This window comes from Saccopteryx bilineata, chromosome X (genome assembly GCF_036850765.1).
Source record: "Saccopteryx bilineata isolate mSacBil1 chromosome X, mSacBil1_pri_phased_curated, whole genome shotgun sequence".
Taxonomy (NCBI): domain Eukaryota; kingdom Metazoa; phylum Chordata; class Mammalia; order Chiroptera; family Emballonuridae; genus Saccopteryx; species Saccopteryx bilineata.
In genome coordinates, this window is record NC_089502.1 from 131,657,771 (window position 1) to 131,729,859 (window position 72,089).

Below are 72,089 nucleotides of genomic sequence, written 5' to 3' on the forward strand. Positions count from 1 at the left end.
AATACTGAGACATTATTTATATCTTTAACTTTTGTTCTCTTGAAGCTACATGGATATGTGACATCAGAGAAACAAATGATTATCCATGTATCTTCTATTAAGCTAGACGTGAAAGAAATTATCAAAAAATAAATGAGCAAACAAAATAGAAACAGACTCATAGATACAGAAGCAGAATAATGGTTGCCAGAGGGGAGGGAGTTTGAGGGGCCTAATGAAAAAGGCAAAGGAGCCCTGGCCAATTGGCTCAGCAGTAGAACATCAGCCTGGTGTATGGATGTCCTGGGTTTGATTCCTGGCCAGGGCACACAGGAGAAGAGACCATCCCTCCCCCTCTCTCTTCTCTCTCTCTCTCTCTCTTTCTCTCTCTCTATCTATATCTCTTCCTCTCCCACAGCCATGGCTTGATTGGAACAAGTTGGCTTCAAACACTAAGGATGGCTCTATGGCCTCACCTCAAGTGCTAAAATAGCACAGTTGCCAAGCAACAGAGCAACGGCCCCAAATAGGCAGAGCATTGCACCATAGGGGGCTTGTCCGGTGGATCCTTGTTGGGGCGCATGCGGGAGTCTCTCTCTCTTCCTCTTGCTTCTCACTCAAGAAAATAATAACAATAATGATAATAATAATAATAATAATAATAGAGGCAAAGGGATTAAGAAGTATAAATTGGTAGTTACAGAATAGTAACAAGGATTTAAAGCACAGCATAGGAAATATAGTCAATAATATTGTAATAACTATGTATGGTGCCAGGTGGGTACAGGAAATATCAGGGGCCACTTTGTAAAGTATATGATTGTCTCACTATGCTGTACACCTGAAACTAATACCAAATAATATTGAACATACACTGTAATTGGAAAATAATTTGCAAAAATGTAAAAACAATGCTATTTTCTCACTAAATATTTTTTGTTTTGGAAAATAGTTATATTTTTTAAAATAGGTTATTTATGTTAACATTTAATAGGTTATTAATGTCATCTTTAAATGAATTAATAATTTTAAATATCTGTTTTAATATTTATATGATAAATATTGATCTTTATAAACAATAGCTCTTTGAGGTCCTCAATAATTTTTAAGAGTGTAAAGGGGTTCTGAGATGAAAAAGTTCGAACATGGCTAAGCTATGTTATTAGTGTTAATGTTAAAATTGCTCAACTTCACTTCATTCTTCTTTTGACCTATACCCATCACTAGATAAGAAAAAGTGTTCCCAGGCCAGATTCCCCCATTGTCCCCAGCTTATCTGTGGCAGCATTAAGAAGGTAATCATCTTGAATCCCTTGTAGAATGAAACTGTGTGAATAGAACAAGGGCTCTGTTGTCACACTTGTAGATTAGCAAAATGCTCCTTTCCAAGAAGCAGAGCAGCAGGCAATGTGAATGAACCACAGAAATGTCCATCTTACCCCCTCACTCTTCTCTCCCCCAACTGACCCTGCCCCTTTGCCTTAAGAGAGGAGTTGGAGAAAAGTCCAAAGTGGAGAGAAGAAAAAGAGCCAAACCAAAGGGTGTGATGCCAAGGGAACACTGGGGTGAACAAGATTCACATTCGAATCAGTGGCTGCTAATAATATTGGTATGAAAATAAACTATTAAGACATAAATTAAGGCCTTACCTGTGGTGGCACAGTGGATAAAGCATCAACCTGAAATACTAAGGTCGCCGGTTCAAAACTCTGGGCTTGCCCAGTCAAGGCACATATGGGAGTTGATGCTTCCTGCTATTCCCCTTCTCTCTCTCTCTATTTCTCTCTCTCTGACTCTCTTCTCTAAAATAAATAAATAAATAAAAATAATTTTTTAAATGTTATTTTAAAAAAAGAAATTAAGGCCTGACCAGGTTGTAGCGCAGTGGATAGAGTGTTGGCCTGGAATGCAGAGGACTCAGGTTTGAAACCCCAAGGTCACCAGCTTGAGCGCAGGCTCATCTGGCTTGAGTGCAGGCTCACCAGCTTGAGTACAGGGTCAATGGCTTGAGTGTGGGATGATAGACATGACCCCATGGTTGTTGGCTTGAAGCCCAAGGTCCCTGGCTTAAGCCCAAGGTCTCTAGATTGAAGCCCAAGATCGCTAGCTAGAGCAAGGGGTCACTCAGTCTGCTGTAGCCCCCTAGTCAAGGCACATATGAGAAAGCAATCAATGAACAACTAAGGTGCTGCAACAAAGAATTGATGCTTCTCATCTCTCTCCCTTCCTGTCTGTCTGTCCCTATCTGTCTCTCTCTCTCTGTTTCTCTGTTTCACATTAAAAAAAGAAATTAAGGAGCAGGAAAATGTGCACTTGTGTATTTTAGGGGTCAATTCTTTCTTTAAAAAAAAGTCTAAAGAAGTTTCTGTTTCACGCTGTTTAAGCTTCATGAGATTTAATTTTTTGTTCAAGAGTCAGACACATTGAGGAGGAAGCCATGTGTAAAACATTTTAAACCACTCTGTTCCTGTGAGTCTCAGACATCAGGAACGAAAAAGAGTTAAAGTCTTCTTCTTCAAAAAAAATAGCTGGTAGGCCTGACCTGTGGTGGCTCAGTGGATAAAGCGTTGACCTGGAAATGCTGAGGTCGCCGGTTCAAAACCCTGGGCTTGCCTGGTCAAGGCACATATGGGAGTTGATGCTTCCAGCTCCTCCCCCCTGTCTCTCTCCTCTCTCTCTGTCTCTCTCTCTCCTCTCTAAAATGAATAAAAAAATAGCTGGTATCTGAATAGATAATAAAACTAAAGAAAATAACAAAGTTATGAATACTAATGACATAGAAAAGAGAAACCTAGAGCCTGGAACCAAGGATGCTTATCTGAGGGAAATTATCAAAGATGGGATAAAGCGATATTATTTTCTGCGTGTTTTCCTCCTTTGAGTGAAAGAAAAGGAACAAAAGAAGGCAGGAGGTAGGGGTGGAGAATGGTCTCCCCATAAACAAGGTTCTCTGAATTCCTTAGCTATGCTCTTCTTCCTCCTCCTTTTTCCCTTCATCTACTCTCGCCCCTCACACTGCAACAATAACAGCAGTAGCTACCATGTATTGAGGCACTTTTAATGTAGTGACTCGTTTAGTCGCCACAGTCTATGACGTGGGTACTCTTACTAATCCTCACTTTATAAATGAGGCAACTTTATAGATGAGGCAACTGAGGCACACAAGGATGAAATTGTCCAGGGTCTTTGCACTTCTGAGCCTAAGAGTTCAAAGGGGAGAAAGGCATCAGCTTTGATGGAGCAGATAACGGTTGTGGTTTCCTTTAAGAAAAATGTGCCATTTGAACCTTAGATTTGTCCTTCCTTTAAGATCACTCTTTAGGCCCTGGCCAGTTGGCTCAGCAGTAGAGTGTCGGCCTGGCGTGCGGGGGACCCGGGTTCGATTCCCGGCCAGGGCACACAGGAGAAGCGCCCATTTGCTTCTCCATCCCCTACCCCTCTCCTTCCTCTCTGTCTCTCTCTTCCCCTCCCGCAGCCAAGGCTCCATTGGAGCAAAGATGGCCCGGGTGCTGGGGATGGCTCCTTGGCCTCTGCCCCAGGCGCTGGAGTGGCTTTGGTTGCAGCAGAGCGACCCCCCGGAGGGGCAGAGCGTCGCCCCCTGGTGGGCGTGCCGGGTGGATCCCGGTCGGGCGCATGCGGGAGTCTGTCTGACTGTCTCTCCCTGTTTCCAGCTTCAGAAAAATACAAAAAAAAATACAAAAAGATCACTCTTTAGTATATTTTTAAAAAATAATTATTGGAAAATTATTTAATATGTATACTATTTAATGTTTTACTAGAAAAGACCTGAATAAAAAGGAAAGAAAATGATCTCTGTTTATCTTCACTGCACACATTTAAGGAGAGCCTAACTGCTGATACCTAGCAGCCTCATTACAATAAGGATAAGATGCCAATTTCTTACTTTCTGGATTTTTTTATTTTTCAATTACAGTTTACATTCAGTATTATTTTGTATTAGTTTCAGGTTTATAGTATAGTGGTTAGACAATCATGTACTTTACAAAGTTTTCCCCTGAGTTTTCCAGTACCTCCTGGCACTGTCCATAGTTATTACAATATTATTGACTATCTCCCCTACTGTACTTTGCATCCCCATGACTGTTTTGTGACTACCAATCTATACTTCTCAGTCCCTTCACCTTTTTCACCCAGTCCCCCAACCCCCTCTCCTCTGACAACTATCAGTCTGTTCTCTGTATCTATGAGTTTGCTTTAATTTTGTTTGTTCATTTATATTGTCCTTTAGGTTACACATATAAGTGAAATCATATGAATACCAGCATCTTAAGGTTGCTAGAAGGATTCAATGACAAAAGAACAAACAAAGCCTAATACCACTGGCACATAGGAAGTGATTAGTAAGTAGCAGCTGTAAAAGTGGTTCCCTCACCCTCTTCATATTTTTATGCTGTACTTCCCTTCAGGTTGATTCCATTTCAAGGCAGACAAGCTCACCCCTTGCGGTGGCAAGATGGCTTCCAGCAGGTTCAGGTGTATCCCCCACATCCTCAGCAGTTTCACCAGGAAGACAACTAAGAATTATAACCAAAGTGTCAAGAACTGCAAGAAGGGTCTGAGATTTTATCCTACTTGCAACCTAACAATTTAGTCTGCCACAAATTCATTGTCGGTGGGATAAGACACGAGACTCCTAGGTCAGGGATGAAGGATGGTTTATTATTCACAGCAGTAGCAGTGGCTAGTTTGTCAACATTTTTGTGCTGGTTCCCCAGACCCAATTCTCACAGGGCAATACAAAGAGTGTCAGGTTACACCTCTACACATAGGAGATTGCATTACAGGAGAGGAATCTTGTGCTTTATGAATTTGAATCTTTTATAATGATCTGAAGAGAACTGTTATCTTTATTACACCAGATAGTGTTCTGGAGGAAGACAGTAACTCAGTCTTCCAAGGTTTTTGGCTACATTTTTGAAGCAAAGGGTATTTATTCAGTGCCTCGCTTGCAATATGTAAAGAAATGCAAGAGACGTGGAGAACTACCTCTCAACACAGAACTCGAAAATTGAGTCTCATTGGTTTGCCTTCAGTCACGTGCTCATTGCTGACTCAAATACTGTGATCAGGGGCAAGGATTGCATTGAGTGACCAGGCCTGAGACATATTCCAGAACTGGGGGAGAGGCTGGCCCCAAGGCAACAACAATACCACATGCCACACCTTCCATTTCCAAATGTGACAGATGATGGCAAACATTCCCCTATGACTACGAATCTGTGAAAATGCCTCTTGACTCATATAGAAAGTTTCTGTTTTGACACTAGGACCACAATGATTGTAGACATTACTGATGTGCACTATAAGTGCAGTGTATTTGTAATACCAAAAAATAAAAAGTAAAGTTAAAACCAAATATATGGCTTGATACCTTAGAGTACTCAATTATTAAGAATTTCTCAAGACAGCCTTTCTAAGAATAATGTTGAACTGTGAGGTAACTTGATAAAAGTTACATTGATAAAATGCTAACTTTGTGTTTTAGCCCATCAAATTATTTCTTTGTAACTTAATAGTTTAGGTGAGTTCTCTCTTTGAAGGTCCCAATGGAATAATGAGAGTGGCTATGCTGCTCACCTCAGTACTAACATCTGTTTTTTTAATGCTGTCTTTGAATTTGCCAAGGTAACCAGCCAACAAAGCCTGGATAACCATATGTCTGGCAAGAATGTTATGAATGGGCTGGAGGCTGTGGTAGACATGTTTCCCAAACTGTATGAAACCTTTCATTATCTTGTTATGTCACCATGTTTTTGTAAAAAAAAAAAAAAAAAAGACAAGATTTGATGATCAAATTTTAAGAAGCAGGTTACAAAGTTTAACAAGTTTCTCTACTGCAGGCCCTCTCAGTGACTTTAAAGCATTAACAAGTAGTATGAATCTCCACAAGAGAGCTATAGAATGCAGAATTCCCCGTATTTCTTTGACCTTAGAATCACCCCTATTCTGAGAAAAACAATAATAATCCAATGAAACACTAGACAAGATGAACATTAACACTCCTTACAAAATCAGAGATTTTATCATTCTATTACTTTATCCTCCACTGAAGACCTAATAGAAATGTGAGCGGTGATTTTTACATTTTGACATAATTAATAACAATGTGTATAGCACTAAATATTCTTGGGTAGATTACACAATTCTTCAAAATATTACTGAAATTTTAATTCAGCTCCAAGTTCTTTTACTGTAACAGAGCATTTAGGGTTTCAAGATGTCTAACTAAATGTGTCAAAATTAAACATGATTATTACAGACCACAAGAGACAAAATGTAGTCAAATCTGTCTGAACAGTGGCATTTTCTTCAGGCTAAAATATACTTGACAGAGTGTTCAGCCACAAAACTAGCCTTTATGTCAAACTAGGATTAGTATTATCATATTGCAGACACATTGAGGTGCTTTTAGTAATTTTGAAAGGCAGTTTCATATTTCCAGCTGCAATAGAGTGCCTGAGAAATCACACCCATCTTGCTAAAACCAGCGTAATTATGAGAGTAAAAACAACAAAATATCTGTGACACAGCCCTTTGGCTCTCTCGTAATACTGAGACATTAGGTTGATGCAGTCTGCTGCTCCGAAGAAATGTGAATTCTGCCCTTCCATTCTAGTTTGAAACAAAAATTGGTAACATAAAATTGAGAAGTAAATGAACCAAGAAAGATTTCCTTATTTTTTGTAATAGCTTTGCCCTGGGGAATAAATCCCCCACTGAAGAAGTAGTTAGCTATAGAAAACGAGCAAATCATAGGCTCTTGGAGGCCAAAGAGACCTTAAAGGTCATCTAGCATGACGTAGATAGACCAAGTTGTGCAATTTATTTTTGGAAAGCTGTGAGTTCAGTGATGGGAAAAAGATGCCTCAAGGTGGATAATGTCTTATTTACACTTATGTCACATTCCTTGCCAGTCTGAGACTGCTCCAACAGTGGCACACATTCTTCCCAGACCTGGGGTTGGGAGCTAGCAAAACAAAGAAGCGAGGACAGTGGACAATCCATTTTAGTGGCAGTGGCAACAGTGGTGGCAGCAATGGCAGCCACATTCAGATTCCAGGGCAGAGGTGGATGCCAGTGGTGTGGTGACGGGCTATGGCATCAAGTGTTCACTGAAATCATCAGGAGTGTCACATTGTGATGTGCCTCTGGCAGTTTGGGCTGTATCAGCCACTGTCTGAGCCAGGTTCCAGCCTCCCTGGAGACACTTTGTGAGCTACCCAAAACCTTTTCATTAAACCTTTTTCCCACTTAAGTCATCCAGAGTTTGGTTTAGTCCTCCAGAGAAAGGAAGGCTGGGAGATGGTTGTGTAGGTCATCTCATCGAGGTGTGGTAGCGTGATGTATCCATGACAGGCACCTCTTCTTGACACTAGCCTTCTCATCAGGTTTCAGTTAACACCGTTATCTTTCTTGTTGGCTTTACAAATATCACCCAATTCTAAAAGTGCCATGCTGTGCCTTCATATGCTGACCATAGGAAAGAAGGGTGGAGAGTATGTGGGACCAAGCCAGAGAGGACTGTGAATGTCAGGCTTTGGTCCTGCATGGCCACTTGGAAGGCCACCTATGACTCAGGAACACCCACTATGGTATTCATGGGAGTGATATATGTTCCTATTGTGTTAAGGCATGGAGATGGTCGAGTTTCTTGGTTACCACAGCTAGTATTACCCTAACGATACAAGTAGGTTCTGTTTGCAATTGAACTGAAACAGAGGCTCTGGCAAATTCAGGGCACTGGAGATAGTTCAGTAAGCTGAATAATAGAAAGCAAAGGGAACGCTGGCAATGGATCAGACTGGAGAGGGTGGCAAAGGTCAGATAAAGCGACAAAGCCTCACAGAGTTTGCTTTAGTAACTGCAAACTCCACCAACGTCAACCTCCAGAGAGTGCAGTAGGAGAGGCATATAATACGCTCATTGTATACACAGTGATTGTTTTCTCCTAAACTACTGGTTATACTTCTTAGCCAAATAAATTCATAAGAAAGTCTTGGAGAAGTTGATGTAACTTCAGACGGAAGTCCCAGAAACAAATAATGAGTAGGTGACTAAAATCTTTGGAGTGAGAATACATTATTTAATGTGAAGAAAAAGAAAGCTCCAAGGAAACTTCTGTGGCCTTGTGAGGCAATGGCTAAGCTAACAGATATAAAAGGATGTCACACGGGCCCTTCCATGTATTTATGGAAAGAAGGGCTGTGAGGCAAGGCGATAATAGGGTTTGCTAAACCACGGCACTCCAGTGGGTACTCAACTGTGAAGTAGAAGAGGAAAAGGTTTAAAATAGGCTTGAGTTGATTGTCAGGAACTTAAGAAACCTGTGCAAATCAACACGGACTTATTTCTCTTTGCTCCAGGAGGCATATAGGCATTGCTCAAAACTGAAAAGGCTAGTATACAGCCGGATAAAATCGTGTTGTTTGGAAGCTGTTACTTCTCATAGGCCCAGCATAGATGCCTGGAGTTCTGACTTCTGATTACAATGAATTATGGCATCATCATTTGGCAAACTCTAGTACCTTGTCCTTGTCTGTTTGAAAAGAAGCCACATGTCAATGATAATTTATCAGTTGGGAATGAAATGGGGGGGAAGGGGAAACACTGGTAAATGATGTCAAAATAACAGGCAAATAGAAATTGAGGTATTAAAAGACTTTTTGCATAAGACGAGGGGGGAATCTGCTGAAGTGGGGGAAATTCTATTTAAAGAGACTCTTTATAAAATATTAGCTATGCCCTTCTTGTTCCCAGAATTAGGTGCTTCCCAGACAAACCCACTATGATATTTTTATCTTACTTATTAACTCTGATACAACTGTGTCATTGCATTCTCTCTGTTATCATAGGCAACACCCCCCTACACACACACACACACACACACACACACACACACACACACACACACACTAGTTCATTCGCTGGGTTTTTTAAATAGTATTTTGGCACTACATTTGGAAAATCCTAGTGTATGGGCTGAACCGTCAAGTCAAGCCTTTGCATTTTATGAAACCTTCATGAAATGCCTTCCATTGAACAGTGCTCACTGAAAATTATGGCATTATCAAGATCCCTTGAGTAAAAAGACATTAGACACCCTGATGAAAATGGCAGCTCTCCCCAAGACAGCCCTCTTATTTTCCCTTTGTGACAGTTCACGCTTGCACCAGGAGCAATTATACTCAGCAAGAACCACTGGGAGGGTTATCTCAGCAGACTTGCATTTTATGATGCAGTGTGGCTGATTACCCCTACCCCCGCGTCTCCTCTGGCAACAAAAAGTCTGACCTTCAGGGAAAAGTTCATATCTAGTCAGTGCCTTGGAATGATTGCTTTGGAGACTGTAAGTGAAAAGTATTATGTCTGGATTCTATTCAACTCTTTTAAGGCTCAAGTCCTCATTTTTAAAAATCTGAAACCTTTAGAATTGTACACCTGAAACCTATATAATTTTATTAACCAATGTCACCCCAATAAATTCAATTTTTAAAAAATTTGGTTTTTATCTCCCATTTCACCCTAGTACCCTTCCTCCAGTTGACTGGTGTCATCTGTCAATCAGTGTCTTACACAATGGCCTTTGCTCATTGACAGCCCTAAAAGTCAGTTGCTTGCTATCAGAAGCAACTTTCATGTCCTGTCCACACACTCTCTACCCCACCCAGATGTCTATAATTCAGTGTTCAAGCTTGGTTGGCTACCTGACAAAGGCATTTGCCTCACAGAAGCCCCTTAGTTGGAGACAGAAAGGTCATTTTCAAATTAAACTTCTTCCTAATTTGTTCCTCACCATCTCATTCCTTCTGACAATTCTATGGTGTGGCACAGTTTCCTAAGAGCTTCCTATAAATCATTTTAGTTGTTCCTCTTACAATCTGTAAATGGATAAGGCAGATTTTACTCATGAGGACACTGGGATAGAGAGGGGTCCAGTAATATAGCCAGGAGCACAGAAAAGGTGATAGAGAAGAGGATCAGACCCAGAACTCCTGTTCCCTAACCCAGTGCTCTGACAGTTCTTCCCCTGCTTGCTTGGCCATGATCTTCTGTAAGGAACCACTCTTGTGGCTCCTGATGATGTGCCTGAACTTCCTTGGACTACTGTCTTTGAGATTGCTATCCCTTTGGTTCTTCTGTCTCATCTTTGGCTACCATGTACAAGTGTGTAGCAGATACTATCAGATTCTTACCTATATTCTTTGGAATTTTCCATTTCTATACATGCTGACTGAATGATTCCCAACTGCAAGCACCGGTGACTCTGCCTGGGGGCTTTCTTGGACTCCTGGAGCCCTCTCAGCTCATGTATAAGTACGTAGCTGACATCCCAACACACCCACTGATGGCTGAAAGAAGTTGGTGGGATTAATTCCTCAGCTCCCTTACCTCTTTGGTAGAATATAAGCATATTCTACATTGTCTCCCATTGCTTCACAGGTGGGTTGAGCCCCAGTTGCCCACAGCAGTATGCTGCTCAATAATACCCCCTCCATTGACCTCATTTCCTTCCCTGTCTCACGTCTTACTTCCCTACCTATGCTTTTGGGGATCACCTCACACATCAACTGCTTGCACTCAAATTCTTGTCTCAGGATCTGCTTCTGAAGCAACCCAAACTAAGACAACATGTATATATTGTCCCCTCATCCCATCCTGACTTCCTGGTTGGAATTCCCAGCCTTCAGTATGAAGGAACAATTCCTTTTTTTTTTTTTAAGTGAGAGGAGGAGAGATAGACTCCCACATGCACCCCAACTGGATTCCATCCAGCAACCTCCATCTGGGGACAATGCTTGAATCAACCAAGCTATCTTCAGTGCCTACAGCTGACACTTGGACCAACCAAGCTATCCTCAGCACCCAGGGTCAACATTCGAAACAATCGAGCCACTGGCTGCAAGAGGAGAAGAGGGAGAGAAGGCAGATGGTCACTTCTCATGTGGGCCCTGACCAGGGATCAAACCCAGGGCATCCTCATGCCAGGCTGATGCCTTATCCACTGAGCAAATTGGCGAGGGCCTGAAGGAGTAATTCTACTAAAAATATTCCCTTAGCCTCAAACACATGCTTCCCTTTTAACTACCAACATCCAGACTGATTTTTTTTCTTTTTGTATTTTTCTGAAGCTGGAAACGGGGAGAGACAGTCAGACAGACTCCCGCATGCGCCCGACCGGGATCCACCCGGCATGCCCACCAGGGGCGACGCTCTGCCCACCAGGGGACGATGCTCTGCCCCTCAGGGGCGACGCTCTGCTGCGACCAGAGCCACTCTAGCGCCTGGGGCAGAGGCCAAGGAGCCATCCCCAGCGCCCGGGCCATCTTTGCTCCACTGGAACCTTGGCTGCGGGAGGGGAAGAGAGAGACAGAGAGGAAGGAGGGGAGGGGGTGGAGAAGCAAATGGGTGCCTCTCCTATGTGCCCCAGCCGGGAATCGAACCCGGGTCCCCCGCACGCCAGGCCGACGCTCCACCGCTGAGCCAACCGGCCAGGGCCCATCCAGACTGATCTTAAGTCCAACCATTTCCATGTCTTTTTCATATCCTGCATACAGATGCTCTCAACACATCTCCTGTTCTTGTACCCTCAGCCAATAGTAACTCATACCTCTGCCACCAGTACCTTAGCCCTATCAATTAGCTGGAGTTTGACTGGATGGATGGATATTGTACCCAGATAGATAGATAAGGGTGCATTCTGGGCAGAGGAAACAGCATGAACAATAGGCAGAGATGCATATGTGAATGTGGGACTAGTAGAGGGTTCTGTATGTCTACAGAATTCTGTATGTCTAAGAAGAAGAAAGAGAAGCTGATGACAATGAGAGGAGCTGAGATTATGTCTAGAAGGACCAAGCATGCCCTGCAAAGAAGTTTAAAATTTATCTCAAAGTCAGCCAGTCGGCCCTGAAAGACTTCAAGCTGGAGAGTGCCAAATTTAGATTCATATTAAGAAAAATTACTCTGAAGGCTCTGTGGAGATTAGATTGGAGTAAAATCTTATCTTAAACCAAATAATGGATGTGAAAGCACAATGTAAACTGTGAAGATGATTTACAAGTGAAATATTTTGAGTCCTGAAGTAAACTACCCTAGGACTTCTTATTTATACAATTTAATACCCTCTTCTATTCCCTCCTGCAACCCAGTCTGGGACTCCTGATAGCAGAAGGCAGCAGTGGGATTTTTCCAACAACATTCATCCAGTGCCTGCTATGTTCCAGGCACCAGGATGCTGTTGGAATGAATAACACACAGCCCCTTCCCTGGAGAAACTCACCATGCAGCTTCTGGAACTCACAGCCCCCAGAACCATCCACCACAGGCCTAATTGCAGGATTTTGTAGTAACCGTTTCAAGGCTCTGATTACACTGACAGAAACAGGTGCTAGACCAAGAGGGGACAGGAGATAGGGCCAATACCAGCTGGGAAGAATATAAATGACTATGACAAATGAGAATAAATGGAAAAATGAAACAGAGGAAATGGTATGGCTTAAATGTGAGTATACTGCCCATCCACAAGCATTCTACAAGCTTTTTCTCATTTGGTTCCCACCACCAGGCTGACAATGACGCGTTGTTACCCCAGGTATAGAGCGAACATCTGAGAAGTGGCAAAGCTGGAGTTGGATCCCAGAGTTGCCCACAACCAAAGTACATGCTGGTAACCACTACAGCTAATTTGAGATTCAAGCAGGCCTCTGCACCTGGATGGGAAAGGAGTAGATGGGAGTGTATAAAGATGGGCTGTTGGAAAAGCTGAGGCAGGAGAGGTCTTGAGGCAATCGGCTCCAGGGAGGAAGCATGGGTGGGGATGGATACATTTTGCTGCAGAATACCTTTTGCATTAAGACAACATACTCAAGTATGAATTACCCAACCTTCATCCTGCAGAACACCAAAATTCCTAAGACAACTCATTACTATTTATTTAATGTAGGTGTACATTCTAAATTATTAATCCTACATTTGTTTATAAATTGTTGAAAAGTGAACCTATATAAATAACATTGCATGGTTTTACATTAGCAACACTTGGGGATTTTATCATTAAAAACAAAATGTTTACTGCACTTTTGTCTCCTTTTCATTCTAAAACAAAACATAATGCAGCTGACCTCAATGAGTTAAATTTAAAAATCCAGTGACAGTTTCACCAGCAGTATGAATAATAACTAAATGATGCATTACCTTCAATGAAATAAGTGCATATGCTAACTTTAATAATATAAAAAAATGAGTTGTTTTTCACAGATGATACTAATTCTCTAAATATAACACAATGCTTTTGGGTTGCAATATTCTGTATAAAAGCTATATTAGAGCTAATATTGTTTTCTAAATATGACTCAACACATAACAGCTTTGTGTTTCAATATTCTTGGTAATGGTTGGTTTATGGCAAGAGAAGAAAGGTTATTATTTGATATAATCTGTGCATTATCTTTTTACATACTATTTTTGATTAAAAGTTCCCTTCCAATATCAGAGCTGACCTTTTACGGAAATCTCTACACGAGAGTAGAAATTGATCTCATAAGGCCAAAGGATATTAAATAACGCAGACTGTCAGGTCTAACATTCTGCTGCTTGTGGATGTTGCTAACTTCCTAAAGTTATAATTAACATTCAGATATGAACTCATTAAAGCCGCTGATAGGAATCCCAAGTCAGTGGGTCAATAAAAACCTAGACATATATCAATAATTTTCTTGGCACACTACTCATAAATTGTGTCCCCAAAAAGGTGAAAAAAATCAATGAGAGATGTTCAAACTTAATCTTTGTCTATACATTCTGAATTCCCCCTCCTACCCTCACCTTAAAATGAATTTGCTTAAAAAACCATCTAGGAGTGGAAATGGACTTGTGCCTGGTGTTGTCTCTGCACTTTTCTCTGTCAATCTTCACAGGCGTTCATTTCCTGTGTGTTTCCCTAGGCTTTAGAATGTTTACATGGCCTGTTCAATTTCTCTTGCTCTAAGATGGTAGGGAGGTAAACTAATAAAGTCTGAGAAGCTCTGATATGAAAGACTGAGGAAAATTAGTTCCCACGTGGGCACCAATGTCATGGGGCTTTTCTGGAGGGAATTTGGAGGGCTCAGAGAAAGACCCCAAGGGATAAGAAGACTGTGAAATATTGAAAATGAGAATATTTATAACTTTCCAGAAGAAAAAAATCTGAAAAGACAAATTTAGATCTTGTAAATATTTTTAGCTAAAAAGCAAGAATATTTTCTACAACCTTCAGAGTAACAAAAGTGACAGAGTTTTATCAAAGGACAACCTTGATAAAAGATCTTTTTAAAAAAAGATAGTATTGGGTAGAAAGAAACTATAGAGTCTAAAATATAGATTGAGAAGAGGTGATGATGTCATTCTCGTGGCTTTCCTTCACCACTGACTCATCATGTTAACAGAGAATTTCTGTCATGCTTGTCCTTCTGTCTTTATGATGAACACTAAGCCCTGTGTGGCCATCTAGGTAATAGTGATGTTTTGATTTTTCAGATGAGCCCAGTGATCTTTGAATCTTCAATGACTTGAGTCAGAAGGTCAGTCAAATCTTGGTCTGGATTGCAAATAGATCTTTTAGCCCTCACCCCCACAGACATTCATCTTATATTTTACATTGTTTTCTATAGCCTGGTAACTAACAACTAATGTTCTTATGAGATGTGTCTGGATCAGTTTACAGGTTACTAAATATTTTTGAGCTACTAATAGATTCAGAGCTCTGAAAGCTGAATCTCACTACTCAAAGTGGGTCCACCGACCAGAGGTTTCAGCATCCACTAGGTGCTCGTTAGAAGTGCAGAGTCTCAGGCTCCTCCCTAGTCTTATTGCATCAGGATCTGCATTTTGAGATAATCCCCAGGGTGATTCCCAATCACATTGAAATCTGAGAAGCTCTGATATGAAAGACTGAGGAAAAATAGTTCCCACTCAGAAACCAGTGTGATGGGCCTTCCGGGAGGGAATTTGGAGGGGCTCAGAGAGTTTTAAAGCCATCTTTTCTTAAAACTAATAACATTACATTTTAAGAAAAGGTGGCTTCTGGGAAAGGGAGGGAACTGACTAAATTCAAACATGAACCTGCTTTCTCTGACTCCACAGGTCAGGTTTTTCCCACCACCTTGGCTTGCTTGTCCTTCTGGAGAAGACAAAAAAGGCAGACCCATGCTGAACAAACAGAGACTAACTGTGGTGCCTGATCGTTAGGTCCCAAGGGTTGGCCATGAAATGGCTACATCATCTACCTGCCAGATCACACCCTAATCCCTTTTGAATCACATACCCTAAAACAGAAACCTAGTATAAAAAAATAAAGTACTACTTCCTGGACCCAGGATTTCTATATCCAAATCCTTACTCTTTCCTCCAGCATATACATGCATTCTCAACAGGATCAAGCATGCTTGCCAAGAGGACAGGCTATGTGTTCAAGTGCCAGCTCCATCACTTGCTGGGTGGCCTTAGACAAATGATTCAATTGCTGTAAGCCTCACTTTCCACATCTGTAAACCCACCCATATAATAGCTCCTATCTCGTGAAGTGATTGTGAGTGTTAAATAGTTCAATACAAGTAAAGCATTTCTAGCAATGCCTGGCACATAGTATATAACAACTCAGTAAGTCACAGCTACTATTACTATCATCATTATTCTAATTGCTATTATTATTACTAGAGATCTGCTCCTGATTTAACATTAATTAGCACTCCCTGGGTAAAGCTGTTCAACCAGTTCCATGTGCAGTGCATCCCCAACTGTTTTTTGATCCAGTCTGTAATTCTTCATCTTATTAGGAAGTGGATTTTTGTAAATCACTGACATACAGGACAAAATCCAGTTGTAGAGTGTCAATACTAGAATACTGCCTTAATCTGCTAGGACACTAATGATCAGGGGACTCACAGGGCTGGATTTAGTGACTCTACACTGTTTGCTAACTAACCCCTCTTCCCTTAGTACCCATAAACCACTCAATTTAATAATTCATTGTAGAATTTTGAGTGAATTCAATGTCCAGTTTGAGGTTAGAGTTTTGGGAAATGGGGACATTTTTCCCTTATACAGTCTTTGAGCTCTCTACTTCCCCACAATTCTTCAGAATTACCAGCAGTAGTTTAGCAATTTCATCTGTTTTTGTCTAAATTCTCTCAGATTGTCATTTTTCTGTGTCAGAAGGCCATTTATATTAGCTAGGAGATCTCTTATGATCACCTCACTTATCTCTATCTTCAATTCCTCTTAGCTAAATGTTTCTGACCTTTCTGCATTTTCTCTATTGCCAATGGACACAACCCCATCAGACCCAAGCAGTCAGGCTAACCTTGCCTGTATTCTTTGTGAACTGAAGATAAATTGAAGAACTGACCGCAAAAAGAGTTAGCTTCTTTAGTCTAACCTCCATCCATTTAGGGTTAAAATAGTTCTAATAATAGTTTTACAGGTTTGTGTCTGTTATTTTACAGAGGATATTGGATGGGAGTTTGTGCCTAAATCTGAAGACAGACAAGTAATAAATACCTTTACATTCTAAAGAGAGCTACTAACTATTGGGATCAATCACCCCATAAAATGGCCCCACTCCTGTTAATCATTATACTTTGAGGGTGGGGGAGGCACAATTTGCTCTGATATCTATAAGTTGAATACTGGTAAAGGATTCACAGCCGTCTTGGGGTACTCGGCATGGGGGAGCACAGCATGCTAAGTGGGGTGCTCCATCACATCCCTGGGCAAGGTGAGGGGGTGACTATAGGAAGCATGGGCTGTAAAACCACAAAGATACATCAGTTTATACAAGATGGCTATAATAAAAAAGAAAGACAATAACAAGAGTTAGCAAGGATGTGGACAAATTGGAACCCTCATAGACTGGTGGTAGACATATAAAATGACACAGCCATTTTGGAAAACAGTTTGACAGTTCCTCAAAAGATCAAACATATTTTTACCATATGACTGAGCCATTCTACTTCTAGTATACACCCAAAGAATTGAAGATACATGTCCACACAAAAGTTTCCTAGGGCTGGGAGGAGGAGAGAGTAGGAAGTTTGAGGGGCATGATAGCTAAGCAGTACAGGATTTCTTTCTAGGGTAATGAAAATATTCTAAATTGATTGCAGTTATGGTTGCACAACTCTGAAGATATTTAAAGCCATTGAATTGTACAACTTAAATGGGTGAATTCTATCTCAACAAAACTGTTACTTAAGGAGAGGGAGGGGAGAAGGAGCAGCATGGATTGCCCACCCCCCAGGTGGATTTTTGCTGAGGGTCAAGATCTATAGGCCCATCCCAGTGTACACGTCAGAGCATGGTGATGGAGTATTGGGGAGTTTGGAGTCTTATGTGAACATGGAAACTGGTGTCTGCTTCTAGCCTGGAGGTACAGAATGGGGTAGGACAAAGTGGATGCTGGAACAGTCCACACTAGAATGACAGTGAAGAGGGCTGGCAGTGGCTATGCCCACATAGCACTGTTTGGCAAGGCAAGAATGAGTACATTTAGTACAGGTCAAGGTGACATTGAGGAAGAAGGTATCTGGGCTTAAGCAATCATACTGAATTTGACTCAAGAGGGCTGCCCACTAGACAAAGGGACACTCAACAGAAAGAGGTTTGGGGCAGATAACCAAGTAGCTGCGGGAGAGGCAGGAAAATGAGGCTGAGCCAGATCCCCCTCCATCAGGGACTTATACAGTGGGGAGGCCCTCCAGGGTCCTGTAAGAGAGTAGTTCTCAGCCTTTCCCATACCCCCATGGATCATCTGGGCATGTTTTTATTTTTTTTAATTTATTTATTCATTTTAGAGAAGAGAGAGAGAGAGAGAGAGAAGGGGGGAGGAGCAGGAAGCATCAACTCCCATATATGCCTTGACCAAGCAAACCCAGGGTTTTTTGAACCAGCAATCTCAACATTCCAGGTCAAGGCTTGATCCACTGCACCACCACAGGTCAGGCTGGGCATGTTTTTAAAACGCAGGTTCTGAGTTTGTATTTCTAACAAGGTCCCAGGTGATCCAGATTCTGCTGGTACGTGGACCAACTTGGAGTGGCAGAGTTCTAAATCACTAGTTCTCAAACATTTTGGTCTCAGGATCATTTTTCACTCTTAAAAATTATTGAGGCCTGACCAGGCGGTGGTGCAGTGGATAATGCGTCAGACTGGGATGCTGAGGACCCGGGTTCAAAACCCCGAGGTCGCCAGCTTGAGCGTGGGCTCATCTGGTTTGAGCAATAGCTCACCAGCTTGAACCCAAGGTCGCTGACTCAAGCAAGGGGTTACTCGGTCTGCTGAAGGCCTGCGGTCAAGGCACATATGAGAAAGCAATCAATGAACAACTAAGGTGTCGCAACACGCAATGGAAAACTAATGATTGATGCTTCTCATCTCTCCGTTCCTATCTGTCTGTCCCTGTCTATCCCTCACTCTGACTCACTCTCTGTCTCTGTAAAAAAAAAATTAATTAATTAATTAATTAATTAATTAAAAAAATTATTGAGGTCCTGCCTTTACCAGGCAGTAGTTAGCCTGGGATGCAGAGGACCCAGGTTCGAAACCTCGAGGCCGTCAGCTTGAGTGTGGGATCATAGACATGACCCCATAATCGCTGGCTTGAAGCCTAAGGTCACTGGCTTAAACCTAAGTCCACTGGCTTGAGCCCAAGGTCACTGGCTTGAGCAAGGGGTCACTGGCTCAGCTGTATCCCCTCTGTCAAGGCACATATGAGAAGGCACTTAATGAACAACTAACATGCTACAACAAAGAATTGATGCTTCTCATCTCTCTCCTTTCCTGTCTGTCTGTCCATCTGTCCTTGTCTGTCAGTGTTTCTCTCTCTCTCTCTCTCTCTCTCTCTTTCTCTCTCTCTTTCTTGTTAAAAAAAATATTGACGTCCCAAAAAGGTTTTGTTTCTGAGGATTATATCTATTGGTATTTATTATATTCAAAATTACACTAAGAAATTTTCCCCTTTCTCTTATTTCTTTTTTTTTTATTTAATGGGGTGACATTGGTCAATAAGAATACACAGGTTTCGGCCCCACCTGGTGAGCTCAGTAGGTTAGAGCATCATCCCAAAATGACAAGGTTGTGGGTTCAATTCTGGGTCAGGGCACACATGGGAAGCAACCAATGAATGCACCACTAAATGGAAGAACAAATGAATGCTACCCTTTCCCCTCCCCTCTCTCTCCTGTCCTCTCTCTGTCTCTCTAAAAGTAAGTCAATAAAGGAAACATTAATTCCTGGCTGGGAATGTCATCTTGAAGCGCTGAGGTCTTCGGTTTGATCCGGGGGTCACTGGCTCAATCCCAAGAGTGCCAGTTCTAACCCCTGTCAGGGAACATATGAGAAGCAATCAATGGCACAACCAAGTAGAACAAGTTGATGGTTCCCTCTCTCTCTCTCTCTCTCTCTCTCTCTCTCTCTCTCTCTCTCTCTCTCTCCCTCCTCCCTCCCCCCCCAAAAAATAATATGGCCTCACGAAGATACATCATTGGAAATGGGAGTAGTGTTTTTATTGACCTCCTTTTTTTTAAGTGAGAGGGAACAGACAGACATGAAGGGAGAGGAGAGGGATCAACTCATAGTTGCAGCATTTTAGTTGTTCATTGATTGCTTTCTCATACATGCCTTGACCAGGATAATACAATTATGTTGTATTATGTATTACTCAAGCCAGCAGCCTTTGGACTTAAACCAGCTACCATGAGGTCATGTCTATGATCCCATACTCAAGCCAGCAACCCCATGCTAACACTCAAGCCAATGACCTCTGGGTTTTGAACCTGGGTCCTCAGCATCCCAGGTCAACACACTACCCACTGTACCACTGCCTAGTCAGGCTTTATTGGAGTCTTTTCAGGTAACTATAATACTCCTCTTTGAAACTACATGAGGAGATAATTTCTTAAAGGTTAGTTACAACATAGAATCTGAAACCATAACAATGAACTTTCCATACTCTGTTACATTAAAATTCATTGGTATATTTTGCATTTTGAATGGATCTTTTATAAAATCATGCATTGATCATTTGAAAATAATAGTTCACTGCAGATGTTTCAAATGTTGACACATTGCCTTACTGGTATATAATTTCAAAAAGTCACATTTGTTAGTATCTGCACTGATCTCACCAGTCAGCTCACCAGAAAAGTTTTTAAATACAAGGAAGCTTTCACACTCACAATGGTGGATACAAGTTTCTCAAATTTTTTTTTCTTTTTTAATTTGTTTATTTTTATTTAGACAAATTTAACAGGGTGACATTGGTCAGCTAGAGTACATAAATTTAGGGAAAACATCTCCACATTGTTTGGACAGTCAATTATGTTGTATACCCATCACCCAAAGTCAAAATTTTTATTGTTCCTTGAAAGCTCAAATTTTATAATTTGATAACAATTGCTGTCTGTCGTTTTTCTTAAAGTGGAAGGCTTACTTTTAAAATTTGCAAGAAAAAGGCTGTCAAATACCCAAGTCTAAATTCCCATAGTTTGTCAGGCAATCTTTTAAAAGAAAATGCTGTTCCATGACAATAAAGTGGCTAGTTGATCTCGCAACTCAATCATGCACACAGTTTTTGTTGAGACAACCTTCCTACTTCAGTATGCAGCAGAAGTGCTTTATGCATACTTTCCACTTATCACAGAATATTAGCAAGGCATGTACTCAAAGGGCAAGAGTTAAAACAATTAGTCATTTTTACTGCTTTATCAAGGGCATTCTTAATTGAAATTGGATTGTTGTGTTTGATTTGGTTTGGTTTGGTTACCAAGAGTGACGGCAATAACAACTACCATGACTACTAGTACAGTTTAGGCCACTGCTTTGATTTGTGTTAAGGCACAGGCAGTCTCACTATTGTTGCAAACGCCAACACAGAGACAAAGACAAACAATATCTCAGTATTAATATTGAAGTGGTTTGGATCTTGCATACCAAAGAAACAGTCTCTGAGAACCACTGCCCTAAGGAACTCACCATGGTCCTCATAAGAAAGTCCATATTTGGAAGGCTGCCTCTGAAGGGTACAGAGACCTGGCAGTACTCACCAAAGAAGCCGCAACAACCACGAGAGAGCAACAATAGCAGCTAATTGACTAAAGAGACCCTTGTCCCTTTTTAGTTCACACCTCCCTGCAGCCAGCATATTTGGTGAACTAGGCCTTGTAGAGGGGAGAGGATATATTTTAGGGCTGGATCAGGCCACTCCAACACAGCTCAACATTAGGTTTGGGCAAGGAGAGGCAATGAGGTGGAAATAAAAATTGAGATTGAAATTTTAAACTGCATTGGACCACTAATAATCAAAAGTGACCAGAAAGTTATGGAATCTCCCCAAGATGTTATTAAGAAAACGGGAAGGGCAATGAGACAGAGCACAGTTGGAAGCAGACCTTAAAGCAAAATAAAACACTTTCATGTTTCTATCCCCACTGGGCTGCAACTCTTCATTAAGCAGTTATGTCTACTCCCCCTTCCATTTATAATACATACATATTTGAGCTAATTGAAAAACTCCCTATGTTATAATATGCCATATTCCTTTCCTTCATTGCCAATATCAATCATATCATTCATCTATTCAGTAAAGTTTGATTTTGCTTACCTGCCTACTGTGGCAGGCACTCTTCAAAAGGTTTAGAAAACACCAATGAAAAGACCGATGAAAATTGTTGGTGGAGCTGACATTTGTAATTGTTACTTTTTAAGGCTTTTTTTCCTAATTAATCCTACAGGCTCAGCTGCAAAGCATGCTGGGATCTTAGAGCAATATAACAGGGCTCAAGAGAACGTGGCTAAATATTCTAAGTGGTCCGTAAGGCTGATCCCAAGGAACATGACCAGAAATATATATGAAAATGTTCCAGGGCCTGTACAGCTGGCTCCAACAATCATGGTTATCTGATAATCTAGTGGGCAGGAGCCCAAGAGCAGAACACTCTGGACAAGATTAATAAGAGTGGTAGCATCTCGATTTCAGTAGGAGGCACAGGGGGACAAAATCCAGCTACTGCGAGGAGTCTTGATCAAATGAGAAGGAGTTCACTTGGAAAATTCAGTAGTAGGAACCAAAACCAACTCATATAGTAGAACGGACACTCTGGATTTGATTCAAAACAAAAGTCAGGTCAATGGTATATGTGGCTACTGCCTGCTGAGCTCCTTGAAAGGAATATCTCAGTGTGAAAGCCTGTACACTCTAAAAAGATATGTAATGTAAAATAAAAACACCAAACCAGAAAATAAGTGTAAAGAAATCCAACAAAGTTGTGCTTTTTCCTATGATGTTTTCTTGAAAGTCGTCTCAATATAACAAATTCCTTCAAAAGGGTGTGTGTGTGTGCGCAGACACACGTGCATGCGTGCTTATGTACTATAATCTTGTGTTTAGTAAGCCTGAGGGGTCATCCCATCCCAGAAGAGAACATCAAGGCTGTACAATGAAAACTCCACAGTGAACCACAGGCATTCATATGATTAACCCTAAATAGTCCTTCAATCTTATTACCCCCTCTGTATGTGTGTGTCCAATTTTCCCAACACTATTTATTGAAGAAACTGTCTTTATCCCCATTGTATGTTCTTGCCTCCTTTGCCATAGATTAATTGACCAGATAGTGTGGGTTTATTGCTGTGCTCCCTATTCTGTTTCATTGCTCTATATGCCTGTTCTTATGCCAGTACCATGCTGTTTTGATTACTATGGACTTGTAGTATAGCTTGATATCAGATAGTGTGATACCTCCCACTTTGTTCTTCTTTCTTAAGATTGCTGAGGCTATTTGGGGTCTTTTGTGGTTCCATATAAATTTTTGGCATATATGTTCTAGAGCTGTGAGATATACCATTAGTATTTTAATAGGAATTGTGTTAAATCTTTAGATTGCTTTGGGTAGTATGGACATTTTAATTATGTTAATATTTTTTTTATCCATGAGCACTATATATGCTTCTATTTATTTGTGTCTTCTTCAACTTCTTTCTTCAATATCTCATAATTTTCTAAGCACAGGTGTTTTACCTCCTTGGTTAAATTTATTCTAAGTACCTTATTTTGTTGTTGTTGCCATCATAAATGGCATTGCTTCCTTTATTCCTCTTTTTGATAGTTCATTATTAGTGTATAAAAAAATCTACCAGCTTCTGAATATTAATTTTGTATCCTGCTACTTTGCCAGATGCATTTATTAGATCTAGTAAGTTTTTTTGTTGGAGTCTTTAGGGTTTTCTATGTATAATATCTTATCATCTGTGAATAATAACAAAGTGGGCTGACTAGGGTCAGAAGGATGGGACTACTGGGTCCCCGACTTCGGGGCCGTGCAGTCAGGCACTCAGTGAAGTAAAAGTGGCTCTACTCCACAGCAATAATATTCAGTCTCCACTAGTGTCTCCAGCTCTAGCTCACTCCGAAGGAGTTCACCACAGGTTCAGGTTGGGTATGGCCAGCTGTCCCCTTTATAGGAGCAAGCTCAGCAAGGTGGGGCAACAGAGACTCAGGAGGACAAGTCAAAAGAGTTTCCCATTGAGAGTAATGCCAGCCAAGGCCACAGTAGAGGAAACACTTCCTCTAGGTCCCAGAGAATAGGCTCCAAGAGAGACACACTCCAAACGTCCCAGCTCTGAGCAGCACTCCCTTCCCCCATGGAGCTGAGCTCAGCAGGGCAGGGCCAACAGAACTTGGAGGGGCAGATCCAAACAGTCTCCTATTGGGAGTACTGCTGGCCAGCCTGTAAGAGGGGGGCAGACCCTTTTCCCTTTCCAGGGCAAAAGCCTTTCATGTATACCAAAGGTCAAAGGTTGCAGCTCCCCCCCAGTCACCCCACCCCCGCTGCAGGAAAGGCAGATCAAATGAGTTTCCCAATAGGGGAATAGCATAGGCTGAGCTCGCAGGGGAGATAGGATTGCTCCCCCACCCCACAATGTAACACACAACACAGCTCCTGCCCATCTGATTCTCAAACAGAACCTTCCATGGGAGATGTGCTCAGAAAGTTCCAGCTCTGCAGGGCACTCTGATCCCCCTGTGGGACTAAACCCAGCAGGGCCAGGCCAAAGGCAGTGGAAGTGCAGGCCAAGCAATTCCACAGGCGGGAAAGGGCCCTGGATATGCCACGGAGGTGGGAAAGAATGGTCCCCTTTCCAAAGCTACACAGTTCAAGTGATACCTGAGTCTCCACCAAGAGCTTCTCCAGAAAAAGAGCTCCCGAAAGATCTCTGCTGGTCCCAGCCAGCAGACCCCTCTGCAGGACCAGAGCATGGCAGGGCAGTGCTGCCAGCAGGCGGAGGGCCGGGCAGTGCACTCCCCAGGCTCGTGCTGTGACAATAGGAGTGCCCGACCCTATTGTGGCATCCAGTCTCCTGCACACCCCCTTCTCTCCCAGGTGAACTGAATCCCCGCTGATTTTCATCACTGGATCCTATGCAGGCTCCTCTTCCCATCTCTGTTGGTCTGGGTTGAGAATCCCTGTGTGGGTTGAGACCCCGCACTTCTAGGGGGAGGGAGTTTTGCAACCAAGATATCCTTCTAACTTCTCAGTCTCTGCACATGGATGTGGAGCCAGCTCTTTCCGCACCTCCACCCTTCTTACCAGTCTCTATGTGGTTTTGTCTGTGAATCCTTGGTTATAATATTTCAGTTTAGCTAGTCTTCAGTAGGTTGATTGCTCTATAATTTCAATGTAAACCCGGTTTGGTGCCTGGAGCAGGTGAATGTAGTTTCTACCTGCTCTACAGCCAGCTTGGAGTCTCATTACCCCTTCTCATTATGCCCTCGGCCTATCCCTCCACCTCTCAGACTTTGTTTTGGCTCAGCATGTACACTTTGTAACCCAAGCACTCTACTGCTCTAATACTCAGAGGTCCTATTTCATTTCTTGACTTTTCTTTTTCTACATGTGATGCTCCCTTGAGACAGCTCTTTCAGGAATAATCCCCTTCAATCCCTCTCCAAGTACCCTTCACAACCCCTGATTCTGATCCCCCTGTGGGACTTAACTCAGGAGACTAAACTGAGCACCACCGGGCTTCCCACCCATCCCAGCCTGGACCCTGGAGGAAAGAGTCCAAGTAGATAAACCTTCCCTCCCCTTTTCTATATCTCTCCCCAGCAATAGTCATACTACTTGAGGAAAATGCAAAGGCCCTAGAAAATGAGAGACTAATTTTAAAAATAAAAGAATACTAATAACCTTCTGTTTAATTACCATAAAAGTCTCAGAACAGAGTTTCTTAAAATGTTATATGTTATGCTGTGTGCATTGAATCAACCAAGGGTACGTGTTAAAAATGCAGATGACTGGGCTCAACTCCAAACCAACTGTCTTAGTTTGAGTTGCCCCAGAAGCAGACCCTGAGACAAGGATTCAATTGCAGAAAGTTGATTTGGGAGATGGTCCTTAAAACTCTAGTAGGGGAAAGTGAGGAAATGAGACAGGGAAGGAAAGGTAATCAATGAAAGGTGTACCTTTAAACCAGTTACCACTGTGGGAAACGTGAGCTTAATCCCAGTGAGGAACTTTGGAAACAATACAGTATACGCATCTCAGAATGATGCCACTGAAGAGAAGAGGGAATGGTCTGTGGACAGCAATGCCCCTTGGTCACTGATTGATGCTGCACTTGGGCAGCATTCATTCCGTGACACTTCTGGCCTGCAAAATCATCACCTATGCAAAAAGATGAAGGTGCTAGGAGTTTAGGGTCAGGTTAGGGTGCATCGAAATGGTGAGACTTGAAGAAATATGGGCAGGGAACAGACATTATCTGCTATACCTACTAAATCAATATGTCTGTGTGTGGAGCTGGAATCTACATTTGGAGCAAGCTCCTCACACTACAGTTGAAGAACATAGAGTATTAAGAAAATATAGTACAAGTGGGATTAGACTTCTACTTTCCAAATGGCTTCTGCGAATAAGAAGATGTTTCTACCCTATCATCCCTCCCCTACCCCCAAAACATTCCATTTTAGTAAGCCCACTTTTTCTTAGGGTGAAAACATAAAACTTAAATCCAGCTCTGACTGGGTTGCTCAATTAGTTAGAACATCATCCCAATATGCCAAGGTTGTGGGTTTGAACCCTGGTCAGAGCACATACAGGAATCAACCAATGAATGCATAAAGAAATCGAACAACAGGCCCTGGCCGGTTGGCTCAGCGGTAGAGCGTCGGCCTAGCGTGCGGAGGACCCGGGTTCGATTCCCGGCCAGGGCACACAGGAGAAGCGCCCATTTGCTTCTCCACCCCTCCGCCGCGCTTTCCTCTCTGTCTCTCTCTTCCCCTCCCGCAGCCAAGGCTCCATTGGAGCAGAGATGGCCCGGGCGCTGGGGATGGCTCTGTGGCCTCTGCCTCAGGCGCTAGAGTGGCTCTGGTCGCAATATGGCGACGCCCAGGATGGGCAGAGCATCGCCCCCTGGTGGGCAGAGCGTCGCCCCTGGTGGGCGTGCCGGGTGGATCCCAGTCGGGCGCATGTGGGAGTCTGTCTGACTGTCTCTCCCCGTTTCCAGCTTCAGAAAAATGAAAAAATGAAAAAAAAAAAAAAAATAAGGAATCGAACAACAAATCAATGTCTCTCTCTCTCCCCCCCTCTCTTTCTCCCTTCTTCTCTAAAGTCAATCAATAAATAAAAATTTTTAAAAAAGCCCTGGCTCGATAGCCCAGTTGGTTAGAGCATGATCCAGAAGTTGCCCATTTGATCCCGGTCAGGGCACATACAGGAACAGATGTTACTGTCTCTCCTGCTCTCTCCCTTCCTCTCTCTAAAGCCAATAAAATAAAAATTTTTTTAAAAGCATTACAATAAAATTCTTAAAACAAAAACTTAAATCTACCACTCACCATTCTAATCCCTGGGATGAATTTCCATTTTGTACCAGGGGAGCTATTTTAGACAAACCCTGTGAACTTAAATAGGGAAAGTGATTCACTGGCATGTAAGGGCCGTTTCATGTTGATGTCAGGATGGAGAAATCAGATGGTGCTAAATGTTCTCTCAGGTCAATACTTGATGACTTCATAGCTTTCACCAGCGTTTTTAATGGTTCAACATTTAGCACTCAAGTCCAGGAGCTTTTTGCCAGCTCTTTGTGAAGGGGGAGACGGGGGAGATGCAATTGAAAGGTTTTTTCAGAAGGTTAGTTAATGCATTAGGGTATGGCTTTCATTACATGGTCGCATAACACTGAGTGGCAGAACATATAGTGGGCAATCTAAAAATAATGACTGCTCAGATGTCGATTAACCAAGTGTTGGCCATAAGCCGAACTTTGGAAATGTGAAGCTGGGGGCTGAGAAAGCAGGTTCCTGGGATCCCACTCTTTTTTTTTTTTTTTTTTTAATAAGCTGGAAACGGGGAGAGACAGTCAGACAGACTCCCGTATGCGCCCGACCGGGATCCACCCGGCACGCCCACCAGGGGCAACGCTCTGCCCACCAGGGGGCGATGCTCTGCCCCTCCGGGGTGTCGCTCTGCCGTGACCAGAGCCACTCCAGCGCCTGGGACAGAGGCCAAGGAGCCATCCTAGCGCCCGGGCCATCTTTGCTCCAATGGAGCCTTGGCTGCGGGAGGGGAAGAGAGAGACAGAGAGGAAGGAGGGGGGGTGTGGAGAAGCAAATGGGCGCTTCTCCTATGTGCCCTGGCCGGGAATAGAACCCGGGTCCCCCACACGCCAGGCCGACGCTCTACCACTGAGCCAACTGGCCAGGGCCTGATCCCACTCTTTGATAAGGCTGTGGATTGGGAGGAAGTCAAGTCAAATCCCTGCTACTGGAGTTCTCATTCACTCTTCCTTTTCTCCATAATCATAAGCTACCCCGTGTCCATGACAGTTACTAACTGAGGGATGTCACCATCCATGCTTGCTACAGTCGGGAGCTATCTTATCAATGTAGGTTAGCATTAATGCTCATCTGTTTGGGGTGCCATGCTCTTTCTACAATACTAGCCTGCCTAGAAAAGTATAGGAGTTGTACAGAGAACAAGGGGAAAAAGAGAAACTAGCCCAGGATGTGGAGCTGAAGATTTTTCCTAAGAGAATCAGTAAGAAATGCTTGGGAGAAGCAAGGGAGTGAGTACATGCAACTGAGGTGGGCATCGTGAGCGTCCAGCCTCTGCCTAAGTGCTCACCACACTGTCTCATTTGTGTCTCTTTCCTTGCCTATCTCCCCTCCCTTCTGCCCCATTGAGAGTTCCTTGAAGACAGGGCTAAGTTCTGCTCATTCTTCAACTCTCTGCCTGGTATATAGGCAGCTCTCACTGCATTTTAGTGGAGTGAATAAATGGATAATAATTATTTTTAAAAAGAGACTTGTAATGCCAGAAAGTAAGGAAGTGGCAAGAGGGAGGAAGGAAGGAAGGAAGGAAGGAAGGAAGGAAGGAAGGAAGGAAGGAAGGAAGGAAGGAAGGAAGGAAAGGGCGGAGGGAGGGAGGGAAGGAGGGAGGGAGGGAGGGAGGGAGGAATGATACAAGGCTAGGAGTCCACTGAAAGTGCTCCCAATGGCCAAAGCTGAAGCAGTCTGAACAGAAAAATAAAGTAGTGTTGGATTAGAACTCAAAGTATAAAATAAATACTCATGAGTCCATACTACTATAAATAAATGATTGAATAAATGAGAAAGAAGAAACAAATCTTCCATGCAGAAGAATTTAGAGGAGAATCTGAATTTTATAGATATTGCGCCCTAAAGGAAGTAGACCGTAACTTCCCACTCCTTAAATGTAGGCTGCGCAGAGTGACTTCCCTCCACAGAGGACAGTGTGGTGACCTTGCCCTGCAGAGAACTGACAAACACTCCCTTAGCCAGATGACCAAGGTTAACATCAAAAGTCATCAGCCGTGTTGACAGTACACTCCCTTACTATGTGGTGAAAACACTACCTTATCTCTGTGGTCTTCCTCCCAGAAACTCCTAATGCCAGTCTAATCACGAGAAGACATCAGACAAACCCCAATAGAGGGATATCCCACAAAATACCTGACTGCTCCTCCTCAGACTTGTCAATGCCATCAAAAACAAGTAAAGTTGGAGAAACTGTCACAGCCACGAAGACCCTAAGGAGATGTGACAACTAAATGTCATGCAATGCCCTAGATGTGACCCTGGAAAAAAGGACATTAGAGGAAAACTAAGGAGATGTGAATAAACAATGGGCTTTAGTTCCTAATAATGTCTTAGTCTTGGTTCAAGGATTGTAACAGATGTATTTTGCTAAGGTCAGATATGAATAACGGAAATGCGTGCAACCTGGCGAGAGAGGTAAGCTTTATGGGAACTATCTGTGCTCTCTGATCACTTTTCCTGTAAACATAAAACTTCTAAAAAGAAATTCTATCAAAAAGCGAAGAAGAACTGGAAGGGAAAGGAGTTAATAGGGTCTAACTCTGTGCTATAGACCATGGGCAGGCCTGCTACAGAAAACCTGTAGTAACCATAAATGGAAAGCTCCTAGGGCCCAAAGCTCAGGCACGGACAAGAGGAAGTTCCCCTGTGATGTTCCAGCAAGAATTTCAGGAACCAAACCTGGGCTTTAGGCCTGAGTGAGGGGGCTTGCTGAGTGCAAGACTAGTGCTTTATTTGGTTGTACAAGTTGTTTCTGAATGCAGACATGAAAGGAAATGGGCCCACAATTCTGGGCTCTGCCAGCCTAGGGGGATATTTCACTGTTTCCAGGCTGCCAAGATCTAAGAAAAGCAAGAGAAGTGATATGGTACTGCATCACCCTTGTGTTCTTATATCCCGAATATTATTTGCGTGGCTTATTAGCTGCTTTGGGAGAAATAGAATTAAAAGTAACCTTGACTGCCTGACCAGGTGGTGGCACAGTGGATGGAGTGTTGCACTGGGACACGAAGGACCCAGGTTCGAAATTCCGAGGTCACCAGCTTGGGCACAGGCTCATCTGGTTTGAGTAAGGCTCACCAGCTTGAGCCCAAGGTTGCTGGCTTGAGCCCAAAGGTCACTGGCTTGAATCCCAAGGTTACTGGCTTGAGCCCAAGGTCGCTGGCCTGAGCAAGGGGTCACTGGCTCTGCTGGAGCCCCCCTGTCAAGGCACATATGAGAAATCAATCAATGAACAACTAAGGTGCCGCAACGAAGAATTGATGCTTCTCATCTCTCTCCCTTCCTGTCTGTCTGTCCCTGTCTCTCTGTCTCTGTCACACAAAAAAATTAAAAAGTAACCTTGCCTTGAACTCACATTGCCAACCTTGCTCATTCTTGCCACTCATACCGGAATTTGGCCTAGTCCCTCTATGATTACAGAGTAGTTTGGATCTGGGGTGGCCTCACCCAACGACTACTGCTATCTTCTTCCATCCTGCCCAGTGAACTACCATCTACTGAGGGCCTTCTAGGTGCCGGCACACTGTCTGCGCTGTTGCATCAATGCACTGTTTATGCACCTGGAGACAAGAATTTGATGTTCTAGGAGTTTCCGTCACACCATTAAGGGCAGAGTTCATCTTTACACTTCCCCTTTTGGGGAACAGCAGAGTAGACAAGTAGGGATCATAAGAAACCCCGAGCCCCTAGTGGCTCACAAATTCTCCAATGTCTAGTTCTACTTCTTTCTGCCCCACAATCCTAGGTAATTCCCAGATCAGTAAGACAGCCTCATGCAGTGATTAGCCTAACTCTGGCCAAGTCAGAGACCCTTCATTTTATCCCAGTTCTGCCATTGGCTCGTCAGAACATTCCACAGTGTTGATGCTAACAGACACAACTCCACTTGTAGTAAATACACAGAAAGTGCTGGTTGACAACATCTCTTTGTGCCATTCATTTTGATGCTAACATATCACAGTTCGCAGTGTTCACACAAACCTTACCTCACTTGCTTTTCAAAAGAATTCTCTGAGATAACAAGAAGAGTTGTTATTGACTCCATTTTGCAGAGGTGGAAGCTAAAGCTCAGAGATATTAAGCAACTTGTAACAAATTGATGAGGTAAGAAAGGCAGTAAGGGTGCAGGGGGCCTAGCAAATGGCTATTCCTGATACCTGTAGAAAGCAGCTTAATTGTTTGTCCTAGGGTGCCCTTCCTGTGCCTCTTGAGTTCCAGCAACTGGATATTTTTTAATCTCAAACTCTCTTAAGTCTACAAATTGGGTCATTGTTAAAAATGATGAAACAGGCTCAAAATTACTTGCCTACTATCATACAGCTAGGAAGAACTCAGCAAATAAGAATCCAGACCTAATAAGACGAAAAAACTCCTGTTCTTCCCTCTCACAGCCCTTTCCTAAAGTGACACTCTCCCTGGGTGACATCCTTCACCAGCATCCAGTCTGTCTCCAACTCAGACTGGATCCATTTATACAACTGCCTGCTGGAAATGTCCACTTGGGGCCCTGTACACACCTCCAGGCCAACATATCCTAAACTGAACTCAGTATACATCCCCCAACCTGCTCCTCCTGGGGGACTTCTGACTGCATCCAGTCCAGTCCATTGCACAAATCAGAAACATGGGAGTGCTGTAACAGTCCCTTTCTGTCACCCTCACATTCAATTAGCAAACCTTCTCCATTCTTTCTCCTGAGCGCATCTCCAACCACTCTTCATCGCCTTGTGTCTCTCGGTCCTTTGTCCTCTATCTTCTGCAACAGAAATCCCAGTGATCTCCCTGCTTTGAATCTTGCCCTCTTCCTCAAACTCCTCTATGCCTGGCAGAACTGCACCCTCAGATCTGGCCTTGCCTAGCTGTCATTCCAGCCTCATTATTCTCCTTTACCTCAGACACATTGTATTCCAGCAAACACATAGTACATCCAGTCCACAAACAGTCATGCACCTTCTGCCCAGAATGCCTGGCCCCCACATTCAAGAATCAGTGCAACAACAATTGTCACTTCCTCTATGAAGCATTTCATTCCCCAGGGTAGGTTGTTTACTGTCTCCTTTGTAACACGATTGAATTTGAATTTGTTAATACTGTGGCCCTTCTCACAATTCTTTGCTTCCAAGCCTTCCCTCCACCACTACAACCACCATGCTGAAAGAACAAAAACTAGGCCCTACTCATCCCAACCCAGTTCCCAACACATAGTGGGCACTGCATAGATGTGCACTGGATGTGTGCTGGAATTCATGACCACTGGATTTCAGAATCACCGAAGGAAACTTAGAGGGACTCTAGTCTACTCCTAGCACTCATTTTCCAGACAATGATATCAAGGCTCAGAGAGGATGGGCCTTGCTGGGCTCCATAACTGCTCAAAAGCAGTGGTAATAAATCGATCCAAATCTCCCAAACAGATCCACTCCTTTATCTGCTCCTTTTCCATAATTCCTCACTGTCTCTCAGACCCAAAGTAGAAAATCCATTGTGCCTGTCAGTATCTTTGTTTCCACTCATAGATGATGAAAATGACTAATGCCTTCCCTGTCTATGGCACAGGGATCTTATGTAACCATGGCCGAATGCTGTTTGAAAATGCTTTGACTTCAGAGGAAAAGTACAGCACAGCCAAGACACAGAAGCCCACCACTTTGATTTCAACTTCCCAGTTTACTGTCTCGCTTCCTCTATTGACTTTTCCTCCCATGCAGCCTGCAGGCCAGCAGAAGCTGGCGGAGAAAGAGATGGACGATTTCCTCTTCCACTCCAGCTCCACTGAAATAAGGAGAAAGCCATTGTAAATACAGTAAGACAAAGGTTCCTGTACAGCAGCATTAATTAATAATACTGCCGATGATCAGAACTTCAGAATGAGAACCAAAGGGGGTTCGGGTTTTCAGTCTTGTACTGGGAATGCTTATGACACTACTCAGAGATAGCACATCCATCCATGTGTATGTATATAAAATAGCCTACCATACCTAGGACATTTTTTTTTTAATTCTGACATTCTTTTAAAATGGAGAGAAGGTTAACTTGAAAATAATAATGTCATAAAAGACAAGGAAAGGCTGTGGAAATGTTCCAGATTAAAGGAGGCTAAAGAGACGTGACAGTGAAAGGCAGTGTCTGATTTGATACTGGATCTTGTACTGGAGTAAAAGACACCATAAAGGACATTAGTGGATCAATTGACAAAATTAGAATGAGAACAAATTTTTGACACAAATGTGTTGTATCAGTATTAAATTGACGGAAGTTAATCACTCTTGTGATTAGGTAAGAGACCTAAGAAACATTTAAAAGTAAAGGCTCATGATGTGTGTAAGTTACCCTCAAATGGTTCAGAAAAGCATTTTGTGTACATGTGTAGAAAAGAAAATGATAAGTAGATAGGTGCATAGATACGAAGATACAGAGGCAGGTGATAGAGAGCTAGACATGGAAATATAAAGGAAGCGAGGTAAAATGCTTACAGTAAGTGAATAAGTGAATCTAGGTGGAGCATTTACAGATGTTATTTATACTATTTTTATTCCTGCACTTTTTCAGTAACTGAAATTATTTACAAATAAAAATCACATGAACAAGACTTTGCATTTGTGATATTTAAGTTTCATTTGCTATATCTCTACCTACTTACCTACCTATCATCTATCTATCTATCTATTTGTTTTCAGTAATCATGCCCCTGGCACTATGTTAAAAGCTATAGGAATTAAAGAGAGAAATAGGCATAATGTTTGTCTTTAAATTGTTCGTTTCTAGTTCAGAAAAGAAGACATAAACACATAAAAAGATAGAAATAATAACCAGCAAATGCTGAAGGCCAGAGGAGTAGTAGAAACAAAGGAAAGGCAGAATAAGATTTCAGGGTTTTAGAGAGGACAAGGTTTTTGAGCCAGGCCTGTGGGTGGGGGCTGGGTCTGGAAAGGAGGAGGAGAGAGGAAAGGACACCTCAAGCGGAGGGCACAGTAGCCCCAAGGAGTGGAAGTGGAAAAGCACACCCTGTCATGAGTAGTATGATTCAAGAAGTTTCATGGGGTTGGGGGCAGTGAAAATCAGGGTGGGATTGTGGGCTGGGCCAACTGGGGCCACCTGCAAATGCCAGGTTAAAGAATCTGGGCTTTATTCCAGATGTTGATGGTCCCTTAGAAGTGACTGACCCCTCTTTCTTCTGAACAACACAAATAAAGCTGGGATTGGGCTGTGTCAGCAATTGCACAAAGATGCCAAGAAGGTCTCCCTCATGGATCCTACCAATCGGAATCCATTTCTTTTGGGAGCTATTTTGGTAGTTATTGTTCACAATTGAGTGCATTTTAATCAGATAATTATATATGTTGCCTTTAACACTTGGCTATTTTCAGTTATGTTGTCAGCCACACTGAGGGAATGGAAATTTTTAAAGGAGGATAAAGGCTGTAATTTTGGAGAACTGAGTGAGGGGAGACCGGTAAGGCAGGTATATTAGTCAGAGTGGTTAATGCTAGCTGCTGTAACAAAATAAAAATTAAAAATCTCTGTGATTTAACATAGTTAAGTTCTATTTCTCATTCACTCATGTCAAAGACATGAATAGAACAATGGGACAGCTCTCCTTTGAGGGTCCCCTCTAATTGGTGCCTCGGGAATCCAGGCACCTTCTATCTTGTGATGCAGCCCTCTTAAGTACATGGCCTCTCAGGTCACCGTGAAAAGAAAAGATTGAGAGGATGATCACACCAGGAGTTTTGTGGCCAGGCCTGAAGGCCACATGGGCTCAACCAGACTATAGGAGCCACTGTACTTGGGTATGTAGTTGTTCTGTGTGCCCAGGAAGAGGAAATGGGATCATGAGTTTTAGGTTTCCCCAAGGGCCAACCCTGAGACAAGGTTCATCGCATAGGTGAGAAGTAATCTCAGAACACCTAGGGAAGGGCATAGAGAAGTGAGACAGAAAGAAGGAAGCCAATGCAGAGGATGTTACTGAGCATACTCTGGCACCTCAGGCTCAGTGCTGCTGGGGACCACTGGAAGACTGTATAAAACAAGTCCCGGTTATTCCATGGGAAAGGAGAGGTGTGGAAGCTGAGATATTAATTCATCAACTTCAGTCCTTTCTTGGTTTAGTGCTGCTCCCTGGGACGTTTATCTCTGGCATTTCTGGCAAGCAGACAAGCATGCTTCAGTAGCCAGAGAAAGTCCTCAAGCAAAGAGTCATATGGCCTTGAGCAGTGTGTACCGAATGGTGAATGCTGAATGCATTTAGAAGGGATAGCAAGAGCGTCTGCTACAGTGAGAACCCACCTGGAGCTTCTGGGTTGTCTGTGTCCTACAGTTAACCCTGACCAAAGCGCTCCTGGGAGGCCAGAGTGCAGCCTGAGACCCTGGTTCTGGGGTGAGTCCTAGAAATGCATTTTCAACAAGCTGCCCCATGGGTCAAGGCAGCCCATTTACAGACAAGCATTTGGAAATAACCTCCCATTCTCTACTCAAACTTCCTTCATCTCACTTCTCTTGTAAACTTCTAGTGAAACCATTCTCGATGAGACCCCGCCCACTTCAAATCTCATTGTCTTTTCAAGTCCTCAACTTAGTCTTCTGAAAAATGTTACTGTTTTCTTCTTGAAACACTTTCCTTCCTTCTGAGGAGCTCCAATCCTCCGCTCCCCTTGTCCTCTCCCTGCCTTCCTAGGTGTCTCTCTGCATTGACCAAAGCACTTCTCTCTTCCTTGGAGGCCCGCAGTTGTTCCTGGTCACCACACCTGCACTTGGAGAAGAAACTAAGAATGTTAAGTAGATTTATTGATAACAGCGGCTTGAAGCCACGTGTTAAGAAGGATTCTGAGGCCATATGTTTCATTAGCTATGTCTGCCATGGGTGTCGCCATAGAGAATGGCAGCCTAAGTCCAGACATTAGTCAGCTAGGCTACAGATCTTTCTCAAGTTTCCAACTTAAATGATCTCCTTTGACAATCTCATCCACTCACAAGGCATTAACTCTCGTTTCTATATAGATGCCACCTAAATATATATTTCTATTAATGACCGTTCTGAGAGGTTCCAAACCCATATTCCCAACTCTTTGGAAGACGTATTAACCTTAATATTTTTTTAGATTTATTCATTGTAGAGAGGGGAGACAGAGAGAGAGGAGAGACAGAGAGAGATAGAGAGAAGGGAAGGAGAACAGGAATCATCAACTCCCATATGTGCCTTGACCAGGCAAGCCCAGGGTTTCAAACCGGCAACCTCAGTGTTCCAGGTCGACACTTTATCCACTGTGCTACCACAGGTCAGGCCTTAATACAGGGGTCCCCAAACTTTTTACACAGGGGGCCAGTTCACTGTCCCTCAGACCGTTGGAGGGCCAGACTATAAAAAAAACTATGAACAAATCCCTATGCACACTGCACATATCTTATTTTAAAGTAAAAAAACAAAACGGGAACAAATACAATATTTAAAATAAAGAACAAGTAAATTTAAATCAACAAACTGACCAGTATTTCAATGGGAACTATGCTCCTCTCACTGACCACCAATAAAAGAGGTGCCTCTTCCGGAAGTGCGGTGGGGGCCGGATAAATGGCCTCAGCAGGCCGCATGCGGCCCGCGGGCTGTAGTTTGGGGACCCCTGCCTTAATATTTAGTTTTGAATTGTAGTTTCATCTGCATTCTCCATGTCATAGAGTGGCCTCACTATCTTTCAAGATGCCTCAGCTGAGAACCTTAGCAGCATCCCCACTCCCTTACGATTTCCTCATCACCTTTCCCTATCATTTACCATGAGGCACCACAAATTGTATTAGAATTTGCTGTTTTATTCTCTGTCTGCCCCAAAACACTGTGGATTCAGTGAACAAAATAACCAGATCTAACTCATCTTGCATCTTCAACTTCCAAAACTGCTTGTGGTACAAAGTAGACAGTGAGTAAGTGCCTGAGGTTGTGTTATGTATTTGCATATGTAAAGAATGCATGTGTGTTTGTATATATAAATTAAATGTATAAATTATATATACATATATATTTTTTATCTTGTGATTTATCTTTAACTCTTCCACCCTTCCCACCCCCTTCTCCAATGGATCACCATGCTCTGTCCATTTAATTGCTCCACAGAGAGACATCTACCTATGCCAGCTCCATTTCCATCGTCATTATTTGCTGCAGGTTGGGTCCCCTGAAAAACAGACTCTGCGGTAGAGGTATGAGTACAGGAAGTTTATTAGGAACAACTCCTGTGGAGGAGAGAAGGCGGCAGGTTTGGAAAGAGGGAGATGTTGGGCTGCGATACAGTCACAGTAAAAGCCTCAGCTTTTAGAGTGCTCTAGGACCGGGATGGCCCTTCGGAGATTGTCCAAATTGGAGAAGGCATCTGGGCCATTATAACAGCCTCCAACCCCATTGACCAATCATTGAGTGTAGAGAAAGAGTGTGATTTGGGGCTAGCAAGCTCTGTTCAGAAGGAGATTCAGCTGACATCCATCAGTTGCCAGCACTTCCTGCAGCTGGGCTACTGAGGGCCTCAGTACTAAAGTGGAAACACTGGAAACATGACATATTGTCCACTGGACTGCTGGCATCGTAGATCAGGCCTGCATGACTTTTTGTCTCCCCTACTGCAGGCACTGCTAAGCAGTCTCACTGCCCCTGACCTCTTTTTTCCTATCTATCCTTGCCCTGTTAGCCAGACTAATTTTTCACAAACCAATATGATATGTTCAAGAGTAAATGTATATGTTCAAGTGTCAACAGCTTACTTCACAGTATGTACAAATCCATTAGTGTGTGTTGGGATAACGAAAGGCAAACATATATAATTATATTGATATAAATATATATTTGCACATATATGTATGAAAAGTATCGCTGAGAAAATCCATAGAGACAAAAATTAGATTAATGGTTGACAGTGGTTGGGGAGAAGGGGGCTAGGTAGTGACTACTAATGGGTATGAGGGTTTCTTTATTTTTATTTTTATTTATCTATTTATTTGAGATAAAGGGACAGACAGACAGAAAGGGAGAGAGATGTGAAGCATCAACTCCTAATTGCATCACTTTAGTTGTTCATTAATTGCTTCTCATATGGGCTGTGACTGGGGGCTCAAGCTGAGCCAGTGACCCCTTGCTCAAGCCAGTGACCTTGGCCTTCAAGCCAGCAACCTTAGGCTCAAGGCACCAACATTTGGTCTCAAGCCAGCAACCTTGGGATTATGTGAATGATCCCAAGCGCAAGCTGGATGAGCCCACAGTCAAACCAGCAACCTCAGGGTTTTGAACCTGTGACCTCAGCCTCCCAGGTCAATGCTTTATCCACTGCACCACTGCCTAGTCACCACTGCTGGGGGTTTCTTTTTTGAGGTGATGAAAATGCTTTGGAATTAGACAATGGTGATGGTTGCACAACCTTGTGAATATACTAACACCCAATGAATTTGTACACTTTGAAATGGTAGGTTTTATAGTATGAGAATTATATCAATTTTAAAAAAATATCTTAGAGTTGACACATGAAAGTGATAGCACTGATTATATCAGGTTTCTGTTCTTCCTTTGTGTTGAATTGCCTTTTTGGATTTTTCTGTAACCAAAAATATTTTTTTAATATTAATTTAGGAAAGATAACAATTTTCTCTTCAAAATTACTCTTCTGCTTTAAAACCTATGAAACATCATCCCTACAGGTGAAGTGAAAGCCAAACTCCTTGCAAAGTAGTCCAGGTCCTCTATGAACATGCCCTAGCCTGACTTTGGCCACTTCAGTTTCTCTATTTCATGCGTGTGCCCTGGACTTCCTGCCTCGGAGCCTTTGTTCCCTGCCACTCACACACATCCCCTTCTCTATCTCCTCTCCCACCCAGCCCTACCTGCAGAAACTATCCAGGGCCAGATCAAATATCACTTTCCCAAAGCTGCAATTGAAACATCTCTCTCCTTCTAGCTCTGCTAACACTTTGCCATCTATTTTTACAGAATTTATTACGTGCTGCCTTTTTATATAATCAGTTGTGTATTTCTCATTAGGCCAATTCACCTTTGATTCCTCTACTGTATATGCCACATGGAATAGATATACAAAGAAACTTTACTGAATTTTTGGTTTAAGAATATTTTAAATGAAAATACGTATTTACTCACTTGTTCAGTATTGTTTGATTTGAGGTAGTGTGATACCTCTAACTTTGTTCTTTCTCAAGATCACTGTGGCTATTCAGGGTCTTTTGTGGTTCCACATAAATTTTTGGATTATTTGTTCTAGTTCTGTGAGATACGCCATTGGTATTTTTATAGGAATTTGAATCTATAGAGTGTTCTAGGTAATGTGGATATTTTAATGATGTTAATTCTTCCTATCCATGAGCACAGTATATGCTTCCATTTATTTGTATCTTCTTCAATTTCTTTCTTCAGTGTCTTATAATTTTCCAAGTACAGGTCTTTTACCTACTTGGTTAAATTTATTCCTATATGTTCTATTTTTTAAAAAACAATAGTAGATGGTACTGTTTTCTTAGTTTCCCTTTCTGATAGTTCATTATTGGTGCATAATAATACAGCAAATTGAGTGTATTTTCCTTTCCCTTTTCAGCTCAAAGTTTCCACGTCTTTTTTTTTTTTTTTGTCTTAAGTGAGAAGTGAGGGGACAGAGAGACAGACTCCCGCATGTGCCTTGACTGGGATCCACCTGGCAAGCCCCCATGGAGTAATGCTTTGCCCATCTGGGGCCATTGCTCTGTGCCATCCTCAGTGTCCAGGGCCAACTTGCTCCAACTAAGCCATGGCCACAAAGGGGAAGAGAGAGAGACAGAGACAGAGAGAGAGAGAGGGAGAGAGAAAAGGAAGAGGAGGAGGGGTAGAGAAGTAGATGGTTGCTTCTCCTGTGTGCCCTGGCCAGGAATTGAACCCGGGACATCCACACGCTGGGCCGACACTCTACCGCTGAGTCAACCAGCCGGGGCCAGTGTTTCCATGTCTTAAAATATTCAACTAAACAGAAGCAGCAGTGCTTTTTTGGTTTGAATTATCAGATATTGCTTCAGTACTCTGTTCCTAAATATGGGAACATCAAAGAAAAAATTTTCAAAGTGTGATTTCAGTCATGAATATCCTAAAAGACCTTATAAACAGGATTGTCAGTCACCAACTGAAAATTGAACTTGAATAGAAGTTAGATGAAATCACTCACAGTCTTAGAGTTCATTTATTGTATTTCATATTGGAGACGCTCTTCATTGAAAGAGTGTCAGTGCAAGAAGTGTGAAAATTGCGTGTCATTAATGAAAAGGAACAGAGGAGCTGCTACTATTACCTCTGTTGCCATGACCATATCCTATTAAATCAGGATAGAGGAGGTTACCTTGTTTGAAAAGAATGAGCTTTTCAAACAAGGTGTCTCCTCATGAGACATCTCTGCCAGTGACATCAGCAGGAACACCAAGTACAGAGTGTTCACTGAAGAGAACATACAAAATTTTCAAGATGACAATGATTGTGTAAATCAAATGACCCTGCTGTACCCCATTCAATGCTATTTCTGTCCTGTATGAAGTGTGCATGTCCTGAATTTGATTACTATCTTTAATGCCATTCACCCACAGTGCCGTGTGTGGATGCAGTAAGGGGCTCCCAGTAGGACCTGAACATCCACTACAGTGCCATTGAAGCCTAACGCTTTGAAACTGATATAAAGCTATGGAGAGGAAAAAGGATGTGAAGGCAACTCATTCCTAATTTCCTGTTTAGAGCGAAGGCCCAATACAAAATGGTGATTAGGAAGCCAGGTTTCTGAGTCAGCCCCAGATTTGAGTTCAAGGTTTGCCATTCAAGTGAAGACTCTATGGCTTCAGGCAAGTCCCTTATCCTCTTAAAACCTCAGTTTCCTTATCTGCAAAATGGGACTACTGTTGACACAACCTCAAAGCTTTAACGAAGGGGAAAAATGCCTATATAAAACTCTTCGCAAGGTGCCCAGCACAATGTAAGTGCTTAATAAATGTGAGGTATAGACGTTTTTTAATTGGAAGGGCCTTAGGAGGTCATCAGAAGATGACCTCATTTAGAAGATGAAAAATAGAGCCACAGAGTAGCCAAAGGTTACACAGTGAGTGGGATATTCAGGACTGATTCCTGTGCCTCTGTATTATCCCTCCACTTGCCTGCACCCCACTGTGACCTGCAGCCCTGCCTACCCTCTTTCACAAAGTGGAACTTCAATAAATAGCTGGGGGCTTCCCCTTTCCCCTGGATAGCCCTGCCTTGGGCACAGGAAACTCTGAACGGTATGGAATTTTCTAATGCAGCACTTACTGCCTGCTCACTTAAATCTGCTGCAAGTGTCTCTGGGAAATAAAATATTGGCAGGTTTGTCCAACAGCTGCTCAGCCTAGAGACCACAGCTTATTTTGGTCCATTTATGTTAACTCATCTGTCTTAAGCTCTTTGTTAGTGACTCACCGCATACTGCTACCAAAAATATACACTAAAATCCAAGAATCATTCATATGAAGGGCAAACCTCTTCCTTAAAATACCACATTTCTGCTGTCTTGTTTTTGTGAAGTTTTTGCTTCCTCCCACCTCCACATCACATTCTCTTCTCTCCTTCCTTCCTTCATTATCTTTGATCACCTTCAGTGGCATGGAAGTCACATGAAGTTAAGAGAAATAAAATGGACATCAGAAGACCTGGTTCTGGAAATGGCGTGGCATTCTTTAGCTGTAAAAATCTAGCAAGTCACAACTGGTATGTGACTTAGTTTCCTTCTCTGTGATATGGTAAGGTTGTATCAACTCTACCATTCTCACCAGCTCAAGTACCAAGAACTTCCTCGTTATTTTTCTTTTCAAGGATTCAAAGCTTTGAGGGATTTTTATCTGCCATGTAAATTGCCTTTGAAAATAAAATCAATATTCCTCATTTTCTATTCATTGTAGGTATAATCAACCTAATTAATATATATTGGAATCAATACACAATAATAAATAGAAAATTAAAAAATATAAAGGATCAAATTAACTTACTTATGAAGATGTTACTGTTTCAAATACTGCGCCCAGGATTATCAAAGGAAAATATGCCATCTTTGTTAGACTTGGTGAAATATTGAAAAATAGTTCATATACTCTGTCATATATTTAAAAATAGACAGACGTAGGAAGATACACACCAACTTCAGGATGATGCTAATTTCCAGGGAGGAGGAAGAGGAAAGAGATGCGGAATCTTCAAATACATCTGTAATATTTCACTTATTAAGATCTGAAGCACATACAGGAAATTGTTAATATGCTAAATCTGAGTGGTAGAATAAAGACTGTCAGTTATTAACATAACTCTTTTATGTTTGAAATACTTCAAACTTAAACATGTTGAATTAAAAATAACATCAACTGAAACTCTTATAGATTCCTGGTGGGAGTGTAAAATGATATAACCACCTTGGAAAAGTGTGGCAGTTTCTTACAAAGTGAAATCTGCACCTACCATATGACCCAGCAATCCCCTGTTCTAGGACCTAAGCTAAGCGAATACATAAATTCACAAAGAGACATGTGCAACAATTTTTGTAAGAGCTTTATTCATAATAGCCAAAAATAGGAAGCAGCCCAAATGCCTATCAAGAAGCAAGCAGGTAAACAAATGGTTGTATAGTCATACGATGGAAAACCTAACAATAAAAAAGCGAGAACTCCTTTTGTCCCATAATACGGATAAATCTCAAAGAACATGCACAGCAAAAGAAACCAAATAAAAAGAATGTATACTGCATGATTCTATTAACATGAGATTCTAAACAAGCCAAAATGAATCCATAGTGATAGAAAACAGAGCAGTTGTCCATCAGAAGCCAGGTCGTTGCCTACTGTGGGAGGAAATTGCCTGGAAAGAGGCACATGGAAATTTCTGGAATGAGGGACATATCTAGAGGAAATATCTTCATTTGGTGGTGGTTACACAGGTGTTTGTATTTGCAAAACTAAGCTCTTCAAATTGTACATATAAGATCCGTGCATTTCTCTGTATATACTCTTTGCCTCAATTAAAAGAAAAATATCTAAAGACTTGAAACTTACGTACTATCCTCATGGATTCCCAGAAGCTCTAGGGACCTCAGGATAGTAATCAGCTCTGGATTAAGGATCCTTGCATTCATTTTCCTCCATGAATAGTACAGGATTTTGCTTTCTTTATTGCTCCTCACTCTTGTTACAGATGAAGTCTTTCTTTGAGCATATCTTTCAAAGGCGATGTGCTGTAGTAGAAAGAATATAGGCTTTAGCATTAGCTGGAGCCCTGGGTTTGAGCTTCTGCTCCAAGGCTCACTGGCTGTGTGACTCTGGACAAGGAAGTTACCTCCCTGGGATATATATATAATTTTTTTAACTTGAATGCGGGAGAGTATGAACCCTACTTCCTGGGGTTATTTGGAAGATTAAATTAGATCACACGAGCAAAAGCGTACCGCACACAGCCAGGCGCCCCACACAGATGCCCCATACATTCTGGTTTCCTTTTCTTCCTTCCTTTACTTTTTATAGCCCCTCCAGAGAACGGAAGTTTCATATCTCCTCAATCATCACAGTTCAAATCCTGAGGCTATAAGGAATAGCCTCCTTGTTCCTCTTCCAGTGTGACAGTAAAAGTGCCACCCTTAGGTACTGGCAAAAAGAGTCACTACCCTGAGCTCATAACTTCAAGGGCCTTTATCTGTCCCTCCCTCAGCCACATCCTTCCCCACAAGGCAGAATCAGTGAGGTCAAGGGGCTATGCCCATCCAGAACCTGTGCCCCATCTAGACCTCATCCTGAGCCCTCAGGATCCATGAATATGCTGCCCAGATGCCCAAGAGCTGACTTCCAGGACCAGCATGGGCCCCTTCCCTGGTTCACCTTCCCAAGAACAGACTGTGTCATGATGTGCACATCCTAGTTCCAAGGAGCAATCAGAGGGCAGCTGATAAGGACTGTGTGATCAGTGTTTGGACATGCAGGCAGGGCTGTTCACTCATATTGTGCAAGACCCCTCATGGTGATGGGAGAATCCTGGGGTGGGAAGAGAAAGGGGGATTGACCTCTGGCTGGAACCAGAAACCAGAGGCTTCAGTACCCCCAGGGTTTGGGGCAGAACCCTAAGGAGTCTAAGAATTTTACATCTAAATCTGACCTTCCAAGCCAACATTGAATTATATGAGTCAAGTATGGATGACAGGATATGTTTTATAACTTCTAGTGTCTAGACATAGAGTACATGGACCTCCATTTGTACACTTGCCCGAGGCTTCATAAATGTTAGGGACAGGCCTGCCAAGCATAATCCCCTCTCTAGGCCTTTGCACTTGCTGTTATTATGCCTAGAACATCCTTCTCCCAGATGTCTACTTAGCTTCCTCTCTCATTTCCTTCATGTTCTCCCTTCCATCTCCCCTCTTCACTTCTCTAATCATCACGTTTAAAATAGCTCTGCAGCCCTCATGCCTCTATGCCCTTGCTCTAATTTATTTTTCTTATTATAATTTGATATTTGTTAAGTGTCCAATTACTCCATTAGAGTATAAATTCCAAACTATCAAAATTTTTTTGCTTTATTCCCTACTATATTCCCAACCCTTAAAGTAGCGTCTGGCACACAGGCAGGGTTTAGTGAGGTATTTGTCAAATTAGTGCATAAATGAATTAATGAATGGATTTAAACTCCCATGCCTTGTTTTCTGTTCTGGATCAAATGTTTTACAACATTAAAGCCAAGACAAAACAAAAAATTTGATAGACCAACTCACTTGCATTTCAGATTTTATTTCAGGGGTTTTTTTGTTTGTTTTTTGTATTTTTGTAGGCCAATGCTCTACCACTGAGCCAACCGGCCAGGGCCTTTATTTCAGTTTTAATAAACCAACTGAACACAACCCTCCAATCTTCCAATTCTCTTGCTTTATTTTTACCATTATGTCTGTTCTTATTATGGAGACCTCTGGTCCCTTGACATCTCCTGCTTTATCTTCACCTATAAGCCTTCCCCTGTCTCCATCCCCTTCTCTCTTCTGTCTAGAGCTCATGACACATCACTTCAACCATTCTTTTGATGATAGCCTCAAGTACCACACCCTTTCACCTGGCAGAACCCTAACTCTGGATCAAATGAAGGAACTTTTCCATTTCTACACTTCAGCTACATCAAAGGATAATAAATTAACAGGGGTAGCAAAACTATCTAAAAATATAGTCATTTATTTCCTGGCTAAAACCCTTGCCTACCAACTATTGCACATTCTTTACATGGCTAAAATTAAATATATTCAAGTTTTCCATGACATTTAATTAGCAATCTGGCAAAAAGCAAATGCTGCTCTACTTTCATTCACAGTTTTTAATTTAATTGCATTCCCTACCCTTTCCAACCCAAGATGGTTGAGTTCAAATCTCTGTTTAAGAAAATCTAAGGTAAACGTTATCTCACTTTTGAAAAGCTTGAAACTTTGAAACTCACACAATCAATGCATGTTCCCCCTTTTTTCCCCCAGCTAGTGTGGCATAACTTCCTTAGTCCTATTTTGCAATCTCTTTCTAGAAATGTCAGCTCATTTTTAAAAATTTATTCAAGTGGGAGGAGGGGAGATAGACTCCCGCATGAGCCCCAACCGGGATCCACCCGGCAACTCCCATCTGGGGCCAATGCTCTGCCCATCTGAGGCCATGCTCGCAACACAACTATTTCTAGTGCCTGGGGTAGAGGCTGTACGGAGCCATCTTCAGTGCTCTGGGGCCAACTTGCTGGAATTAATCAAGCCATGACTGCTAGAGGGGAAGAGAGAGAGAGAAAGAGAAAGGGGAGAGGAAGGGAAGGAGAAGCCATTGGTCGCTTCTCCTGTGTGCCCTGACCAGGAATCGAACCCAGGACTTCCACATGCTGGGTCGACTCTCTACACTGAGCCAACTGACCAGGGCCCAGCTCACTTTTCAAAAGAGAGTTAATAATAAAAAAGAAGAATACAATATTGTATATATACTGTGATCCCTACTATGTTTAAAAATATAAATGTGTATGAGCAAAGAATAGAAATGATAGTTGTATTAGGAATTTTCTTTTCTCTTTAACATTCTTAGGTTTTATTATATTTTTTTTACAATCAAAAGTGAGAACAGGATAAGGAGCAGGGGGAAAAAGCCAATTTTACTGCAGAGAAGATATGATATCATTGTAATATTCAAATTTATTTTGAATTTCAAATCAGCATTTGGTCCATTGACACCTAGAATGGGCCATTTCTCTGACCTTTAATAAATGTCCTAAATAAATCAAAATGGTCACAGTAGGACAATTATAATCCTGTGGTTTTAATGTCACATGCATCCTACTTATTACAAATGCCTTACCGGACTTTCTTTTAAAATCCCAGAATACAGAGAATTTGGGCTATTTTGCATGATCCCAGAATCTGGATCAAGTTGCAAGAAAAAATCACTATAAACCCTCATGAAAAGACAACTATATTTTAAAGATTATAAATAATAAATGCATTACTAAAATTACCTCATAATATATAGAGATTGCTTTTCCAAGGACAAAAAAAAAAAAAAAAAAAAAAAAAGAAGCACAGAACCAGAGACTCAATTCTTTCAGGGGAAAAATGTCTTTAAAACTGAAGTCTCTAAACTTAGAAAATGAGGAAAGGACCCTACCATTCCCTGTAGGTCCAGGTATGCAACAACAACAAAAATGAGGTGAATAAACCACTTATGATAGCACTAATTTCATGAGGTTACTTTCCAATCAAGACAAAAGTAAACCCTAGACATAAATGCATCTTGCTAGTGGAGTCTCCATAAATAGCATTGCAAATCAATAATTATGTTCATTTCCTTAGGAATACCTTAATTATGCCACATTCTTGCATAGAAATGTGAGTAAAAACAAACAAAATTAAATAGAGAACATTCTAACATCCCAGTAGATTCGCTCTGTATATATCTTTCTCAGCAATTCTACAATGTTATTTAAATTTTTAAATTTTTTTCCTGTTGATTTAAGAGAGTGGGGAAGAGGGTGAGGGGAGAGAGAGAAGCATCAACTTGTTTTTCTTAGTTGTTCCTATTGTCATTTTAATTTTTTTCAAACATACGTGCTTGTTTATCTTAAAGCATCCTTTGAGAGACTGGAAGCCTAAATTGGTACATCTTATTTTCACTTATTTTTTTTCCATTGTGTCTTTTAATAAAGAATGATGATAAACTATAAAGATTTTAGTTAAATGATCAATAGTAACATGCCTCTGCTAGCATTCAATTTACTCCAAGAGTTAGTTATTTATTGTATTCCTTTATTTGCTACCAAAATTTGTTTACAGAAATAATAAAAAGATTGAAATAAAAATTAAGTGCATAGATCATAGAGCAACATTTGCAGAAACATCAACAATGTGCCTCCTCTTTAGCATGATGCCGCAATCATTTCTTACCTGGGCAGCTTACACCCCATGTAAAGCACTATAATTAAGTAAGAAAGCAGGAGCAGGGTGCAGGATGATGGAATAATTCACACTTACCATGTTGTACTGTTTGAGTTCAAGACAAGGGGCACCTCTGCTACTAAGTGTGTGTTATTAAGCAAAAATAAAGAGATTCTTTGTAAGTCTCATTTTCAAATAACAGCCAAAGAAAAAGAATTATTTCTAACAACTCAGAAATCCACTTTTTTATGTACATATCTTTCAAATAAAAGGTAAATCCCACTCGAGGGAATGAAACTGGTTCTGGGGGAGTCGTGATGGTACGTCCTCAGCCACCTGTGGTGTGTTCCTAGGGCACCAGGGTTCAGTGTGGGCTGGCGCATTCCATTTGGCTTCTTGTTACTTTTAGATTTCTATTTGTGGTGATAATAAAAGGAGAATAACCTATAGTACTTTTGTCAGAATTCACTTGAATTGTTGAAAATAATATGTAGAACCTCACAGATGAGTTAGGGAAGAGAAAAGGTTAAGGGCCACTGGTTTAATAGTTTCAAGTGCAATATGATTAAGTCTCTTAAGCTAATGTTTCTTAATGTACCGGCAAAGTTCCTTTAAATGCACAGAGATATAAACTCTTAAAACTCCACCATTGCTCTATTCACTGTAGTGTGGGGGCTTAGTTCAGATCAGACTCAGTGTCTTCTGGGAAGGCTGCCCCAGAAGCAGACCTGAAGACTAGGATTTGAGTAGTTGATTTAGGAGGTGATCCCCAGAAGCACAAATGGGAGTGTGTGGAAAGAGAGCCAGGAGAGGAAGGAAGTCATTCCAGGGTGCATTAATGAGCATATTACCTCTGTGGGTGGGCATGGGGCCCAATCCTACTGGGAAACTTTGGGAGACAGAGTAGAACACAAGTCAAAGTTTCCTTTCCCCTCCCTACTCCCTCACCTTTGCCCAAGGTCAAGGAAACTGGGGTATTTAAATTCCAGCTTTCCTTCATGGGCTAAGGGCTATTCCCAGGATTGTTAACTGCTTGCTACTCTGACCAAAAGAAAGGCCTCAGGTGGAGAGTTGCAGGAATTTGCAGTAAGACACCAGTAGGCTTGTACGGGAAGGGTGAGTGTCATGGGGACAGGAATATCCTTGACCAGTCAGTTGCACTTTGCAAGCATGAAATTTCTCTCAAGCCTTATATTTATTACAAAAATTCACACTAACATTGCATTTAATTCCATTATAATCTCCAAGTTAAAGTGATGCTCTAGAAATATGAGTCATAATTATCCTGTGCCTTCAAGTCCCCTGTCCCTGACATGCCCGTGAGAACCTAGGGTTAGCACATTCCAGTTTTGAGGAAATCAAGAGCAAAAGTAATCAGCTTCTGGCTTCACCCTTTTAGGTGCTGAAGAGGAGCAGGCAATCTTTGCAAAACTTCTTTATACAGGTTTCACTAGGAAATACACTGGTTCACTACTTCCCGCTTTGATTTTTCGTTTCCCATGAAATTTTCTGATTCTTCACGGAGCTGCATGGTGTCTTGTCTTTGGCTAGCCTCCCTCTCCTGGAATCGAGACCTCCTGTTGGTTGTACACACAGCTTAGACAGCCAATCTTGCCCATCCCTCAGCAGTTCTTCTACCTCGATTCAGGTACCAGGGCATCCATCAGCCTTGGTCCCAGAATCCAGTTCTGACACTCATCTTAGTTCCAAGACTCTGTCCACCATGTGTCCCTGCTCTAACAGCCAAATTCTGTCTTGGTTTCTGTGTCTGAATTCCTATTTTGTGAACTGGCCTCATCCCCCAACCCCGTCTAGAACTAATGCTTCATCTTGTATTTATCAGATTATCCCTTGCTTTTTCTGCCTCTTTCTAAAGTACTCCATTGTACCCAGTGAGGCTGTTCCCTAAGAATATAATGTTTTGAACTTGGTGTTCATTAAACAAGAAGGTTTATTGTCTCTTAGTGGCCTGCTGAATTATATGGTAAGGTATCCTAAGGGGAAAATTAGAAGTTACTTGGAATCATAATTTTAATTAGACTCTTGTTCTGAATGTTCCGAACTGTTTTTTCTAACTTAGCTTTAAGTAATTCTTAAAATTTCTAATTAGGTGAAATAATAGCATCATACAATATAGAACCGAATGGAAGCTTAGATCATTAGACCAACCCTCTTCCGATAGAATGAAACAAGCTCAGAGCAAGGCAATGGTTTACCCAGTTTGCCAGAACTAAGTAGTAGTAGAGCTCCAGAACCCAAATATGCTCATTTCTGAATGATCTTTGCCCTGCACATACAGTACGTACATCTGGACACAACCAACTTCAGGCAAAACTGTTGTTAGTGAATTTCTCTTCTAAACCTCATCCCCTTTGTCCTGAACTTTTCCTTCCCTCTTGAGAAAACTTAAATTTTCCTTCCCAACTCCTGTGAGAAGTTCCTTGTCCTGGGTCTCAAACTCAGGAGTTTCTCTTCTGTGTTTTGGCTGACATCTAATTAGTTTAATCAAGTCACATGTTAGTGTCATATGACTTCAGGTTAAGCTTTCAAATATGGATTCCCATCAGTATAAGACCAAGTTCATGGGACAACTGAAGCCATGAATTAAATGTTATGATTCATCTCTGCAAACGATCTCATTATCTGGAGAAATTGGTTGTGGAAAAGAGTGATGAAATCTTTGTCCCTCCAGATCCAGCCCCCATCCCTCTCTGCCCAGTTATGTGCTCCTAGAGGCTGACCTGTATGGACTGCATCACTGAGCTCCTTGGTCTTCAGGCTTCCAGTTGGGTTTGAAGAATGGGGAGCATCAACAGATCAGAAAGCAGAAGGAACAGGAGGTTAAGGTATTGACTCCCTTGGCTCTGTCTCCACAGAGTCTCTACAGGTTGGCTGCATCCTTCTGCTAAATGGCCACTGCTACTTTCAGAAAGCCCAGGCCATACAACTGGGTTACAACAGCCATTCCCTCTCCTAGCCCCTCCAGGTCTGAAAGTGCTAACAGCTTCTCAATAATACTATTTCCAGGATAATGCACTATCCCTTTTTGGTTTCCCCAATCTCTGTGGATGCTTTTGCAAGTAGTCCATCTATCAAACCGTCTACAGTTACCCAGTTTGAATATGCCATCTGTATTCAGGCAAGGATCTCTTAGTCAAACAGGACATTAAATAATTTAATTTAAAATTTTTAACATTATCACAAACATGGATATATTATACAGAAAAATGTGAGATATAAACTTATTGTTCTCTGCTAAAGGGCATCTCTAGAAAATTTCAGGGCATGTTGACAGATGTAATTCTCTTTCCTTAGGGAAAACTTATTATAACCTCAAGGCAATTAGAACTTTTGCATTACCACCTCTTTTCTGGTCTTTGGCTCACAGTGAAAGAGGAAAAGGAAAGGAGAAAAATGAGAAGAATTTCATGGCAGGAATTCACCTTCCAAAAATGTTTTCAAATTATACTCTGAGCTCAGAATGCTTACTTTCCTTTTCTAAAAAATAATCTGGTATTCACATTTAAAAATGTTTTCCTTTTTACATTGCTACTCACAAATATAATTTTACAAAGCAGCATAAATATGATCATATCACACACATTTGGAATTTTGGAGCAGTCTTTTTTCTTCTTTTCCTATTCAGCTTCGTTTCCCTCTCCCCATCTCTTGCCCACCTCTCCTGCATATATCCCCCTTCCAAATAATCCATGATAGCAACTTAGTCTCTACTCAATACATATTTTCTCCAAACTCAAGTTTTACAGATACACGTGCGCACGCATGTACCTTCCCTACACATATACATTTAAGGAGTTATTTTATTTTATTTTTAAAGAGAGGCAGGAAGAGAGAGACAGAGGGACAGGAACATCAATCTATTCCTGTATGTGCCCTGAATGGGGATTGAACCAGCAACCTCTGTGCTTCCAGACAATATACCAACCAACTGAGCTATCCAGCCAGGGATAGCTCTTAATTATTAGAGAGACAGAGAGAGGAAAGGAGATAGAGGGGAGGGGCAAGGGAAGCATTCATTCGTTGTTTCATTTAGTTGTGCATTCATTGATTGCTTCCCATATGTGCCCTGACCAGGGATTGAGCCTGCAACCTTGTCATTTCGGGACAACGCTCTAACCGACTGAGCTAACCGGCCAGGGTTTAAGGGGTTATTTTGATCATTGTTTTAGAAAGAGAGGGTTATATTATACATAATTTTCTGCATCTTGTATTTGTCATTCAATACCATTTGGAAAATCCAAGTAAACTGGAATAGTTCTCATTCATTTTTTAGGTGATTGTACAATATTCCATAGGATGAATATAACATAATTTATTCAACCATAACCTATTGATAGGTATTTACTTTGATAGCCATTTTCAGCCACTAGAAGCAATGTGTGTGTGTGTGTGTGTGTGTGTGTGTGTGTGTTGGTTCACAATTGTTCTTAATTTCTAAGAGTTGGGCACCCTGAAAGAGGATGACTAGGTCAAGTGACATGGATATATTTAGTTTTGATAGACGCTGCCAGATTGTTTTGCAAAAAGCTGTAGTAGGTCAAATTTCATCCAGCAATGAATGAGAGTTTCCTTTTCTCTGCATTCAATGAGCAATAAGAGTAATAGATCCTTTTAAATTTTGTACCTGTGTTTTTGAGCAATGTCTTATTGTTATTTTAATTTGTCTTTGCCTTTGCTAAGAGCATCTTTTCAAGTGTTGTTGACCATCTGGATTTGCACTTTGGCCTGCTTTTTTCTATTGGCTGGGAAGTTATATGTATAAAACAGACATATAGAAAGCTTGGGACATGTAACTATAATTTTTGGATGCTTATCTTCAAATTGCCCACTCTACAAAGAATGCTGAAACATATATAGAGTAAACTGATCTAGATTTTTTAAATGTTTTTCAGTTGTTCAATAAAAACATGTGGTCCTTTAAGAACAGAGGTCAATAAATTACTTCCAAGAGTGAGTTTTGGAATAATTGCCTCTTTATATTTGTTGCCCATCTTTACATTGAGTTAAAAATATTTTTTATAAAATATATATATGTCTGCTGTTGCTAATATTTTCTGAAATATATTGTTTCTCCATTAAAGTTATGAACATTTTTAAGTGAAGTATACCTGAGCCCAGTTTTTCTTAAGAAGGCTTAACCCATCCTACTTACTACATGTAGTTTCCTAGATTTTCTAACAGGATATTTATTATTTTGTTTTATTTTTATTTTATTTTATTTTAAGTGAGAGAAGGGGAGACAGAGAGACAGACTCCCACATGTGCCCTGATGGGATCCACCTGGCAAGCCCCCTACCTGGTGATGCTCTGCCCATCTTTGGCAATTGCTTGGCAAGTGAGCTATGATATTTTAGCGCCTGAGGCAGAGGGTCCAAGGAGCCATCCTCAGCTCCCAGGGCCAACTTGCTCGAACCAATCGAGCCATGGCTGCAGAAGGGAGAAAGAGAGGGGGAGAAGGGGGAGAAGCAGATGGGTGCTTCTCCTGTGTGCCTTTACCAGAAATCAGACCTGGGACATCCACACACCAGCCCGAAGTTCTACCACTGAGCCAACTGGCCAGGACTATTTTTGACATTTAAGAGTTCAACCCATCTGAATTTTTTTGTGTGTGTACAATATGTAAAGTCCAATTTTATTTTCTTTCAAATGCGCAGGCCAGTTAAGCCTACCCCATGTCTTAAATAGTTCATCTTTCTCCCACACTTTTCCCTTCTCTTCTCACAGTGTTCCATTCTCTCCTAAAATCCCTCTCTCCCACATTTCTCCATCTTTCCCATTATTCTCTGGTTTCTGCCACAGTTCTTTGTCTCTTCCAAAATTCCTTATGTCTCTCGCAATTTTTTGACACTCTCAAACTTTCCTCTAATTCCTTATCTTTCCCACAATTCTTTCTCTCTCATAATTCTCTCTTCTCAAAATCCCCTCTCACATAATTCATTGTTTCTCTTACAATTCTTTATTTTCTTCCACAATTACATGTCATTACTAAATTCTTATATATTGGAATCTTTTGTTGAATTCTATTTTTCAATTAAACCATTTGTTTAGTTTTATTCAATTACCATATTAATTTGACCTTATAATATTTTCTCTCATTTCAAAAAACATTGCCCCTTCTATTATGATTTCAAAAAATGCCTTGACACTTCTCATTTAGTCTTCCACCTAAGAAATAAAGAATATTTTATTCAGTTTTTTAAAAACATACAAAAATTCATCTATTGGCATTCTCACTAGAATTCAGTGAATAAAATATTAATTTAAAGAAAATCAAGGTTTTTTATATTGTCTTCTCCAAGATTAGAAGTGTCTTTTCATTTGGTCAGATCTGTTTTATGATATTCAATTCAAATGTGCATAAACCTATTATGGCAGTTCTGAATCTTTCTTTTTTTTTTTTTTTATAAATTTTATTTTTATTTTATTTATTCATTTTTAGAGAGGAGAGAGAGAGAGAGACAGAAAGGGAGAGAGAGGAGAGAGACAGAGAGAGAGAGAGAAGGGGGGAGGAGCTGGAAGCATCAACTCCCATATGTGCCTTGACCAGTCAAGCCCAGGGTTTTGAACCAGTGATCTCAGCATTTCCAGGTCAACGCTTTATCCACTGTGCCACCACAGGTCAGGCAAGTTCTGAATCTTTCTTATTACTTTTTTAAATAAATCTTGTTTGTTTCTTCACTAATATAAATGGAATAGTTTTTTTTTTCATTTTCTTTTTCTATGTACTTATTGCTAGCAAAGAGAAAAACAATTGATATTTCAGATTTATCTTCTTGTTTTCATATTACTGAATTGAAGGAGTACATTATGTAGAGAGCTGGGGAAGCAGCCTTTCAGGTGGAAGGAACCATAAGAACATAGCCATGCTTAATGAGGCAATAAATAGTAAAACAATCATCAAGGCTGTAGGGAATGGGTTGTGGAAACAGTGGTGTAAGGTACAGTCAGAGAAGTAGCCTTAGGCAAGATTACCTAGTTCCTTATGGCTGCATTGGGTTATCTATTGCTGCATAACAAATTACCTCAAAATTAGCAATTTAGAGCAACAATAAATCAATAAATGTTTATTACTTCATAGTCTCTGTGGGTTAAAGACTTGTCAGACATTTAGCTGGGAGGTTGGGGCTCTTGGTCTCTCTTGAGGTTTCAGTCAAGGTGTCAGCTATTATTCATCTGAAGGTTTGACTGTGGCTGGAGGGTCTGCTTTTAAGATAGTTTACTTGCAAGAACACAGCTGCAGACATATTTTATTTCAACCAATTCAATTCCTACTTAATGTCTGAAGTAAAACCCCATAATATGTACATAGTTACATTTCTCTGACTATATTTTCTGGGCTCCTCTGCTAATTTTAAAAGACATGTCTTGAACATGGGCCCATCTAAATGTCAAAGCCTAACTACAAATGTCATAACCTAACTACAAATGTCATAACCATGTACATTTTAAAAGCCTGTAAGTGTTCTCTTTTGGAAATACAATAGCATTTATGAGATCAAGAGGACAGTAAGAAAAGAACCATGAATATTTTAAAGCAGGAAATATGAGGGACCTCCAGATTTTGATGGAATCTCTTTGATGAAATGCTGTGTGTAGTTCCTACTGTATTGCAAACATAATAAAAGGCAGTATCTCAGCACGGAGGCTCTGTAACATCTACCTATTTATAAAAGGGAGTCCTCATGTAAATAAAACAGGAGCAGACTTGGCTGGTTACTCCATCCTCAAAGAGCTTGGTTTCTCCTTTCAGAATTAGGTTACAAGTTTAGTCTTAGTCTATGTCCCTGCAATTTACATAAGTTGTTGTTCCATAGTTTTTCTTTTTCTTTTATTAAATTTATTATTACAGGAAGTAGGATTGCTCTTAATAGTCAGCTTTCTGTGGACCTTCTCTTGGTCAAACCTACTGGACCCGGCAAGTAATAAAGAGCTCTAGATCCAAGAGATAAAGGCAAATGTCAGGAACTACATGAATAGTGAATCAGTCCAAAGTCAGAGAGAAGGCAATGTCCCTGATGGAAATGAATAAAGTTCAAGAAAATATCCAGGATCCATCCAGCAGAACAGATGCCAAAGAAAAAATGTATCACTGCAATGAGAAAGATATCTAGAACTTTCTCATTGACTGCAGTTCTGTTTTTGAGAAGAGTAGTTCATTAGGATCTAGCAAGGCCTAGGTACTATATCTCTTATAATCATCTGATTTCTTCTCTCAATAATTCCACCCTCATCTGCGTGACCTTCTGATAAATGAGATGTTTCTAGGTATACCAGGAAAGAAGTACCTTGAAGAGAAGTATCTGTGGCTCAAGTCACTAGAAATGTCTATACCCCCATATAAATTAATAAAAAATTTCACCTAGCTCACAAACTGGACTCCTATAAATTTTATTTTATGGTTTGCTAGGACCCGGTTGCTTCCTAGAGCAGGAGGAAATGAAGTGGCATGCTGTTGTTTCTTTCTTCTCTCATTTTATATTCAAAAGAAAAATCAATACATTAATGTTAAAAGCACTTAAAACTTTTTTTAAAATCCTGATAAATATGAATTGAGAAGTCTGAAATAGGAAAATGTCCTAATTGTAAGACACTGCTAGTGAGACAAAGTTTTATTTCACACACATATATATATACAAAAATCTAACCTGCTAGATTTATAAAGTTTTATAAACATGAGATGTGTTGAATTTACTTTATTTAGTAGATGATGCATGTCTAATTAGCCAAAACCATATGCTCACAAGCAATCACACCAATACAAAGAGTTCTTCACCCCTGGTAAATCCCCTAATATTGAAGAGATGGTTTCACCTGTATCTGTGCATTGTCGGTAGGACTTTCTCTGTTGCAAGTAAATAAAACTCAAACTAAACTTTTCAAGCAGAAAGAGGAAGTTAGATTAACGATTCCTCACAGAATCCAAAGTCAGCAATGTGACTTCTGAGCCTTAGACACCACCAGAATGAGAGATACACTTGGTGAATTTGATCATACTTCTAGCTGCTCATTGGCTTTATCCTTCTTTCTTGCTGCAAACTGACTTTCTCCATGTGATGGAAAACATGGCTAACAATGACTTCAGAGCCTTACAGCTTACTTTTTCAAGTATTTAAAGACAAACTGGCCCTTTATGTCCTTTTCTGTTCCAAAATGTCAGGCTTAGATTCTGATTAGTTTGACTTGGATCAAGTGATCATTTACTGACCAATCAGATGCAGCCATGGATGAGTTCATGTACTGGTGCTGGGGTTCCTATGATAACCAAGTGGATGTAAAGGCAGTTTCCAGAAGAAAGGCGCTAAGGAGATAATCCCAATAGATGTATGCTATCATGAGCATAGGTATTTTCTTGGGATAGATTCATAAATTCCTTCAAATTTTCTAGGGATCCAGACCTCAAAATATTTATGAACTACTGCCTTAGTACAACATATGTCCTTTAACATTCTCCCACACTGGGGCAGATAAACATATACTCCCCTCAATAGTTCTATACTACATTATTACTTAAACTTTCTTAAGGCAAAGTAAATATAACAAAACACACAAATTCTAAATTTTTAGAATCAAATTAGCAACTTTATCATACCAGACAGATACATTTCATCATCAATCTTTTGGCACTATTTAACTGTTTTTCTAGTTCTATATTATTTAATTTACTGTAATGGGAAGCAATAATCATGTTATAAAAGAATCATTATTGTGTATGTGATCTTTGATTAAGGTCTAGCAATGATAGTTCCAAGATTTATACTAGTACAAGATGGAGAATGCTTCTGTTCTTGGTTACTCTTAATATATTTTATAGTTAAGGATTTCTCCGAATACCTGAGTTTCTTTGTAAGATAATAACTTTGGGAAATTGCATCAACTCCCATGACCTCCTTATTCAGTTTTTATTTTACATGCTACAAAACAAACAAACAAACAAACATATGTCTTATTGATATACTTGGCATACACACTTGATAAAATAGGTAGGTTTCTGTATTAACCTAAAATCATGTCTAAAGAATATTCAAGTTAAGGTCGATTATGTTGTATATGACTTTACCAATTGTGAAAGCATTACCTTATAATCCAGCTGTCTTAGCCCAATTTAATGTCCTCATAAACAGAGACAAAATTCTGAGATTTCTTAAGCATATAGCTAAGGGGTCAGTAGATATGGAAGAAACACTTCCTTTTTCACCAAATATTCAAGTCAATGTGCTAAAATATTATTTATCTGTTGACTGGTAATATCTGTAATATTTTAACTAAAGTTGGTGGGAAAATAGGAATCAGATTACAAACTGTTGTGATAGATGTGTGTCATTAAATAGGCAATGTGGAATAGGAAAGAAATCTGAAATGAACTGGATTTTAGACCTGGATTTACCCCCATTCTACTTTTGTGACCTGGCTGTAGAATTTAACCTCTTTAGTCACCAACTAGCAAATGAGAGTGGTGATCTCCAACTGAGCCAACTTCCAGCTGTAACATGCTCAAATCTTATTTCTATCTATCAATTATATAAGATTTGGTTGCAAATAACAAGGATCCAAATAACTGTGGTTAAAACAAGGTAAAAATGTATTCCTCTCTCACATAAAAATTGAGAAGTAAGCAATCCAACGCTGATATAGCATCCCTACTTCACAAAGTCCTCAAGAACCCAAGCTTCTTACAACTCTAGGGGGTGGCCCTTATCCTTGTAATCTTAAATTGTGGGGAGAGCTCCAATCATCATACTTGTGCTTTGGGCAGCAAAATTAAGAAAGGGAAATAAGATACGAGGCAAAGAGTACACACTGGCCAGCTTTTAAGTAAGATTCTTGGGAATTATCACACATCCTTTCAGCTAATATTCCATTCGCTACACTAAGTTGCAAGAGAAACTGGGAGATGTAGTCTTCATTTTGTGTGACCATGTTCCCAACTACAGATGGGAAGAATGGTTACTGGGGAGCAACTTGCAATATCAGTCACATACATCATTTTAAAAAATCAACAGTTCTAAAAGAGTAACAGGAAATCTCATTCAATATTTAGCAGTAGAGTTATCTATATCCTTAGAATTTAAGACCTTTCTATTTCAATTCACTTCAGCAAATATTTCATTGTTTCCCTTTATCAGTCACTGTGGCAGGTTCTAAGACCACAAAAATAAATAATACAGACTAATCCTTGTTCTCATGGAGCTTACATTAGAATGGGAAGATCATAAATAAGTAATTATAAGTATAACATTTATTGTATAAATGAAAGAGCAGGGTGCTTTTATATTTGTGACAATTTATCCACTAATTGTTCTAGACTGTCTGGACAGGGGAAGGACACATTATATCTACTACCCATATTTATCACAAAGACCAAAAAGGAGTTTTCTAGGACAGTAACTAGTTATTTGCGTCCCTATCCTCTTTCCTACTCTTTCTAGCAATGTTGGGAAGTGGTCTGAATGTAGCAATTTTCTATGGAACTCTGATAAATTACTGGCCATTTTTAACCCTGCAAGTCCAGCATGTTAAAAATCTGTGTTCATTTTAAGATTTAAGAGTTGACCAATAATAGTGTCAGAGATATTTAAGAATGGGTTTCCTTGACTTCATATTTGTGAAAAGAAGAAGCCATGGGTAAGATTGCATCAATAATTTTACAACTGATTGGACATACTTGAGGAAATTATATTGTATTGAGAATCCTTCTTTGTTAAATACTATTTAATCAGAATTTGCTATTTCTATTTTTTGCTTTTTTAAAATATAATTTTCTTGAATCTCATCAAACATGTATTTGCCATTAGTCACCCACTACAAAGCAAGCTGCCTGCTACCTACAGTATTTACATAGTCTCATTCATGTATACAATTATGTGCATGAACATCATACAGAGAGTTGCTCAATATCTATAATATATTCAAAGAATAGAAAAGAAGCCCTTAATAAAATAGTAGGTTTGACAGAGTTGTATACATAAGAATGTGTTAAACACTTATGCATGGATTATATATTTTTTAATAATGATGGAAGTTTATTACAGTGTTCTTCATATCACTCTCCTTTAGACAGGCAACTAACTCTACTTTGGAAAAATTCTTCCTTTTTTTTCCATAAGTTGTCAAGGGTCACATGGGTATAGAAAGCATTTAACCACTGTACTGTCCCCCCAAAATTAATGTCCACCTGGCCCCTCAAAATGTGATCTTACTTGGAAATAGGGTCTTTGCAGATGCATTTAGTTAAGATGAAGGCATACTGGATTAAGGAGATCTCTTAATTCAATAGCTGGTGACCTTATAAGAAGGTATGTGAGGACACAGAGACACACAGGGGAGAGCACCATGTTAAGACAGAGGTATTATTGGAGGGATCCACTGACAAACCAAAGAACACCAAGGATTGCTGGGAACCAGCAGAAGCTAAGAGAGAAGCATGAAACAGATTCTCCTTCAGAACCTCTAGAAGAAACCAATCCTGCCAACAACTGATTTTGGACTTCTAGGCAACAGAACTATGAGAGAATAAATTTCCTTTGTCTACATATGACAGCAGAAACTGTTGTGGTCATCTTGCAACCATGATGAAACAAGCCTGAGGACCCAACCAATTATCTGAGAATAACAGAGGGAAAAAAATGAAAGAGCCAGGCTTTTAATCACATTTCAAGTCACTGAATTAATCAACCATGCACTCTACCCTTAGTCCTCTTGTTATATAAGATAACAAATTCACTTATTTCTAAAGCTTATTTTAGTTGAATCTTAAATTATTTGCAATCAAAAACATCCTGGTAAGCCACCCCTGGTATAAATACAAAAAGGACAATACTTCAGCTTCATTGTATGTTAACTAGACTTTTGTGCATTACTCTAAAAGCTTACCCACTGGGATAAAAACATGAATAGAACTGAAATTGCATGTGAAGGGGAAAATCTCTCATACAAAGTAACTTGAAGAGAGGAAAGATTATTCATCTTCAGTCAAATGTTTTCATGCTGATAACAATGACATCAGTGGTCTTGAATTATTTAATACTTTGTTCCACAGTGTCATTTATGAGCAATGCCTTTTGCAGTTCAAGATCAGAAGCATCTTAACTTTACATTTCATTTACCTTGGTCACACAGTTTTCGCTTATACATTTTCCACGTTGGCTATTCTTCAATTCCTCTTTTCAGTGTATTAAAACTCTTCTTTATTGAACCTGAGCAAAATACAACAGAATACATGAAAAATGCAAAAGTAGAAAAATTGAAAAAAAGTAAACAATCACCTCCAAATAAATAACCTACAATCTAAAACATTGGTCTTGTTTACAAAAAGTCAATAAAGGTAGTTAAAGGAGCTAAGAATAACCAGCAAACTATGGCAATAGAATTTGTGAATAGTTCTATGAGATGAAACAATGTATTAAAAAGTATTTATCTCTGAAGGTCAAGGTGTTATGACATTAATGGACTTGGTGAATGAGTTTAGATGCTAAGTAGAAGCTTGAAATAGTACCAGGGAAAGGTATAGTTCAGCAGCAAGGGCTGTAAGACTAGAAAGAATAAGTAAAATGGAGCCAGGATGGAAGATGAGATCATAAAAAGTAGTCTATTTAAGGTTCGGGTCTGAGATTTGTATAATTAAAGTGAAAACTTTTCCATTTCAGGGACTGGAATTAAGTTGAATTGAATTTTGATAAAACTCCACATTCAAACTTTATGAGTATGAGCCAATAATTGCTGCCTATCCATTATATAGAATGTACCCACGGAATTCTGTTGGCTGAATTAGTCATGACTCATTGGTATGTTTTTAGAACATTTAGATATACTGGTTGCCTGAACATTTCAGGCAGTGTTATTCAAATGTACCTCAATCAGAATCCTTCAGTAATTTCTCCATTTCTAATTAAGCACGAAAACATTACAAACCACTTAAAACATTTCATAAAATAGATTTTGGTGAATTATGTTTTATGTATTTTAAAAGAATTTGGCAATAGCCTAATTGAGACAGGATTGGCACTGTTTTTAATGTTAATGACACTCCCCTTCAATAGAATAAATATTGACTTGGTTACTTATTCATTCACTCAACATTTAGCAGCATCCCTCTGTGTAAAGCCCTGTAGTAGGCCAGATGGGGAATAGTCAGATGAATCAGGCAGGGATTCCACCCATTCTAATATCACAGTTAATCTGGGTGGATAAAAGACATACATAAATGATTATAATATAAAATCAGAAGTGGTAAATGCTAAATGAGTTATGGATATAAAATTCAAGGAGAGTGGGGGTATATTGCCATCAGAGAGGTACAAAACAGCCTTCGTGGAGAAAGTGCATTAATGCTGAATTCATTCTGTCTTTCAAGAAAAGTGGACTGGAGAGGTCCCAGCCCTCACAGAGGTATGGTCCAACAGGGAAGGCAGACGGTGAGCAAATAAAAATTTGAGATTGGAGTGTTTCAGGGAAAGGGAAAGAGCTTGGCAAAATCAAGCACTAGAAATAAGGCTATGCAGGCAGAGTATACTGAGAAGAGGGGAAAGTGACAGGAGATGAAGTCAAATAGGTAGGTAGGGTTCAAATCATGTAAGACCATGTAGGCCATAGGAAGGAGTTTGGATTTTACCCTGAGTACTTTGGAAAGCCACTAAAGGTTGAGCGGGTCGGGGGGTGTAACATAATCTAGTTTGCATTTTTAAAAGATCACTGGGTTTGCAGGGCGGAGAAGGGATTGTAGGGAGGTAAGAGTGGGAACAGGAACACCTCTCAAGAGGCAACTGAAGAATTCAGGTGAGCGATCATGGTGACTTAAATTCCATGGTAGTCAAGGGGCTAGAGATTAAGTGGACAGATTCAAGATCTATTGTAAAGATAGAGCCAAAAGGACGTTCTTAAGGATTGCACGTGGAACGTAAGGGGAGTAGAGGAATTACAGATAAATCCTAGGTTTTTGGTTTATGAATGGCAGTGACGTTTAATGAATTTGAGAAGGCCTGCAGTGGGAGTGTGGCTGAGGGGGAGAGATAAACAAGAATTCTAATTTGACCATGTTAAGTTTGAGGTATCTGTTGGACATACAATTGGAGATATCAAGTAGACAGTTACATATACAAACCTGGAGTTCAATGGAGACATTAAGGCTGAGGATAGATTCATGAATCATTAGCAGATAGAGGTATTTGAAGCCTGGATAAGATCAGTAGGGAGAAAGTATTGATTAAGTAGGACAGAGACTGAAGACTAGGTCCTAGGGCACTTGAAAGATGGATAACATTTTGATAGGCAGAGATGAGAAGGGCATTTAACAGGAAAGAACAAAGTAAACAAAATCTCTGAGACAGGAAATGTTTGGCAGAGGTGGAGAAGCATGGGTAACCCATTTAGGGAGAGCCTATAATAGATATCAAGTCCTAGATTTGGTCCACAGACTTCACTGAAGAATTGTGGAGGGTTTTTCATTTGTGAAAAGATTCTACTCCTGATAATGTCCAAGTCGCTCTTTTGTGACCATTTTCTTCTATATAACAACTATAAACCCTCGACAAGACTTTTTTTTAATCCACCCTGAAGACACTGGGCAGCAAACAAAAGCAGGCAGATACTGGAAGGGGTCGACCTTTGAAGAACAGCATCACTTCTTTGTAAGTTTCCCATATTTATTTTACAGCATTTTGCCTGAAAACAAGTCCCAGTCTTCACCAAGGAGGGTAGTTAAACCCTCAGTTTTATTAACTTGAAGAACCAGAGAACAGAGTTTAGAGTGAGGTGGGGGAAGGGGTGCAATTCTCTGAATGAAATGAGACAGAAAGGGAGTACTTTAAGTTCTGTATTTAAACTTTACCTAAATTGCTGGCTGATCCTGGAAGTACACATGTGCAGGGCAGATTCCAAGAAGCCTAAGCAAGGTTAAAAAAATCTAAACCAAGATTTCAGCTGCTGCCCACCATGGGGGAGACAGTTTGGAATTTGAGTTCAACCAAGTTAACTGCCTGCAAAAACAAACAAAAAGTTCCTTTGGAGGAACAGAACAGAATCCAGAATCTCTAAAACGTGTTATTTACAATATCCAGGATACAATCCAAAATTATTAGTCATATGAAGAAATAAGAAAACATGACCCATACTCAAGAGAAAAAAACAATCAGTGGAGAGAGCCAATGGGGATGACCCAGATGTTGAAATAAGCGGACATAAGGAAAATATGCTTGTAATAAATAAAGCTGAGGAGTGAACTCATCACTCTGTATCTTAGAAGAAATCAGTGTAACTTGAGGGTGCAGAGGCCAGAGATGGGGGAACAGTAAGGAAGCTTTGATGAGAGAGAGGAAAGATGGCAAAAAGTTACTTTCAAAAATACCATCTGGCTGACTATGGGAAGAAGTGAAAGGAATCAGAGGTGACACTGAAGTTTCAAGTATGGGGATCACCACTAACAGTAATAGAAGCATCAATGGAGGATATAAGGCTTGGATATTTGATGACAAATTCAGCTTTTGCAATAATGAGTTTAAAGTGTTAACATGATATCTCAACAGAGTATCCAACATGGAATTCCAAATTCAAAATAGAGCTATGTAAAAGATCAGAGTCGGGGTTAGGGAGAGTGATTTTGAGTCATTCATTATAGAAGTGTTCATTAAAGTCCCTGTGAAATTGGATCAATTTTCTGGGAAGAAAACATATAGTTAAAAGAAAAATAATATGTATTAGTTACCTATTGTTGCATAACTAATCAAAAATGCTTAAGACAACAACCATTTTGTAGCTCATAATTCTGCAAATTAGCAATTTGGGCTAAACATTAACTCTTTTATTCATTCTATTGACTTGTTGCAGATCTGGATCAACTAAACCTGAAGATTATATCACGTTTAATATATTTGTTTATTTGTATGCTTCTAGTGTCATTTAATTTCTTTCTCTAGCCCCATTTTTGCCTAAAACAGAAGTTAGCTCTAGAGCAGCACTATTCAATAGAACTCTCTGCCACTGCGGAATGTTCTATAACATACTGATACTTAGTCACATGCCACAGGTGAAAATTAACACTTGAAATATGGTTAGTGTGAGTGAGAAACTGAATTTTTAAATTTTTCATTTATTTTACTTAATTAAAATTTTAATAGTCACATGTGACAGGTGCTACCATATTGGCCAGTGCAGCTCTAAATGGCTTAATTGAATTTAACTTCAGCTTTTTGGAAAGAATACTTCATAGGTAATACTATATGCTTCCAATTGCATGACATAAAAGGCTTATAGTGTTTAATTGTTTCAACTTGTTTGATGCTAAGATTGATCAGTGAGTTCAGGTGGCAATAGTTTGATCCTTCCAATTTCAAGTTCCTCATCTACCTTCCTTTCTTTCTTTCTTTCTTTCTTTCTTTCTTTCTTTCTTTCTTTCTTTCTTTCTTTTTCTTTCTTTCTTTCTTTCTTTTTTGTTGTTGTTGTATTTTTCTGAAGTTGGAAACGGGGAGGCAGTCAGACAGACTCCCGCATGCGCCCAACCAGGATCCACCTGGCATTCCCACCAGGGGGCGATGCTCTGCCCATCTGGGGCATTGCTCTGTTGCAACTAGAGCCATTCTAGCGCCCGAGGCAGAGGCCATGGAGCCATCCTCAGCACCCAGGCCAACTTTGCTCCAATGGAGCCTTGGCTGCGGGAGGGGAAGAGAGAGACAGAGAGGAAGGAGAGGGGGAGGGGTGGAGAAGCAGATGGGCGCTTCTCCTGTGTGCCCTGGCCAGGAATCAAACCTGGGACTCCTGCACGCCAGGCCGATGCTCCACTACTGAGCCAACTGGCCAGGGCCTCTTTCTTTTATTTTTAATTAAGTGAGAAGCAAGGAGGCAGAGAGACAGACTCCTACATACACTCAGACCAGGATCCATCCGGCAAGCCCCCTAGGAAGCAATGCTCTGCCCATCTGGGGCCATTGCTCTGTTGCTCAGCAACTGAGCTATTTTAGCACCTGAGGTGAGGCCATGGAGCCATCCTCAGCACCCAGGACCAACTTTGTTCAAACCAATCAAGCCATGGCTGTGGGAGGCAAAGAGAGAGAGAAAGAGGAATAGAGAGAGAGGAAGGGAAAGAGAGGAGAAGAAGGAGATAATCGCTTCTCCTGTGTGCCCTGACCAGGAATCAAACCCAGGACTTCCACATGCTGGGCTGATGCTCTACCACTGAGCCGACCAGCCAGGGCCTGAATCTACCTTTCATCTATTTGCTTCATTCATTTACAAAATTGTTGCCCAAATTAATTATTTCATTATGGTGCTTTTCTAAGTCTATCATTCCTTTTACATTTATAAGCCAGTATTTTTCTATAATTCAACTAATATATACAATACAGTTTATACAAAACCAGGCATGATAAATTCTTAATTATTTCTCTTTAATTGCCATTAATGGCTGTAATAAAAGGCAGGCTTCTTGCATCTATGCAACAGTGCTGAAATTTTATTCTAAGCTATGGAGAGCCATTGTAAGTTTTAAGCAGGGAACAGACAACATGATATTTTCATTTTAGGAAGCACCCCTTGGTCATAGTGTGAAGAATAGGTGAAAGTTAGGAAGATTCTAAAGGTATTTGTTGTAACACAGGCCATAGGTGGTGAGGGTCTGAATGCTGGGCAGGGGCCGGGGGGGTGATGGAGTAGGAGAGTTTGACACAATATAGATTAAAAAGCAGAATAAACTGTCGAATACTGTAGAGGGTGAGGCAAGAGGGAGTATGGTGGGATGACTGGCTGAACCCTAGGTTTCTAATTTGGTGAACTAAGTAGATAATAATGTCCCAAACCACCTTGAGAAGTACAGGAAGAGAAGTAGAAGTTACTTTCATTTATTTATTATTTTATTATTTATTTATTTATTAGGTGAGATGAGAGGAGATGGGCAGACTTCCACATGTGCCCTGACCAGGATCCACCTGGCAACCCCATCTAGGGCTGATGCTTGAGTACCAAGCTATTTTTAGCACCTGAGGCCCATATTTGAACCAAAAGAGCTATCCTCAGCACCCGGGGCCACACTCAAACTGATTGAGCCACTGGCTGTGGGAAGGGAAGAGGAAAGGAAGAGGGAGTTGGAGTGGGGGATAAGCAGATGATCACTTCTCCTGTGTGCCCTGACCAGGACATCCATATGCTGGGTCAGTGCTCTGTCCACTGAGCCACTGGTTAGGGCCAGAGAAGTTACTTTCTAGATGAAAAACTAAATTGGCCCAAACACAGACCTCCCAGACAGAAGGAAGGATTTAGCAAGCTATAGCATTTTTTTTTTCACTTCAATCTAATAAATAAGAGTGCATGCTATACTATATGTACTATGAGGAAATTGCTCATATAGAATTGTCTGGTCCTGGCTGGATAACGTAGTTGGTTAGAGCATTGACCTGATATGCAAAGGTTGCAGGTTCAATCCCTGGTAGGGAACATATAAGAACAGATTGATGTTTCTGTCTGTCTCTCTCCCCCTTCCCTTCTCTCTCTAAAGTCAATTTAAAAAAAAAGGAATCATCTGGATTCCAGAGGTCTATGAATGAAAATTAGGGATTATTTTGCTATAAGTGTTTAACCTGAAGAAATTAAATTCTAGGCTCTATTCCTATCCCTTATAAAATATATTCCAAATTCCTATCATTCTTTTTCCCCATTTCTTACAGAGATGTACCAATTATTTTAGGAAATCTATAATAATAGATATGGTGGTTTCAGAAGTGAAAAATGCTATGCAAGTGTATGAGCAAAAATCTTCTCAGTGGTTATATTAGTTCGCTAGAGCTGCCATAATAAAGTACTGTAAACTGAGTGCTTTAAAACAACAAAAATTTATTGCTCACATTTCTAGGGGCTAGAATTCAAAATCAAGGTGGCAGCAAGGCCATTCTCCCTCCGAAACCTGTAAGGGAATCCTTCCTTGCCTCTTCCTAGCTCCTTGCATCCCCCTAGTTTTGGTGGTTTGCTAGTGATCCTTGGTCTTGGCTTGTACATCCATCATTCCAATCCGCTGTCTTTATATGGCATTCTCCCAATGTTTCTGTTTCACATGGCCATCTTCTTACATCACCAATCATACAGGATTAGGGCCCACTTTGTTCAAGTGTGACCTCATCTTAACTAATTGTATCTACAGTGACTCTGTTTCCAAATCTTAGGTACTGAGTATTAGGACTTCCAACAGATCACTGAGAGGGTATATAATTCAACCCATAACAGTGGTCTAAAGACTCGTTATGAACTATGGAAAAGAAAGTTTTCATTTGAAAATGTTCTCTTTTAGCATCTTTGCAAAAGCCTTATATTGTTCTTTGGAGAAACGAAAACTTTCTCTTTTTTATCAAAATAACACAGAATTTTGCTGTCTTCACCAAGGTGAAATAAAATAACAAAAAGGTGATATGATGTGCAGATAAATTCAATAAAGACACTTTTAAGTACTTATTCAATTATATTTTATGATACATTTTCCCAAGCATTTTTCTGAAATTTTTGAAAGAATTAATTATAGTGTAAAACATTCATTCTTTATCAGAATAAAACACTAACTTTCGCTAACAAAGCCTATTGTTAGAGTGAAATGAGATAATGTATGTAAACCATTTAACAGTTTGAAAATACTCAGTAGCTGTTAAATGATACTAGTACATATTCAGTATTCTTAGGAGTGCAACAACGAACAAAGAAGTTAATATAGTGAAACACTTATAATACAACCTGACATATAGTATATACTCAATAAATGTCTAGCTGTTACTGTCAACATAACCATCATTATATAAAAGAATAAAGTATTCAAAACTGCCAGTGCTATTTCCAGTTGGTTTATTCTTGCTTACCCATGAACGTAACATTTGCATATAGATTCATTAGGTGAGTTTTCTTAAAATTTAATCTATGAAATCCATCCCTTAGTTAGCAGGCAGTTATAAGTTACTTAAATTTGGCCCTGGCCAGTTGGCTCAGTGGTAGAGCATTGGTTCAAAGTGTGGAAGTCCTGGGTTCAATTTCTGGTTAGGGCACACAGGAGAAGCATCCATCTACTTCTCACATCTCCCCCTCTTGCTTCTCTCTCTCTCTCTCTCTCTCTTCTGCAGCCATGGCTTGAGTGGAGTGAGATGGCTCCGGGGCACTGAAGATGGCTCCATGAACTCCACCTCAGACACTAAGAAAAGCTTAGTTGCTAAGCAGCAGAGCAACACCCCAGATGGACAGAGCATCGCTCCCTAGTGGGCTTGCCGGGTGGATCCCTGTTGGGGTGCATGTGGGAGTCTGTCTCTCTGCCTTCCCTCCTATCACTGAATAAAAGAAAAAAAGTTACTTAAATTTGATTTGATTTCTTTTTGATAAAGAAATTCCTTCATATTTATACCCCCAAAGTGTTTATTTTACTCAGTTATCAGGAATATGACTTAAAAATAAGCTACTAAAATCATAATCGAGTGTTGTTGGAAATGTACTTTATTCACAAATATGGCATTATTAATCCACAGCCAGTTTTTCCAGCAACAGACCTGATTTGACTTGACGCTGCCTCAAGTCAAATTGTAATTAAAGCTCTTGTTTCCCAAGCATAGAGATTTGGGGTTCAGTTGGTGGTCAAGGAATTAAATTGCATTTAATTTCATACTTTTCCCAAAGTCACTTCTCCAAATGAGGTCTGATTATGGGCTAGTCTTAAATGCAAGTCACTAAAAAGGTTAGGATATTTTCTGAAGTATCTTTTCTAGCTGCAGAGTCAAATCTACATTCAAAAGCATAAATATAAACTGAAAAAAAAAGAACATAACCACAATAACAGCCATGTTCTAAAACAACAGTTTCATAAAGTTTTGGGTTGTTTTTTTCACAGTGATGAGTAAGAACTGGTGGTCCTTGGGTTTTTGCTTCAAAATGGTTTGTGGACTGAAAAAAATTGAGAACCACTGCTCTAACCAACCTAACTAAATTGATAGTTATAAAATGAGAATGTTTATCCTCTGAAGGAAAACTGTAAACTGTGATTTTTGGTTAATGTTAAGGCAGCCGTTTTAATATCACTTTGAAAATGAAATTTTAATGTATTATCTCTCTCTCATGAATAGGTTTTTATAAGCAAGCACATTTAGTGGATCTTTTCTGCTCTAGTAAAATGAAAACTAAAGAAAAACGGTGGCTTACTAAAGCTTCAAGAATGGCTTCTCGGTTCCTCGTCAAGTCTCAAAGCCCCATAATTCTTTCCCTTCAAACAACTCTGAAACAGAATGACACCTCTAAGGATTAAACATTTTGGAAAGCAATAAAAGAAGACATTAAAGCATGTCTGCCACAGACCTATCCTCCATACTTCCCTATTCCTCCCATACTCCCAAACATAACCATGAGTCAGGTAATGTTAACTTTGAATCATACATTTGTTAGTTTCTTTTGAGCATTACATAAACAAAGTTTTGATCATAGCCTATGAGGCAACTGACCTGTAATCATTTGCATTTCAACATATGTGGCTTGAAAAACAGAACAGTAAGTTACCCTACATACTCTTTTGTTGAATTCCACAGGAAGTTACTCAGTATCATTTTTTTGTGATACAAGAGTGCCCTAAAGAAATAGATTATATCATAAGAAAATGCCCACAGAACAAATGAAAAGAAATAACTTTCAAGAGTGAAGTATTTGAATTACATTATGCGTGCAGGAATACTCCCTTTCTGAAGCTGTTAACAATAGCTCTATTTATTGAGGGCTTTCCATGTGGCAGGCACTGGGCTTAATGCTTTACAGACAATATGTCCATTTAATCTTCCCAAGAATTCTATGTGGTGGTTCTTATTATCATCCTTATTTTCAGGTAAGGAAAACAAAACTTATTCTGCAAGTATTTGCTGAGCAACTACTCTGTGCCAGACCCTGTTCTAGGCCCTCAAGTTGAAGTTTAGAGATGTAGAGGAACCTGGAGTTTGGACACAGGCCTGTCTCTGCTTTTAGCATGATCCCATACTGCCTAACTGGGGAGAATGTTAGAGTAAACATTTCAAGTACACTGCTCACAAAAATTAGGGAATATTTTATTGCTTCATATTTGTTTTGAAATAGCCCCTAATTTTGTGAGCAGTATATTTGTATCATAGAATGTCTCTCCCTTAGTTTCTTATAGATTTTATTAGCATCTTTCATCACATGCAACTCTAGAATCGTTGAACTTTATATCTGGAGGGAAACCTAGAGACGATCCCTACATTTCCACCATTTGAATTCTCTTAAACAGGTGGGGATATTTCTGTTGTCTCTTGATGTGTGAGTGTCAATCAGGGAAATAGTCTTCATTTTTACTTGGGAAATTCTAAAGGAAACCCAAAATCCGTACACATGAAAGATACATCACCATGTATTTTGTTTCATTATTGACTTACATAAGATAAAACTTGGGCATAAGCTTTATCTTTTTTTTCTCTCTGGAAAGAAATAGTTAACTAGTTTCTAGTGATTACTTTTTCTTTTTTGTGTGAAAAATAAATATGCTTCAAATAGTATAAAGGGAAAAAGCTTTTTCAGCGAGGTGGCGATTACACTTTGTGGGCTTTCTATAGTAGCGACAAACCCATATGTAGAAGAGCTGTGAATTTTGGATGCATGTGAGGTAGAGATTGTGCCATGAGCCGTAGTTAGTCATTTTGGAACTTTTCCAGACTGATGTAACTCCATTTTTTGAACAAATGTTATTTTGTTAAGTAAATGCCCATTTAATCTTGTATACAAGGGTTATAATTATAGCAGGAAATTGTTGGGGACAGAGGAGGTTAAATCTGGTTGTCCTGTCACACATCAGGAATGATTTCTTGGAAATACAGTTTGTATTTTCAACTGAGGTTTGCTGTTTTTCCTTTGCTGTAGTTTCAAGTAATAACTTTCCAATATTTTGGTTCTGACTGAGAAGTTTATGTGAGTTGGGGGGGGGGTTGGTGGCACAGAATCAGTAGGTGACTGAATCAGCCCTTTCTGCTGATTTTGCACCCTGAAGCCAAAAAAGGCAGTATAATATGAGGATATCACATTATACAACGTGTACAAAGACATAAAAGGCTCGATGTTAAACAAAAGTCCTAAAGCAATACTGTCCTTAAAGAGCTATAATGCCAATGTTGACAAATAAGCCACATATGTAAGGATACACCTTATAGTAGTCACATAAAAAGTAAAAAGAAACAGGTGAAATTAATTTTAACAAAATATTTTATGTAACTCAATATTTTCAAAATATCATTTCACCATGTAGCCAATATAAAAATTATGAATGAGATATTTTACATTTTTTGCACTAAGTCTTTGAAATCTGGTGTGAACTTGACACTTACAGTACATCTCAATTGTGACCAGCCAACTTTATTTTAATTGCTCAAGAACCACGTGTTGCTAGTGGCTACCACTTTACCCTGATCAGGGTGATTCCTAGAGACAGCTATTCTTTGAATAACTAAGTTTTTCTTTCTTAAATAGGAAAAAAAAAGGAATCCTGCTCAGAGCAATATCAGCTTCTACGTTCAAGTAACTCCTTTGGCTGTCGCCTAAAAAAAATAAAATCCCCAAGCTTCACTTGATTTTCACAAATTCTCCCTGCCAGGGAGTGGTTGTACCACGCTTGGGTGTAATAAAGGGGAAAAAAACAAACAAACAAAAATAGTTTATTGTTAACCAAAAGAAAAACATCACTTTCTTTTCTTTGGGGGCAAAAGGAGGGCTAATGGTGCTTTTCTAAGTCAATTCACAAATAACCTACCAAGTTGATCCCATGTGTCAGCTAGCTG